Source organism: Dreissena polymorpha, chromosome 16, assembly GCF_020536995.1.
Source record: "Dreissena polymorpha isolate Duluth1 chromosome 16, UMN_Dpol_1.0, whole genome shotgun sequence".
Lineage (NCBI taxonomy): Eukaryota > Metazoa > Mollusca > Bivalvia > Myida > Dreissenidae > Dreissena > Dreissena polymorpha.
The window spans coordinates 31,176,776-31,248,864 of NC_068370.1; the positions used below are offsets into that span (position 1 = coordinate 31,176,776).

At 34.8% G+C, this 72,089-nt stretch overlaps 2 protein-coding genes across 6 annotated transcripts; both read right to left on the reverse strand.

The window, feature by feature from the left end:
- Nucleotides 1-6,467: 6,467 nt before the first annotated feature.
- LOC127861444 (perlucin-like) lies at nucleotides 6,468-17,208 on the reverse strand. Of its 5 annotated transcripts, XM_052399942.1 has the most exons (7): nucleotides 16,403-17,208; nucleotides 15,606-15,703; nucleotides 13,914-14,010; nucleotides 13,679-13,745; nucleotides 13,255-13,349; nucleotides 12,870-13,005; nucleotides 6,468-9,339 (listed from the first exon to the last, which is right to left on the reverse strand). In XM_052399942.1, exon 7 carries the CDS (start codon nucleotides 8,371-8,373, stop codon nucleotides 7,030-7,032), a length of 1,344 nt encoding a protein of 447 aa, XP_052255902.1. In that variant the 5' UTR covers nucleotides 8,374-9,339; nucleotides 12,870-13,005; nucleotides 13,255-13,349; nucleotides 13,679-13,745; nucleotides 13,914-14,010; nucleotides 15,606-15,703; nucleotides 16,403-17,208; the 3' UTR covers nucleotides 6,468-7,029. The 5 variants fall into 5 exon arrangements, with proteins under 5 accessions (XP_052255902.1, XP_052255901.1, XP_052255904.1 ...); XM_052399941.1 differs by lacking the exon at nucleotides 13,679-13,745; XM_052399945.1 differs by lacking the exons at nucleotides 6,468-9,339; nucleotides 13,679-13,745 and adding an exon at nucleotides 10,287-10,432 and having other exon boundaries at nucleotides 16,403-17,178.
- Nucleotides 17,209-17,996: 788 nt separating this feature from the next.
- LOC127861747 (perlucin-like) lies at nucleotides 17,997-46,426 on the reverse strand. The gene is made up of 5 exons (XM_052400428.1): nucleotides 45,761-46,426; nucleotides 38,154-38,251; nucleotides 37,128-37,218; nucleotides 36,037-36,131; nucleotides 17,997-18,113 (listed from the first exon to the last, which is right to left on the reverse strand). The coding sequence occupies exons 2-5, from the start codon at nucleotides 38,241-38,243 to the stop codon at nucleotides 17,997-17,999; spliced, it is 393 nt and encodes a 130-aa protein (XP_052256388.1). The 5' UTR covers nucleotides 38,244-38,251; nucleotides 45,761-46,426.
- Nucleotides 46,427-72,089: the final 25,663 nt, after the last annotated feature.

Consider the following 72,089-nt stretch of genomic DNA (forward strand, 5'->3'; position numbering starts at 1 on the left):
TGTATCTACAAACATCTATTTTACCAGATTACATCTGGCGTTAAAATTTCGGCAATGGCCATAAGGAACACTGATGTTTAATTGTTTAACTTATTTTACGAAATATTGTACGAAATTTTCGTTGATTTTGAGTATTAATGGGACTTTAAAGGGTTTATATTCTGAACGCTCATAAAACAATCGATATAAGGGTGCTACGAAATCCGTATTATTTTGTTGAAGGTACAGAAGCACAGGATAAACAGCGTCTCCGTGCCACTTTCAGCGAATCGGCTGCTAGAAAGCCACGTGGCATCGTCAGCTTTCCTTACGATAGGTGAGGCTTGCTTTTAATTTTGGAAAAGCATTAATCTAATAACTTTACTAAGGATGAACTTTTTACGGTTGGTAGAAAACGCTGCTGTATCTTTTTCAATCGAGCATAAAAAACAGGAATTTTCAAACTTTTTACACACTCTCAATAAACTTAAAACTGTTTTTATTTATGACCATAAAACTAAGTAAAGCTGAAGAACGGTTATTGTGTCAAATAATTCCCGTTAAAATTAGTCCTTTATAAGAACTGAACGCCTTATAATAACATGTAATTTCGTAAGCTAAATGATGTCGGTGAAAATGTTAAACAACTGTTGAATACATTTATTCGATCGTTAGTTCGTTAATATGCTAAGGCGATGAACATAAGACACAAACCTATAACATACATAGTCCTTTTTCAGTGGGATTTTTTGCTGGTTGGTCGCCATATGCCGTGTTATCTCTGTGGAAGATGTTTAACGACGTTTCCAAATTGTCTCCAACTGTGGCAATCTTTGCAACCATGTTCGCCAAGTCTGCTTGTGTTTGGAATCCATTAATTTACGCGTTGAAGAACAACGAACTTCGGAATGCTCTGTTCAATAAAGTTAGTCGTAGTTTTAGGCAGAATCTGTTGCCTGGACCTGGAAACGGAAGTCGAGAACGGAAGCGAAATGGAAATATTCAATCTAGATCTGCGCGTCCAATCGAAAGTAACGTTTAATGACTGTAACTGTTGTGTTTTACAATCTTCATAGCAAGCGTCGGATGGGTTTATATAAGGTTAAAAGTAAGCCACAATGAACCGGGCATCAAGATGGACGTAAAATAAGTAGCGACGGAACTTTCAATTATTATGTTTGATGGAGAAAGAGTGATGTTGTAATTATTAAAAAAAACGATGTTAAAGCATTAAAGTTAATTTCTGATGAAAAACACAATTCAACTATTCTATTCATAATATTTATTTTTGGTTGAAGCTTTGTATTGTACTAAAAAACAAATAAAAAGACAAAAAATTGTTTCTGTTTAAATACCCAGTCTAATCAGTCATTTAGCAATTCGACCCCAATTGTTATTCCTCTATCGCAGCCTTTTAATTTGTTAAAAAGCAATTTTTGAGGTTGACTTTATCATGTTTGGATATAAAATATACTTTAATATATATTGTTTTATATTAAATATGTCAATACTTGTGAAATGTATAATTAAACGGCTTCGTTTTCAATATTGAATAATTGTTCAAACTGAAATCGTATCATTTTTTATCTTCGTTTGAAGTTTGCTTCTCAAGTTGCACCTTAAATAGTATGTGGGTGTGATTTCAAATATCCTAGAGCAGAGTCCATTTACATTAGCTAAATAGAACTTCATTGAAAGACAAATGTTGACAAATATGCACGCCCTTCTTTTAGTCTGTATCTAACAACGAACTCAATCACATTCGTAGCACACGTTCATTAACATAAGCATTATGTATATAAACATTATAATTTATACTAGTTTTTAATTAAATAAGAAATTGTTTTCTTATGTCTGTCTGTCTGTCTGTCTGTGTCTCTGTCTGTCTGTGTCTTTGTCTGTCTGTCTGTCTGTCTGTCTGTCTGTCTGTCTGTCTGTCTGTCTGTCTGTCTGTCTGTCTGTCTGTCTGTCTGTCTGTCTGTCTGTCCGTCCGTCCGTCCGTCCGTCCGTCCTTCCGTCCGTCCGTCCGTCCGTCCGTCTGTCTGTCTGTCTGTCTGTCCGTCCGTCCGTCCGTCCGTCCGTCCGTCCGTCCGTCCGTCCGTCCGCCCGCTCGCCCACCCGCCCGCCCGTGTGTCCGTCCGTGCACAATTTTTGTCCGGGCTATTTCTCAGCAACTAATGACCGGACTTCAATGAAACTTTATGGGAAGCTTCACTACTTAGAGGAGATGTGCATATTATCAGCGGGTTCTGGTCAGATGATTTTTTACAGAGTTATGGCCCTTTGAAATTTTCCATTAACTGTACATATAGTGCAAATCTTGTCCGGGCTATTTCTCAGCAACTAATGCCCGGAATTCAATGAAACTTTATGGGAAGCTTCACTACCAAGAGGAGATGTGCATATTATCATCGGGTTCTCGTCGGATGATTTTTCACAGAGTTATGGCCCTTTGAAATTTTCCATTAACTGTACATATAGTGCAATTCTTGTCTGGGCTATTTCTCAGCAAATAATGACTGGAATTCAATGAAACTTTATGGGAAGCTTCACTACCAAGAGGAGATGTGCATATTATCAGCGGGTTCTCGTCGGATGATTTTTCACAGAGTTATGGCCCTTTGAAATTTTCAATAAAAAAATTATTGTCCCCCAACTACTGTGCCCTCAAGACGTTTCCTTTCATCTGAATATATAATGCAATATTGTGACAAAAAACTTACTTTGGAAAGCATCACCCGTCTCCGACGGTTTCTTGTTTTCAAATTGAAATCAAGGTTGCCACGAGTAAAAATAGATTGAATTTGAAACAAGGGGGGTAACAATGCACATTTTGAATTGTCTCCCTTTATCAGACTTTTTTTATTTAATTGAAAACCTGGTTTTGTGATAATTTTGTACCTTGTTTTTTAATAGAAACTGATGGTTTAAGGAAATTTGTTTGAAACATCTCGCTTGATTTACTGATAAATTACTTGTGATGCATATGAAGGATAGTGCTGAAAACTGAAGTGTTTTTCACATAAAATTTTGTCCATTGACAGAAGACTTTGAGAGGAAATTAGTGCAGATTAAAAAAAAATATTTGAAGTTATTGCCCTTTTCTTTATTTTGCTTAGTCTTCAGTCTGTCCTGCTTTTTGTGTGAGTATAACTATTATTCCCATTTGGAGGGATCCAAATGATTGTAACTCACAAGGGATTTAAATAAAAGTTCATATAATGATGTAAATCTTTAACAGCAGGTTCAGAGTACAAGAACCATAACTATTTCTTTGATATTCATTAAGTAATTGCCCTGTTTTTTTTGTTTTTGTTTATGGAAATCATAACTATAAATATCAAAATGATTGTAATTATAATTGGTTTTCCCGAACATTAAAGGCCAAGCGCAATATCTTAGATCGAAACAATTCTTTGGTTGCAAACTAAAGATACAATGTGTGATAGAAAAAACGGAGTAATGTACAATTTTGTGATGAAATCAATGATACAGAAATGTAATTGACCCCTTTTGTCTTGTGATTTATTATCCCCCGCCATAGGCGGTGGGATATTGTTTTGGCGTTGTCCGTCCGTCCGTCCGTCCGCCCGCCCGCCCGCCCGTCCGTCCGTCCGTCCGTCCGTCCGTCCGTCCGTCCGTCCGTCCGTCCGTCCGTCCGTCCGTCTGTCTGTCTGTCTGTCTGTCTGTCTGTCTGTCTGTCTGTCTGTCTGTCTGTCTGTCTGTCTGTCTGTCTGTCTGTCTGTCTGTCTGTCTGTCTGTCTGTCTGTCTGTCTGTCTGTCTGTCTGTCTGTCTGTCTGTCTGTCTGTCTGTCTGTCTGTCTGTCTGTCTGTCTGTCTGTCTGTCTGTCTGTCTGTCTGTCTGTCTGTCTGTCTGGCACTCTGTCTGTCTGTTCGTCCGTCCGTCCGTCCGACCGCCTGCCCGCCCGCCCGCCCGTGTGTCCGTCCGTGCACAATTTTTGTCCGGGCTATTTCTCAGCAACTAATGACCGGAATTCAATGAAACTTTATTGGAAGCTTCACTACTTAGAGGAGATGTGCATATTATCAGCGGGTTCTCGTCGGATGATTTTTTACAGAGTTATGGCCCTTTGAAATTTTCCATTAACTGTACATATAGTGCAAATCTTGTCCGGGCTATTTCTCAGCAACTAATGCCCGGAATTCAATGAAACTTTATGGGAAGCTTCACCACCAAGAGGAGATGTGCATATTATCAGCGGGTTCTCGTCGGATGATTTTTTACAGAGTTATGGCCCTTTGAAATTTTCCATTAACTGTACATATATTGCAATTCTTGTCTGGGCTATTTCTCAGCAAATAATGACTGGAATTCAATGAAACTTTATGGGAAGCTTCACTACCAAGAGGAGATGTGCATATTATCAGCGGGTTCTCGTCGGATGATTTTTCACAGAGTTATGGCCCTTTGAAATTTTCAATAAAAAATTATTGTCCCCCAACTACTGTGCCCTCAAGACGTTTCCTTTCATCTGAATATATAATGCAATATGGTGACAAAAAAACTTTGGGGAGCATCACCCGTCTCCGACGATTTCTTGTTTTCAAATTGAAATCAAGGTTGCCACGAGTAAAAATAGATTGAATTTGAAACAAGGGGGGTAACAATGCACATTTTGAATTGTCTCCCTTCATCAGACTTTTTTTATTTAATTGAAAACCTGGTTTTGTGACAATTTTGTACCTTGTTTTTTAATAAAAACTGATGGTTTAAGGAAATGGTTTTGTGTCAATTTTGTACCTTGTTTTTTTATAAAAACTGATGGTTTAAGGAAATTTGTTTGGAACATCTCGCTTGATTTACTGATAAATTACTTGTGATGCATATGAAGGATAGTGCTGAAAACCGAAGTGTTTTTCACATAAAACTTTGTCCATTGACAGAAGACTTTGAGAGGAAATTAGTGCAGATTAAAAAAAATATTTGAAGTTATTGCCCTTTTCTTTATTTTGCTTAGTCTTCAGTCTGTCCTGCTTTTTGTGTGAGTATAACTATTATTCCCATTTGAAGGGATCCAAATGATTGTAACTCACAAGGGATTTAAATAAAAGTTCATATAATGATGTAAATCTTTAACAGCAGGTTCAGAGTACAAGAGTGTCCGTCTGTCCGTGAGTCCGTGCGTCCGTCCGTTCGTTTGTTCGTCCGTCTGTCCGTCTGTCCGTCCGCCCGCCCGGCGTAAGTAGATCACATTATTTAAGATCTAGTCTAGACCATAGCTAGTCAAGTATTGATTTGTTAGATGTTTATACCATACAATACCTAAGTATTTTAAATACAGATATTTTCACTACTCTGTTTCGCATTTAAGCAAGGATTCTTTTGATAATATTTTTATATTATTTCTTTATCACACTATCGTTGACAATCAAAAAAAAATCTTTTAAGGCTTTTCTACCAGACTGAACTGATGACAAACGTCATTCAAGACCTTAAAATTCACATAAACTTCTGAAGTAAAAAGACAGATTATTTTATATTTTGCTCATATAAGGGAATTTAAAAAACACGAACATTGCAGTTATTCACTTTGGTCTACTGGCTATACAGACATACTTTTAGTGATGTTGATCAAGATCTATTAAGGTGAAACCTGTGTTAGAAAGCTTAAGAAAAGTACATATAATTGGTTGCGTGCTGCATGCCTCTGCATATATTGTTTGATGTTATCCTTTGCGACCCGTTTTAATCCCCGCTCCCGACGATAGTGATTGAGGTGAGTGGTCACCATACCGGACAGGTGGGGTTTTCTGCTGGTAAACTAGCTTTCCCCGCAGCACAAGACCACATCAAAGTAAAATGTCTATTATTTTAATATAATAAGGTGTCAATTGCAGCAACACTTGAAGATTAGTCCCGACTATTGTGAAAGCAGGTTAAGCAGGTGCTGGGACGCACTCCGAGTCCTAAAATAATTCTGCCCCGTACGCTGACGGACCATTTAAACTTCAAACTTCATAATATAATAGTATTATTATAGTCTCAATTAAATATGTTATAACAAATACCAGATTTATACTTATATTCACAGTATTTTATTATGTATTTATACGTATTTAAATGTGTTTTACTATAGGTTGTATATATCATTTGTACAGTTGAGTCCCCGTTGTATAGTTCACCCATTCTCCGTTCACCTATTCTCAGTTCACCCATTCTTCGTTCATCCATTATCCGTTCCGCCTTTGCATAGATAACTTTATAAACCATACATGGTGTTCTTTTTATTTGATGAGTGACTCTGGGTTCGTTTGATGTAATTATTTTGTCGCGTTATATCTATGAGTTTAGGTCCACTTTTATATTGATATGCACACCAAATATCAACAAAATTGAATACACTTAAACTGTACCGTTTGCAAACACATATAAATTTTAACAAAACGAAATACGCAAATAAAAGATGTCGAAAATTTTAATAAAATAATAATTCATTGTACGAAGAAAAAATATAACTGAATATTAACGTGTTTTTTTAAAAAATAAGCTAAGTATGTATTGATTGTACCAAAAACAACCTAAAATGAACATACATTACATGAGAATACAGTATAAATAACACTGATTTAATAAGAAATACAAGATAGTATTGTGTTAAAAACTATACAAGACTTATTATTTAAAATTAATTTTAATTGTATGAGTTGCTTTTTTATTACAACTTAATTCGACGATTTTATTAAGAAAATAAAAGAGAAATATGTGATGTAAAACATTTCATTTAAGTTCGTTTTTGTTTAAGATTCGTCAGTTTTGCAATTTTAACATTTGGAAATACTCACAAATCAAAACAAAATGCAATCTTGTAATAATTGTTATTCACTTCGCACTCAAATTTTGGAAATAATTTTTCTATATTTTAATGTCAGGACGTGGTCATTATTGAGAAAATGAGAATATCCAAAACCTTCGCAAACAATATAAACAAAAAGCAATTTACTTGCAACTCACAACGATTAGCCCATTATAAAAATAATAACGGAATTCTATCATAGTACCATATAACTTGTCGGTCAGAAGACAGAAGCTTAGCATAGTTTACCTATCATTGAAAAAATGCCCCATTTGCAATTGAATAAATGTTTAGCAACGTGACTTACAAATGAGACCCATACTATGAAGTAAAGTGGAATTAAGACACAAAACACAGCAATCGTCCATTCGTAATTCAATACAATTGTTATTATTTTGCCATCATTCCAGTAGTCGATGTTGTATTTTGTTGCAATTACACCAAATATGATAGATATTGTACTGAACATTCCCGTAATGTGTAAATCAAAGATATGGTTAACGTTACAGGATCCAGATTGATTAATTGTGAAAATGTCTTCAAGTTTACCTCCTCCAATTGTACACAATATTTCTAATGCGAGTAAAATAACCCATATTACAGCACATACTGAAAGCAAAATTAATAAATAAGGTATATTCAACAATAAAGACATTATCAAAAAGGATAATCGTATGCTTTTGTAAATAAATGTTGGCAACTGTTGTGTTGCTTTGCACATACTCAGAATACAGCTCAGATCTAGCCCAACCCACAGTCGGGCTGGTAGTTCAAAGACGTGCATCACTTCAAACTTTGAATTCCGAAGAATTCGACTGCCTATACAACCCCAAACGAAGACACAAAATGGTATTATTATCATGAAGATAATGACCACCTCAGTTTTGTTTAGTCGGATATCATGGCTCTTCCGGTATTCATCAGAATATAGTTGCCATCCAAGACCCAGGAACGGTATTGTGAATATTGTCTGAACGATAAATAAACACCAATGACTACAGTTGCTGTCGGAGATATTAACACTTATTAAAACAAAACACACTGGAAAACACACACATGTCCATGCAATAACCAACGGAATATTAAGCAATAGGCAAATCGTTGCCAGTACTCGAAACATAATAGGTTTTAGTTCAACATTTTGTATACTTCGGCATGTCTCAAGGCAGCCAGGATTTTCATGTATAAGGTCAAAAACACGTGGCCACCATTGTTCATAATTGGATATCGTGTCAATCATCACGATGTCTGACGTACAAACAGAAAGCTTAGGCTCGTCTATGTGAATGACGCCAGATTCAGGATCGTGAAGGTTTATCATAATACATTTGGGTGATCTTCTTTTAGTCATTTTTTCTATCCAAAGGTTGACACATTGTGTTTCCAGAGTTTTTTTTGCACCGTCCGTGATGAAAACGCACTTCCATATTTCATATTCCTCGATGCCATCCATATTTAAAATACTTCGGACGAGAACCTGACGTCGAGGGTTGACCTCTCTAATTCGCTTAATGATATCATTTGTATGTACTTTTATGATGTCACTGTCGTCAACAACCAATAAAATAGCATTCCTCATTTTTGTTTTACATTTTTTCACGTTCGCCTTTTCTTGTAAATTTCGAAACACAAATATCTAACGATCCTCGCATTTGAACAAGTGGGCTGAGTCAATTGTTTTTATTTCTGTTATCTAGCATGGTTATATACATTTGTTATAACACGAAATGTACTTAAGTATGTGAAAAACAAAGATAAGTTCGACACCTACATCAAACACCTTTTGACGAATGCAAGCATTTTAAATCTCAGTTTTAATAATAAGTGATACTTTATTGAAGCTATCTTCAGTGATTTTCCTAAAACATGATTCAATTATTGTTTCGCATATGCAACAATGTTCAAGTTTTTTAAACTACAACATAATCATATTCTTTAATTTACATGCATAGTCTTATTACATTTGTTTCACAAAAGGATTCAGATTTATGTCTATAAAAGCTTTCATTTCCATACAGTTTGATGAACTGCCTTTTATGTCAAACTCACGTGTATTAACATCATCTTTAATCCATTAATCCATTCAGCAGGTGCTATTAAACGAATATGTTCTTCAAACAACACTCTCTTTGTGTTTAATGATATTTTTTTTAAATACACATATAATCGTCAGATAAAAAACCTCCTTTATCATACCATTGATTAATGTATCGAATAAACGATATGCTTTGATAAGCCTTGATAGCTGGTTCGTCCTCGATACACAGGAATCTGTACATAATTCTCATTTCTTCCCGGTGCATTCAGGCCAATCACGTACATTTTAAAATTGTCTGTATCTGTGTTTGCTTTATTAATAAAAAAATGCATTAAAAAATCGCCGTGATTTAATAGATATAGTGTCCGCCAAGCGACCTGGAGGTCACGGGTTCGATCTGTGGGAGCGTTCTTTAGATCTCCCGCAAAGACACCAAGTACTGTTTCTAGGCCCAGGAAACGGACTCGAGAGCGTTGCAATAAGCCTGAATCTTTCGATGCAATCGAGCTAAAATAAATAGGTTTAAACAAAGCGTTATACTATAATAAAAAGGTTTTATTGCGTTGAGTGGTTAAACTTTATTGCATAATATATTTTAAGATTTGATTGCCATAAGTGTATGTTTCGGATATTCCCCCCCCCCCCCCCACTAAAAATAAAATAAAAAATATAACTTCTAATTGGTAGTATGAAAACTTAAACAAACACCACTTCCGATGAACACATAAACATACTCTGTTCTCCTCAGTATTTATTTGGAAAGAGGATCCATAAAATATATGACACGTTGTTTAAAATAAGTAAAATTAAACCATACAGAATGTGTGCTTCGGTGAAGCCATACATGAAGATAAAAAAAACTTGTAGAGTTATCACTAACAAACAAGCTTTGACGGTTGGAATATTCAAAAGCAGACATATCATTGCTTTAATTTGCAACAAAATAGTCTTGTAATCATGCCAACATATAAGTCGATATAAATCATTATAAAATCCCCGTTTACATATAAAAAGCTGAATTTAATACCACGAGTGTTAACAGCTAGCAACACATTCCAGAAATGTCCGAAAGAGTCATTGTAAAGTGAGCGATATTTCAGTTTTGAGCCATATTTTCAGTTGCTATATCTTTGATGTTGATGATTAAACATTGACTCACTTTTGTTTCACTTATTCTCCATTTTTAAGTGTTGCTACTGTTTTTCTTAAGTATAAATATGCATTTTCATTGCACGTCATTTTTGATACCTTCAGATGTTTTATATTTATTGACAAAATTTTGCTTTAAGACGTTTTCAACATTAACAAATTTAATGAAAAAATGTGTTCCACAAGTTAAATCCATCATTAAATCTCTGTGTTTTATATTGCTTGAAAAAAGTTATTTTAGAAGAAGTTGAAAGAAGACAATAGAAGCGATATTAAGCGAGAAAAGTAAACAGGTGAACCAACTGTAACATTCACCAGTTTTATTTGTATACATTTTTTAATTGAATGAGTGAACGCAAATACATTGTTAACGATGGATTTCATGACTTCGTTGCATTCACCAATATTCAGCATTCTTTATCCTATAACAGCAACAGCTTCTACGTTTAATCTGGAAATAATACACAGATAAAATGATCCATCAACTGAAACAAGGACAAGGTTATGTGTGCAATATGGTTGCCAAAACTGGAATCTATAACGTAGTTGTTTGACGGGAGAAATATGCTGCACACTGTTTATATACTCGTATATATGGTTTTCGGAGTTTGATTGAAGAAGAACAGTCGGATTCCATAACATGTTATTGTGAAGGGGGTGCAAAACTGATTTCGCTTCTTCATTCATAGAACAAGTAACAATCCTTTGATATGGAACGCCTCGTCTGTCTCCTGTTGACTATTAATATAGCGGAGGTTTCATTGGTGTAAATCATATGATATGTGTTTCTAATAGTATGCTGTGTGCTTGCCATGTTATGTTGTGTGTTTGTGATGGTATGATGTGTGTTTGTGATGGTATGTTGTGTGCGTGTGATGATGTGCTGTGTGTTCTTGATGTTATGCTGTGAGTTGCCATAGTCTGCTTTGCTGTGTGTCTGTCATGGTATGTTGTGTGTTTGTCATGGTATGCTGTGAGTTTGTGGTGATACGCTGTGTTTTTTGTGAAGGTATACTGTAAGTTTCATTGAAATGATGTGGGTTTAAATCATATAATATGTGCTTATAATAATATGCTGTATGCTTGCCATAGTATGGTGTGCGTGTGTGATGGTATGCTGTGTGTTTGTGATGGTATGCTGTGTGTTTGTCATGGTATGCTGTATTTTGTTATGGTATGCTAAGTTTTTGTCATGGTATGATGTGTGCTTGTCATGGTATGCTGTGTTTTCGTCTTGGTATGCTGTGTGTTTGTATTGTTATGCTGTGTGTTTGTTGTATTATCCTGCGGGTTTATCTAACATGATGTCCTTTTCATTCGCTATGATGTAAGTTGGCATTATTTTCATTCGGAACACTCGGTTCTTGTCAAAGATCTAACGATAACGTCATACGTATGACCGTCGGTCCGTATGTCCGTCCGTCCGTCTATCCGTATATCCGACAGACGTACAGACGGTAAGAAAGACAAACGGATATACGGACGCAGGGAGAAATGGACGGACATGCCGACGGAAAGATAGATACACGGATAGTCGGAAATAAGAAAACACGGACGGACACACGGAACAAATTGGCATACGGACATACGGACGGACGGACACACAAGCAGATAGACAGAAAGACAGACCCACCGAATTAAACATAGACAAAAAGACAGAAGCACGGACAGACGGAAATATGGACCTAAGGACCGACGGACATACGTATGACGTAAACATTAGTTCTTCGACAAGAACCGAGTGTTCCAAATGAAAATAACGCGAACTTACACCATAGCAAATGGAAAGGACATCATGTTAGACAAACCCGCATGATAGCACAACACAGCATGTCATGATAAACACACAGCATACCATGACAGACACGCAGCATACCATGACGAAAACACAGCATACCATGACAAACACATAGCATACCATGACAAACACCTAGCAAACCATGACAAAACACAGCACAGCATCACATACACACAGCATACCATCACAAACACACAGGATACCATCATATACACACATCATACTATGACAAGCACAAAGCATACTATTATAAGCACATATCATATGATTTAAACCCACATCATTTCAATGAAACTCACAGCATACCTTCACAAACACACAGCGTACCATCACAAACACACAGCATATCATGTCAAACACACAGCATGCCATAACAAACACACAACATACCATGACAGACACACAGCAGACTATGGCAAACACACAGCATATCATCACAAACACACAGCATATCATAACAAACACACAACATACCATCACAAACACACAGCATATCATCACAAACACACAGCATATCATCACAAACACACAGCATATCATCACAAACACACAGCATATAATCACAAACACACAGCATACCATCACAAACACACATCATATCATCACAAACACACAGCATATCGTCACAAACACACAGCATACCATCACATAGACACAGCATAGAATGGCAAGCACACAGCATACTATTTTCAACACATACCATATGATTTAAACCCACATCATTTCAATGAAACCTCCGATATATCAATAGTCAACAGGAGACAGACGAGGCGTTCCATACTTTGATCCCGAACATATTCGTGATGACTTATACCGTTACAATTGTTTCTAATCTTCAATTGACTTTTTTGAATTGTCAATAAAGGATTGAGATAGCTTGTTATTATATGCAAATAACAAATCAAAGCACATTGCTTCATTTACTTATAAAACTATCAATCAATTTTACATAAGTCAACTTAAAAGGCTAAGCATTTATTTAAACATGATAATGTGTTCTTTCAAAGCATATTCATCGTCTAAAGTCTTTTAATCACACTAAAATGATATGCATATAACATTTTGTTTATAATCATTATGCATAACTTACTCGATCTCACACAAAGGGTGTGCAAGAATTTCACACTCGAAATCGTACCACTGGTAGTTGTTAGGAGCGAACAATATTAGACAGTCCTGGTGATCGCCCGTTGGACCCGGGTGACTCTGAGGCCAACTGGTGTTTCCTGCACACAACAATAAGTAATAATCGCTCTGGAAATTCGGAAAAAAATGCATAGTCCCTTATTAGCCTATTCGGACTCCACCTGCTAAGCTCTGACGACACTTTAGGCTAATGCATTAAGGCCTTTTTTGCACAAAGCGAGAAATAAACTGATTTGATTACTTTCAGATTTTGTGTTTGACTTTTTAATATGAATTATGTGTAGCTTGTTGTGAATTAATTGATAAATTGGAATAAGCAAACTGTGTACCAAGTCCGAATCGTCCGAGTACCAGGTCCATATACCCTCTATGTTTGAGTCCGTGCCACCGAGCCAGAAGGAGTTGGCAAATGTGTGGTCAGGAACTGAAAATATATATTATGTATTTTCCCCTAGGTACAGCTATCAAACGACCTTAACTGATCGGGGCATATACACGGTATTTCCCCTAAATATAGACAAGTATTTAATGTTCCCTTTTTTCACAAATATGTTTAAAGTTAATTAGAGAGAAGCAATAAATTTTCCATTTAATTTCAACAACAAAATAACAATAAATACACTGTGCCAAAAGGTATTTTTGTCCCAGTGGGATTCGAACTTTCGTCTACTGGAATCGCGCACTTAACGCGAAAATTCACATAATTACATAACCGTTTCCAATGGGTCGCACACAAATGGTGCAAATATTTACTAAATTCGTGGCGATTCTACTTAAACTTCTGATTGACCGCGCCAGCAAAACGAGGTAGTGGTTCAACCTTTAAAAGAATAATTAAAATGCATGTGTGTAGTGTTAATAAATGCTTACAAGACGGACTTCTCGCGATGTATGTCATTAAAAACCGACAGTTAATTGATATGCTTTTTAACCATTCAATTCGATATGCGCTTGTTAGGTTCATTTATAATAAATTGAGCAATCTCACCATGTTTGTACAAACGCCTGGCAAAATCTTGGAGGAACAGGTCCTCAGCCTTGCTTTCCACTTTGGCCAAATGAGCATGTCGAGATGAACAATGGTGCTGAACAAATCATTTATAGTAATAAGTTTCGCTCTGGAAAAATGGAGCTTAATACATGAGCGTTAAGTGACGTCAAAGATTTTCATGTGCAGTCCGTACAAGGTAATCCATAACGACACTTATCGCTTCTATAGTTTATTTCGTTTAAAGGATGTCTGTTTAAGCGAAAATCCAGTTAAAGCAGAAAGTGTCGCACCAGATTAGTCTGTGCGGACTGATCAGGCTAGTCTGAGACGATAATTTACACACATGCCTTAAGCACTGATTTTCCAGAACGAGATTCAGTTATATATTAAGAAATAATTCCACAACCCATCACATGATTTAGTTACAGTTTGAACTGGTTTCAATGGATATGCGTTCCCATGTGTAGTAATAGTGCATGGCGTTTTTCAAAAACGAGTTAGTTATAAAAGCTACGTGGATGAGAACTGATTGTATTTACATTAGTGCAAAACGATTACAATAAATTAAATACCGTAATAACTCTATGTTTTCGGACACTCTAAGTTTTCGGACACCCCCTTTTTTAGCAAAAATAATTATTTTTCATGACTCTTAATTTTCGGACACACGATTTTTCGTCCATTATTTATGTCTCAAAGCTTTTGGACAGAATATTTTACAGCGCTATTTTACCAAATTTCGGTCCTGTTTTCGATATCTAATGACACTTCGATCATGGGGTTTTACAACCAGATTAACATTATAAAACATGGAAGGTGCATGCCTTAGGGCAACGGACCATTACATTGCGTTATTGGGTAAATAACCTTGTAAACCGGTATTAAACAATGGTTTCGCCCGATAGCATAAGCGTTATGACACTTACCAGGGGCAGTACCAATTTACAGTTCAATTATCTACCGCAATGGTCCTACCCCTTCTGAGTAAAATAACTGTAACAAATACTAAACGCTTCAAAGTGTGATGCACCCTACTGCAAGTTTTACGAAGAATGGAAGGTGTTAGAAAACAACTATCTGAAATGAACAAACAAAGAATTCATACTTTGCTATTTTTGCGTTAATTACAGGTTCATACTAGCGAGTATCGGTACGTCACATTCTCATCTTTGAACTCGTTGGTCAAAGAACAACCTTGTAGTAACTTTCTGTCAAATAAATTAAGCATTTAAAATTATTTAAAATGCAGTGCAAATATATATATATATATATATATATATATATAACTGTAATTTATACTATACGGCACGGTATTTTACAAGTGCATGCTATTACCGGTAGTCGTTGATATAATTGACGCTATTTTCGGACACTTCAATTTTCGACTCTAAGTTTTCGGACACCTGCATTTTGTGAATATTTTTCGTATCTATGTTTTCGGATACGAAAAAAAATTAATTATTTTAAGTGTCCGAAAACATAGAGTAATTACGGTATACAACATTTTATCGAATATGTTATGTGTGGTGTTCAACCGGATTTGTACATTAACTATTCTAAATATATTGGCATGTTTTTGCCAACGTAACATGTAGTTAGTCCTGTCGCGATTGTGCATGTCGTTGCATATGTTTCTTATCTTTTGGCCTAAGTATTCAATAGATGTGAATGTATTGTTTGAAACAATACCGACGCTTCTGTCCAGCTAAATTTCACTTCGTCCGCAAACTGATAGCAAGACTGGCGGAAGTAGACCCAGCCATCAGGACACCGAGTCATGCTCTATTCTGAAGAAGTCGGAGGGTGCTTAATCAACAAGAATGTCCAAAAAGTAATAATTAATGAAAACAAATCTTAGAAATACAAAATTATCACCGCATTATTGCATAACTCTTCGCCTTCGCAAATATTGAATCATATTGCATGTCTTTTGCGGCGTACATTATCACAAAAGTGCAGCAGAGCTTAGTCAAACGTTAATAGTTTTATTAAGAAATCCGTGTGCTATTTAAAATGTTATAACTATTATAACGTTGGTAATTGTTATGCTAGGGGTAATCCGAGCCTATTCGCCGGTCAACAGTTTTCATTAGCTATCGTTAATTCACTGTGGCTACTTTGTGAGTACATCATGATGATCTCTGATGTCGCACCAGGCATCGGGTGGCAATTATTGTATTCAGCATTTTACTTGTATTACTGACGTATTAAATATATTGTTTAACCTTACTTGGTGTAACAACAAATCTTGTTATTGATCAATGAACTATATTTCAAAAGCATCATTAATGTTTCGAAGTATCGGTTTAAGATCACGATTTCGAATCCTGCGATCATAAGACCTGCGAAATGATGCATGTTATTGTTTTATTATCCATACTATAAATCAACTACTTAAATTGTCAATTATGACATAAAACCTTTTGCCGTATTCAGTACATTGCTTCGTCATTTATATAAAAAACAGAAGTAAAATATGTACTTACGGTAACATACGAAACACTGAGACACAACGAAAGATAAAACTATGATCAAACGCATTTTACTCCTTCACACGAATGTTAAAAGAACTAAAATGTTGTGCCAACTCTTTCAATTTACTTTGCATCAAGGCAAACGCGTAAATTGAGCTTTTAATGTCTTATTAAAATCCCCTTGGATGTCCTTGATTTTCAACTAGTGCATGTCTTATCAGCGATACACATAATGCCTTCTCTTTAAGACTGGAAGTGTACATAGCTATTAACTCAAGAAAGAACAAGGTAAAATAAATGTATATACTTAAAATATAAATACTTTTGTGTTTAATATCATCAAGAATTTTAATTGTGTTGTTGATGTTGTTGTTTGTGCTTTTGTTTTCGTTGTTTAATTGGTACGTTAACATCAACTATAATTTGCAAGTGCATTCTTATTTTGAATTTTACGATTCAGAAGCATGTGATAGGTTGACGAGTTATGCTTGCGTTTGAAGTTTTGTTATAACTTACTTCGACCCATAACACATAACATTTTTACGATATTTATACATTTTTCAAGTCAAGCCCCCAATAAATAACTGTTCTTATAATGGGTCAAATGAATGCATGCGTTTAGTCCTAAAAGATATTCGTACATATCAGAGTGTCGGTTAACATAAAGAGTATTAAAAGTATTGCCCCGTTTGACGTGTTAATAAAGAAGTATTGAGCACAAGAAAGTAATATGTGTAAAGCTTATTAAGCTGATTTAGCTTTTTTGTGTCTTAAATTTCGACACCTTGATAAAATACTGCTTGTTTGTAAAACTCTTGTTTTTTACTCTGAAAGGCTTCCGAGTAATATGTCTTTGCTCCCAACGCCTAATAATCTAAAAGATAAAAAAAAACATATCAGAAATATTATGAAAATGTTCATGAATCTGTAATTATGTCATAAAGTCGTCGACATAATTGCACATTTTGATATTGCAGTTCATTTAAGGTCGATTACAAATTCATGATAAATTTCTCTTTAAAACTCAAACTTAGCAAATGTGTGTAATTTGCTAACTCAAATATACCTAAACATGCATTACACCTGCGTGCATGCATGTCACATATATTTTAAATGGTAAACAACTGCATTATATTCTATAAGACCACCCATGCCTCAACATCTGCTAAAATTAATATGATCATCGCAGCATTCTTTATGTTCATGTTCATACAGCCGTTCATATGTCTGAGATTGAGTGCATTGAGTTATTGTTCCCCTCTTTTATTTTTCAATTATAGCATATACATTTGTATTATAACATATTTGCTTAATACAGTTGCAACATGGCATGCTTGATTTAACTTTTCGTCATGTTTGCCTAGAAGTACATCAAATCATACATAGATTTCAATAAAGTCAGTACATGTAAACACAATGTTCACAAATTTAACATAAAATCAAAGTGCGGTCTGAAAGAGTCCAGGCTCAACGCAAACAAAATGAATTTGCTTTTAATTAAATATTATGACAATAGCATACAATTATTAAACCTTTATAGCAAAGCATGTAAAATTCTTATTTTAAACAATTTAACTGCTAAAAAAGTTTACGGTGAATAACTACCTCATTTCAGTTTTGACATCGTCATCACACATGCTTTGTTATTCCTCGGCATGTGGAAATTGGAGGTACGCACCATGGCAATCCACGCTGTTTTTTGCAAAAAATGCCACACCTGATGCTTAAATAAATGATCATATATGCAAACTCATGTACATCTAGGAAATTGTTTTTTGCAATGGAAATCTGACTTACGTTAATAGATATTTATGTTTTAAAAAGAATTTGATAAGACAACTGCAATGCTAAGAATAATATTTTTAATTGTTTTTTGTACAACTTATATGACAGTTTCAGACTCAGTATATATTAAGAGGAACTTTAACATAATGAATATCATTTTGAAACTCAAGTTAAACTTGGTAGATTATTGTACACGTATCGAACAATTTGTTTAAATTACCAATTCAAGACCTGATTTATACAATATTTTTCATATTGACTGAGGCCATTTTGTAAGTTTACTTTTCAATAAAAACTAATTGCATTCGTGTTGTTTCTTAAACAGATGAACATGATGTATTCACCCTTAATACAGATGACAAAAAATGAATTCTGTATTTCTTACTAATGTTTATTCGCTTAAGAATAAACCATTTTATCCAACGCAAGCTATTCAACTATATTTTTACGTATTAACCGTCATAGAAGAGTTCTCTTTCATGAAAATTATTCCCCCGCGTAAGGGCGCTGAACCATAGTATATAGTAGGCTCTAATCCCACGTGCGTTCTTTTACCCTGTTGTCTCACTGCTGAGTAAGTTGCCATTTCATTGTTTATTTAGAAACTTATTTTGCAATAAAAATGTCGCATGATTGTACATTTAAGTATATAAAATGGTTGTGTAATTTTTATTTATCTCTTTTCAAATGAGCACCTCTAAAATTGTTTTTGTCGCTTTTCAGTATATAAAATGGTTGTGTAATTTTTATTTAGCTTTTTTCGAATATGCACCTCTTAAATTGTTTTTGTCGCATATACATTTCTGGCATGATCATATTATTACACATCCTTCCGGGGTCGGGGGATATAAGCTATCATAATTGTATTGTATAATTTTTGTTTATGTTTTATTTCTTACAAAAGATAACTATGCATTTTGTGTTTAAACTCAAACTTAAATAATAAATTAATTCCAAACTTATTGTGCATGTCGTTGGATAATAATCCTAGTATAATGATGAGTGCGGTAGCTCTAATATAGATTGCGACAGGGAAATAAGTATGTTTGATACAAATGATAAAAAGGTCTGAAACAGATGGTGATAAACAATAGTGTACTTTTGAAACAGATAATACCGGAGAGTATCGAACATTTAGTTCAGATACAGATAAAATGGATTTCCGCGCGGGTACCATTTTGTTGATGATGATGATATTTTCATAATGCAGATTTCCACACAATGATATACGGATATTCACTTTAAAACTCATGATGACCAGCTTTCAAGCAATATTCGTGAAATAATATGATTTGCTAACTATTTTTCGTATAGTTTTTGTAAATGCGAACGCTAGCAATGGCTCTGCAACTAAATCGACATTTACTTATAGTTTGCTTAAACCGTTGGTATCAAACGTTTTAAGGACATATTGGATTCGTACCTAGTATTTTTGCTGAAATGCTTTTCAAACCAAGAAATAGGTTCATGCCCTTAAGCGTTCATTAGAACCAGTCTGCTATTTAAACACATTTGGGCTGTGGTTAAATGTTCATGATTTCCAACATACATATTTAACATCGTGCGTGCAGGGCATTAATATTGGAAATATACACTCCTAAGTAACAAAACCCTTCGATGAAAAAGTTGTCTAATGTTAGGCGGTTAAATAACCACCTTTCTAGAGAAACTAAAAAGAATTTATCTTGTAGTTTGGCAACATATTATTGCAGTTGAAAGGTTTTTGTAGCTTTAAATTAATTCCCAACATTAAAAAAAATAAAAAAGTAGGCAATACAAAATGTGTTTTTCAAAATTAACAACGTATTTTATCCGGACATATTTCACGCATGCTTCGGCAACGCTCATATTAAATATATTTAAAAGGGGTGCTATCAAAATAAATGGTGTGTATATGAATGTTAAAGTCGAAAACAATTCTAAAAACATATGTATATGGAAAGGACATAATGAGGACAAGACAGCAGAATACCAAGCCGGATCGGTCGGGGCCAGTAATTGCAAGACCTCGAGCTCCACTGTCAGTATCCAGGGTGGTTGCGACAAGTTAACTTCTGCATGTAGGGCTAAGGCATCGCTATTATTTTCAACAAAGGGAACAGCCTTATGAACATGGAATGTAAGAACACTTTTTGAGCACGGAAAGATCAACAAACTGACGCACAAGCTGAAGCGCGACTGCTGGGGCATACTCGGACAAGCAGAGGTAAGGTGGCTAGACTTCGGAAAACATCAACAGACGAAGGGCACAATATATGGTTCCAAAAGAAGAATTCTAAACATCGGCACGTGGTTGCCTTCAGTAAGAAGATTGTGAATTGCGTCATCAGCTGCACCCAAGTCTTCAATATTTGCGGTATCGCGATATTTGCTTGATAGGCAATCGTTAGTGCGTCGTTTGGTATAATCGTGATTCAAGCTTGCGTGTTGCCACGTATACTTGGCTTAATAGGACTGATTTAACAATGTAACCAATGTGATAATCTACCCTAGAAATCATTGACTTATAAATGGCATATATATGTAACAATGTTAAAGCCCCAGTCACCAAAAACCAAACCTTATTTTATCGTTTGTATTGGTCAGCGTACCCGCTTTGTATTATTCGGACGTATTTCATGCATGTTTACATAATGTTCAATTTAAAGGGGCCTTTTCACGTTTGGGTTAATTGACAAAATTGAAAAAAGTTGTTTCAGATTCGCAAATTTTCGTTTAAGTTATGATAATTGTGAGGAAACAGTAATACCGAACATTTACCATGCTCTAAAATAACCATTATATGCATCTTGTGACGATTTAAAAACCCGAAAATTATAAAGCGTTGCAACGCCAAACGAATTAATAATTTGGAGAGTTCTGTTGTTATCGTTATATTCTGTGAAGCTACGAGGATTGCTTATATAAAGTATAAAAAACATCAGGCATTGTATCCGGAAGGATGGCCGAGTGGTCTAGTGGGTACTACTTTTACTTCAGGAATCCAGGGGTCAGTGGTTCGGGCCCTGCTGAGGGTTACCTTATTTGTTCTTTTTTTTCAATTTATTCTTGATTTTGTTCTAGGGCTTTTTATATCTAATGTTTACATTTATCAATACAAAGCATTTTATGACAAACTTCAAAACATGCCAAAATCTGTGAAAAGGCCCCTTTAATAAGATGTCATTTGGAGAAAATTCGTTTATTTGTTGTATAACGAAACATGTACGTTTTATCTTAATGTACACATACATAATAAATTAAATAATCAATCAAAGCCTTAAACAAATAAATACCACACATACATTTGAAAAGAATTCAAACAAAGCTTGATTGATTAGTAATCATAATTCAGTATACCGTGTCAAAATTAATATAAAAATCCGAAAACTAGTCTATAAATTGTTTTATAAATAATAAGTATGTGTATATGCTAGTTACGGTCAAAATTTTAAAATGAATGTACCAGGATATCGATCAAATCATCGATCATGTTGTCAGCAAAGGCAACCACCATAAAGTAAAAACTCCTCAGGCAAATTCCATGAACTGACGCCCAATTCGGTCACCTGAAGCGATACCGCTGGAACATCATAAGACTAGCCGAGATCATGTGGTAGGCTTCAAAGGAGCATCAAAAGACGAAGCACAATATATGGTTCAGCGAAGTAGAGTCTAAACATTGCTACAGGGGCTGCTTTCTTCGTTTAGAAGGAGGTAGTCAATAGTGTCATCAGTTGCACAACAGTCCATAGCAACTCATCTCAATTCGTATCTCAGCGAAACCTTACAACACAACCTTCAATTAGATCTACGCACCAACATCGTACAACGAAGAGAAGAAGATTGAACAATGTCATGAAGAATTATATGGTGATAAGGATTGTATACTACATATAATGATAATGATAATGTTTCATACTACAAATGCAGATGATGAAATGGATTTCCGACTTCTGCTACATATTCTGATAAGGGTTTCATACTACATATGCTAGTAACGATAAAGATTTCCTGCTTCTGATACAGATGATGATAATGTTTTATGCTTGCGTAACCGATGATGATAATGGTTGCATTCTTATTATACAGATTAAGACAAGGGTTTTATACTGCAGGTGTAGATGATGATGAGGGTTTCATACGTCTCATAAAGATTCTTATTATACAGGTAATGATAAGGGTTTTATTAACAAATATACAGATTAGGATTAGGGTTTCATACTGCAGTTATAGGTGATAAGGATAAAATACTTCTGATACAGATGATAAGTTCGTGACATATTTGTGCATTGTGTTTGCAAGGCAGTGATATCTGAATTGTTATCTCCACAATCGTATATCACATATACGATGATAAAATATAAATATATCATGCAGTTCAATAAGTATCGTAAGTCTTTCAAGTTAGTTAGGTGCTGGGGCATTCTTCGAGTACTCATATAATTCAGTATTGGAACAAACACATATTTATTTATACTTATTCAGACAATTTATTTTCCACATGTATATGAATTTATTCACATCTGTTTTAGAAAACCTTTTATCTATAGTTCTTACTTGGGGTCAACGTTATACAATATAATCATTCTCCGTTCTACTTCTCCATAGATAACGTAATTTAAAATACACGGAGTTCTTCCTATTTGATGAGATCATTTTAGCTTGTTTCATATATTTAAAGAATGTCTTATGTGCTACTTAAGATCACATTTAATCTTGAACGCTTCTGTAGCACTTGATATACACCCTGGATAACAAGTAAAATGAATTAACTTCAGACGTAATGCTAGCAAACAAATATAAGTGTTAACCACATTAAATAAGCAAATAAAAGACGTCGACAATTTCAACACAACGGATGGGTTTTATAATTTATTTTACGAAGAAAGTATTCCTGATGAAGATTAAAATATTTATAAGTTTTCTTTAAAGAATACGTTTATTTAAGTATATATTAATTGCGTTATACCAAATCCCACTGAGTATTTAGTTACATCTACCTCAACAAAATTAATTTACATTACACTTAATAAATAAGAAGGCCATAAATTTAAAAAAATAACTTTATAGTGTTTTTTTTAGATTTGAATACAATATGAACGCTGACTGCAGCACATACGAAACTGATATGTGAAGCCTTTAATAGAAATTTGTTTCCTGTTCATATTTTAAAAATATAAAATGTATATTGAATAAGTTGTCTTATATTTGAATAAAATTCGAACGCTTACTGCAGAAAATTCAAGACGAAACTGTTATGTGAAGCCTTTAATATAATTGTGTTTTTGTTCATTTCAGGTTCATTGTATAGGATATTTACAAATATTACGAACTAGAAATACTCCCAAAACGAAACAAAAAAGTGTTTATACAAACTGTAATTCACAGTTCTAGAAATACATGAAATGTAGTTTGCGTATTAAAAATAAAACATTATCAGATAAGTTATTTCAGTCGTTTTTATGTTCGTGCTTAGGCTGTTTGAACAAAAAAGAGAATATCGAAAAACACCGAAGCAAACGGTATTTTCAGCAAGCAAAATGTATACAACTCACGATAAGACTAACATTATTATAACTGCACATAATCAAGGTATCATATTACTTCTTGGTCAGACGACAAATGCCTAAAATAGTTTACCTATCATTGAAAAAATGCCCCATTTGCAATCAAAACTTTGTTCAGCACCGTGACTTACATATGACACCCATACTATGAAGTAAAGTGGAAACAAAACATGGCATCGAGGAATATGAAATATGGAAGTGCATTTTCATCACGGGCGGAGCTAAACGAACTCTGGATACACATTGTGTCAACCTCTGGATAGAAAACATGAGTAAAAAGAAATCACCCAAGTGTATTATAATAAACCTTAACGGTCCAGAAACCGGCGTCATTCAGAAAGATGAGCCTAAGCTTTCTTCGTCAGCTACGAAAATACAATATGCTTTGATATGCATTGAATACAGGTTCGTCCTCGACACACAGGAATCTGTTTATAATTACTTGTTGTTCCGGGTTCATTCAAGCCAATCACGTACATTTCAAAGTTGTCTTTATCTGTTTTTGCTTTATTCATCGGAGTATTGATCTGACGTGTCTTGTTATAAAAAAACTAACAACGTTCTTATGATGAGCTATCGAAACACCTGGATGTCCGTCGTAATACCGTGAAATACCGCGTGTGTGTGTGTGTGTGTGTGTGTGTGTGTGTGTGTGTGTGTGTGTGTGCGTGCGTGCGTGCGTGCGTGCGTGCGTTCGTGCGTGCGTGCGTGCGTGCGTGTGTGTGTGTACTTGTCGTGTATTCGCCCGTCTACTTAAAACAACATCTCTCCTCGAACGAATGGGTGGCGGACTTTGACGAAACATCACAGGAAAAGTCCTTTAATTGTCATCTATAAAAACGGTTCCAATGGTTTCCGTTCGTTGACAGATTAAGTCATGGGGCCAAACAGCGGGTTTAAAATAAGAAAACTTCAAAAAATACTCTTTTCTAAAACCGCACATCCCAGATGGTTAATATTTCGTATATTACATCGTAAGACGCTAAATCTGCGAGCTATACTTCAAACACGTTTTATGGCGTTGGGTGGTTAAACTTAATTACTTTTTTTTCAATAATAGGTTTGATTATCATTCTGTAAATCACAAAGTAATAAACACCTGTCACTCACAGGAACAAGATATTTTTCAAAACAATTTTATATAGGATCAAAGACGTCATCGTATATGCGACAATACAACTCTATGACACAACAATTGTTACAAATGCCCCATTTGCAATCAAAAATGTGTTCTGCAATGTGACTAACAAATGAGACCCATACTATAAAGTAAAGTGGAATTAAGAAACAAAATACAGCAATCGTCCTTTCGTAATCCAATGCATTTTTCAGTATATTGCCATCATTCCAGTAGTGATGTTGGCATGTCCGTTATGTGCAAATTAAAGATATGGTTAAATTTCCTGGAATCAAGTTCGAGATTAATTTGTAAATATCCTAAAAAGTTGACTTATCCAATCATTAGTAGTATGCATTATAATTCCGATATATACTATAAATATATAATGTGACGCATTTATACTATTTACATAGAGTAAACTTTCAAAATCATCATGATGCAAATTCACTATTTTTCTTACATCATTTATGTTATTAATTATACTGATTAGGTAATTTTTAATATATTTGTGCACGATTCTCTGGCAAGTTGCAAGTTGAGCCTTGTTGATATTGAAAACAATGTGAATTATTCTCGGATTTATAAAATGCTCGTTAATGGTACAATTTCATGCTGTGTTATATTCAAAGCACACTTTACTGGGACAAATGCACTTAAAGCCACGTGTATATTCTGAAATCATTATTATACACGCCGCAATTACGACTAACTAATAGTCTAAATACAATAAGGTATAGTTGAATTCGCAGTTTAATTCCAACTGCGGTGTAAACGTAAAATGTGAAGTAATGTGCACTGTAATACGGCAAATGCACGAAAGCATTTATCTTGATACAAATCGGTTTTCTAAAGGGGCGCGTCCAGGCTTATGAATATTGTTAATACATTATATTAGGACATGCTGCTTTTTGTCATTTTAAGACTCACCTTAATTATAACTGAACATGGTGCCTCTTGATGCTTCTGTTTATATATACAGCATTAAACTCTCATTGAGTATAACTGTGCCTTTTAAATCTGAGTCATGCTCTCGAAAAGCCGTCTCATTCAAATGCATATTTGTTTCGGGTACCATTGTTATTATGAATGTGGTTTTTGATATGTTTCCATATATTTATTTTACACAAAGAATATGATTTTGCACACAGATGAAACGCAAGGTTAGATGAAACGGGACCTTTTTCTAACGCAAACATGTTTTTGAAATATGTATTCTTTGGAAAAATATCACAAATCCATTATGCCAAGCACACAATAGTCCTTTACAAAACAATTAAACTAGTTTTTCTAATATTCTAACTAGTCTAAACAACGTTTGTAAAATCTTAATATTAACTTAACATTATTTCTACTTTAAAGAGAAATCTTGAGGTTTAGTCAATGTTGTCTCTGATCGATATGTGTTATCTTTATACTGGTTTAATACGTAACATTCTCATGTTGCTTTGATGATACGCATGCACGTTGGCATTTAATATTTAAGCAACCATCATTGCGGTGTAAAAGTATGATTGATAACTTTACGGAATAACGCATTTCAACATTGAAGCTACATACCACATAAAATAGCTCAGTATCTACTGACGCTCGATAGCATTGTAACAAAATGTACAGTCATATTTTGTTGGTGTTAGACGACACAGACATCATAAAAGTGAACAAAAGAAGGATTATTGAAGCGATCAATTCCGCTAACCCAAGACGCACGGTTCTCTCACGTTCTGTTTCAAACGTGGATGGAATAGAAGTATATCAAATATGGAAAGCCATATTTATAACAGACAGTGCAAAACAGACACTGGATACGAAACTAATTGACCAATGGAAAGCTCGCATAAATAAAGGAATGCCAACACAATGCCTGGTGTTAAACATTCATGAAGATACATTAACAGCCGCAAGTGACGAAATACAGCCAAATAGCAAGTCACATATTATAACGATTGCTGGTTTTTCAGAACTGGACCTGTGGATAATAAACGTTAACGACTTCGTTTCAGAAACACCTATTTTCGTTCGTGGGCACAAACTCTTAAGACATTTTTTACAATCAAGTTTTCCCAGAAGATTCATGGCATTATTTTGTGAGTTTTTGAATTTGCCAATGTTTATAGTGATGTGTTCGGTTCCAGTTTTATGGGTTTTTTTATTTTTTCCATGTTTCATTTTAAGCTCTATGGAGGATGTCTACTACTGCATATATTTTTTACAAATAATTATTACAGTTTCTTTCGTGGCGACAGGATGGATTATTTTGCCTGATGAATACAGACGAAAACACGATATCCGACTTAGCAAAATTGAAGTTATTTGTATATTTTATATATTGATACCAGTCAGTTGTTTTGTTTGGGGATGCATAGTAGGTCATTATTTAAGAAAATCAAAGTACAAAGTGGTTCATGTATTTTTCCTCCCGTCGCAATTGTGGGACATTGTGAACATTGACTTAATGAATAGAATAGCGGAATATATTAGAAATATAAGAAAATATTTACCTGTTTTTGTGTACAAAATTGTTGTCATAATATTTTTTATTTTATCGATTATTCTAAACGTTCCCAATATTATATTGTGCGGTTTATATTTCGCAATGGGCATAAAGTGTATAATGACAATGAATATCCCAAAACATGGCGTGTTCACTTTACACTTATGTCTTGTGTTGTGTTCGCGATTATTGGAGTTACAGTTAGCAAATACCAAGCAGAATATTGGGACACTGCTTTTTCAGTAACATTATAAAGTAGCTGTTGTGGAATGATCGCTCTGTGTTTCTTCATTATTCCAGTTTACTTTTTGGTCTATAGGTTTTATTGTTAATGATTGTTTCAAATGCAAGTATGGGGTTTTGTCAATACCGTTCCGAGTATATGAGCACATGCAATCTCTTTGATCACACAATTGTTTGTCACAAATGCGTAAAATATACCTTATTTTTATCGCAAAGCGTCTCGACTGAATAAAAACAAGGAATTAATTAATGGATAACACATATTCACACTGACAGGAACATTTAATTTCAACATAAAAAGCATATTATTACCACCTGGTCAAACAGACACTTTGTAAATACCCACATTGAATCTGTTTGCAATCATCGAACATCCATAATATGATATTTCTGCGTTGGAAAAAGGAGTGCATTATTCGTATAAATGAGCAGATCTCACAGAAGCCACCTGTTCGAATCATTATGCAACCACAAGTGTAGTACATATGTATGTGAAATAGTCTCCAGTCTAACACAATAACCGTAATCTGCTGGAGAATTATATTAACGGACAAATCCGGTCATTGGTTAAAGTGAAGACTGAAAATATTATATTGTTTTTAAGAAATACGGTTTAAAAAAATTATATTTGAAAATACCAATATTTTACCTAAATTTGCTTTCGACTTACATATCACCATACTTATTAAAAAAAGGAGCAGATATTTTTTGCAAAAGTATTATTCAAATATAATAAAATCCAACTGGTATTATTCGTGTCCCGTAATTTAGAACTTTAAAAAGTTTGGAACCCTGACTGATAATTTGTAGTTGAGGTAAATAAATACGAACTTTATCCGATTCAAACAAAGTTCACAGAGCGGTATATCGAAGATACAGAAAAATAAATTCTTTATTTTGTTGTATGAAATTTTTATTTTCGATTTTTGTAAAATTCATAAATTAATAATAAAAAATATGTTGTTAAACATACATACAGTTTTTCCCCAAAATGCAGATATATTATGTTTGGTTGTTATATATTATAAAATTTCAGAGATGTATAATTATTTACATTGTATAATCTACGAATGCCGGTAGTACGGCATGAACGTCATAGAGCAGTGTCACATATGCAAAGCTACATTTATTACGAACAGTGTAATACAAACAATAGCAACAAACCTGAAAGAGAAAGTGAGTGTTGTTCAAGGAACTCTGCCAAAATGTAGGATAATTGATTTATACCATGCTAACTCTGTAGAGTGTTTATTATAAATATGTATGCATTGTTTGTATGTCATGTGTAATGCTTTACAATACTTTGTTTGTTGTTTTATATGAGGACATGTAATTTTCCCTTTTCTGCAAGTTTAAGATTGTGTTTGTTTTAAATTTTCCGTTTCCCTGTCAATCGCGCCTTTTCAATTATTGTTCACACATAATCTTAAATATGACTGCATGAAAGTGTAAGTTTGTATTATTGACCCGCTCATCGCGTGAATTAAATGTTTTTTTTTACTTTTAACGAAAGTGCGACACCAAAAAAATATTAACTTTAAATTTAAATCTTTGAACATATGATGCCTATATTTTCGAGTAAATAAATGGGTTTGAATTTAAATCTATTAGAGAACACGATGCGAGGGCAAGGGATAACGACGTGAAAACATAATAAATAAATGTCGTGCATGACTTCGTATTGTCATTTTGCTTCCTCGAATCGAGTTGCCTTGTAATCTATAAGTCAAAACGAAGAAAATAAAGTGACCTTGCATGAACAAAACAACGGATCAAAAGTAGCATGACTTCGTTTCAAACAAATCTCATGTTGCGAATTCTAAAACACAAATATAATAATTTTACCGAATAAATATAGAAATATTGCACACATATGTGAACGTTCAGAAGACAAAAATACTGTTAACTGCATAAAAGTGGCATTTTTTAAATTTACATAAGTAAATATAAACTATAAACATATCTTTACAATCACTCATTAGCTTGGGTGACATTAACGAAACTTTCAATCGCATAGATAATGAATATTGCAATGTGCATATTACTTTATGTAACATATTTAAATACAACTATACCACACAGCCAAGCAAAAACAGTGCATACGACTATATGCCCTTGTCACTATGATCGAGAACGCGATAGGGCCGTCATAGTAACAGTTAACCCTTTAGACATAAGGTAACTCAGTAGAATCGAAGCAGAGTTAATGTGTTCGTTTGAACTAATTCTGTGAATTTTAATTCTAGTACGAAGGCGGTAGGTCTCTCTCTTGCGTTGCTGGTGCACAGAGAGACACAACGGCGCACGTGTCCATTGATGCCGTAAGAATGCTGTAGCAGAGCATTTTATTTGAAGATGTTTACAGTTGTTGTTGTTGTAAGGTCGCCACATTTGAGACCATGAGTGTTTGGACGCAATCTTCGTGCGTTCGAACGGCGACCACTCGGCGCCCATGTTTATCCTATTTCGTCCAGGGTCGCACTAAGAACGCTTGTCAGGAATATAAGGTTTCTATACACTTTAGCTATTCTTGTTATGTTTGGGAAACGCCGACTCATTCAAATGCACATTTTTGTATTTATAAATGTGAGCTTGAATATTAATTCACAATTCTGTTTTATTCGCATGACATGACTCCACGCACAGATGTATCGATACCTTAGATGAAATGTGATCTTCTATTGAACACTCACATGTTTTAAAAATATGTTCTCTTTTATAAACACTGTCACAAATACACATAGCGTATTGGAAACCATGCGTCGTAATCTCCCATACAGGCTTGTGCTCAATGATTCTACGATTGTTTTCCCCAATATTCTAAAGGTCTAGTAAGTGCAGTCGTTAAACTGTAAATGTATTATCTGTTCACGTGTGTTACTTATATCACTTCTTGATGTCGTTTATCTTTATTAGGGCGGATTGTACACGTTTTTGTTTTGGATGGAACGCATGTGCGCTCGGTATTAAAATAATTATGCCACCCGTACTGCAATGACATCATAAGATTGACAACGTAACGGAATAAAGAATTTCATCTATTAAGCTACATAACATATCTAAAAAATTCCAGCTTCTGTAGACGCTCGATTGAATTTGCACACAATCAAAAAGAATGTTTTGTTGGGCATTTGCGACACAGACATCATACCAGTTTAAAAAAAAAAGGATAACTTAAGCGATCGATTCCGCAAAACCCATACTCACGGTTATCTCACGCACTGTTTCAAACGTGGGTGGGATAGAGGTCTATCACTCAGGGAATGCAATATTTATAACAGACAGTGCAAAACAGACGTTGGATACGAAACTGATTGACTAATAAAAAGCAAACAGAAATCACGTCAAATATCTAAACAATTTGTGACGTTTAGAAATTCGACCGTTGGAAGAAAAACGTAACCGACGTTTCAGAAATATTTATTTACGTAAGTGGGTACATACTTACAAGACGGTTTTTAAAATCAAGTTTGTTGAGGAGAATCATAGCATTTGTGTGTGTTATTTTTAATTGGCCGCTGTCGGTAGTCATGTTTGCGCATCCAACTATAGATTTGTGGCAGTGTTGTAGGCGCCAGGAAAACACGACGTCTTCGTATTTATTTTTCAAACCAAACAATATTGACAATGTCCTTCATGACGACAGGTTGTTTTATATGTTCGATCATTACATACCAAAACACGATATGTATTTGAGCAAAAGTGAGTTTAATTTTATATTTTACATAGTAATACCATTGAGTTGTTTTGTCTGGGCATGATAGGTGATAATCTTAAATATCTATTGGAACATGTTCATTTTACCCCTCCAGTAGTGGTGAACAATTACTTTATCAAGAGAATAACAGACGTACCAAAACACCTACCAGTTCGTGTGTACAAAGTTATGGTTACCATTTATGTAATTGTATTGACAATGTTTTAAAGTTGCTCTTGGTAATATTGCCTATATATGTCAATGATTTGAAAGATCCCATTTTTCAAGTCCACTTGGCGTTTGCATACGGTGCTGTCTTGGGGATTTTTTGGGTTACGGTGAGGAAATACCAATTGTACGATCGTCATTTTGATTTATTCGCCAAATGGGATTGTAGCTTTTGCGTTATACTTTATGATTGTGTTTGCCCATGTCACTTGTTGGTTTGGAGGTTTTCTGCATTTTGGATTTGTTCAGCATTATTTTGAATGTATGTTTTTGGTTGTATCAATACCGCTCCGATTCTGCAAGCACTTGCAATCTCTTTGATCGCACAACTAAAATATTGCGAATTTACGGAAATAAAACGTGTGAAGAAGAAGGAAATGTCTTTGAATCGAAAATGTTGATACATATTATTGACCAGGAAACCATCTCAAGATTCGCCGGAGAGCAGACCACAGCTCATCATGATGCTTAGTAATCCCTTAGCAAACAATTTGTCATCTAAAGAACGGGAAAACTAATCATGTTCATTAAAACAGCTTACGATACCAGTACATAACATATTTAAATGTCAGCGTCACATCATCTAGCCCAATGATTTTATATAAAGAACTTGAATCCGCGTTGGCAAGATTGTCGTATATTGATTGATATTGCTAACAATTGAAAGCACAGGAACATGAGTTTTGTGTTTCGTCTCACAAATTGTCTATAGCCACAGAAAACTTGTCAGAGATCAGCTCAAATGTGTGTAATGCAATCTTATTAAGGATGAATATCACCATGTTAAATACCTTAAATATACTGATGCTAGGAGTGATTATAGAGTGTTCATTTGTGTGTTTGTTACCCCAAAAGTACAGAATATATTAATTATTGTTGCAACTATTGAACTACAATTATTATATGGTTATTAGGTATTAAGTTCATGCATATTACATTTGTATGAAATCATTTACATTTGATTTTTATAAACCTAAGTTGTTTAATCGTTAATCACGTTTATAATTATTTAAGAGAAAAGTATTCAACAACACATGTACACGTTGATCATTCCAAAGACTGCAATATAATCAAATATCCATACCAATTTCATTAAAAAATCTTTTAAAACTTGTATTATATATTCAAAATTTTTATTCGAAATGTGAAGCGTGTCTTTGCCAGCCTAAACATTGTCGCTGATGTTACCCTATGCCCACTGGCAGGATCAACCAGAAAGCTACTACTACTACAAAGACCATTGTCGCTGATGTTGTCGTTGTAATAGTAAAAATAGTTGTATGTTAAGGTGGTCTTGCAAAATTTAATTGTGAACGATCATATTTATAGTTTAATATTAAATGCAAAAATTAGTTTGCCTTCGTGGTATCCTTTTAATCGAAGCCTATAGCAAACGCTGTAGATTTTTTAAAGACCATTTTATGTCACAAACATAAACTTGTTTTTAAATCGAGTGATAAAAATCAAATATTGACCACTGTGATAACTAATTAAATGGTCAAACACTATGTGTGCATGAACATTCTGATGTCGCTATTCTTTGCGGTTTAAATGTTATATATATTTGAGAAAATGTGACAGTTTTTAGATGGCAATTAATTCCTGACAGTCCGTTGCCATTAGCTTAGTTTTCAAATATTTCAAAACAGTTGATATCATTGAATACACAGTTTACAAATTGATATTCAGGCATATATTGTTTCAATACTATCCAGAAAAGTGTCATTCCTGAAAAACCATGCCCTGTTTTGCTTGTATGTATATGCAAGATTCTACGTTCGTTCTATTTTAAATCGTTTTAACGAGTATGATTTATTTGGTTTTTAACAAAAGGCCATTTCTTACTATTTGACATGAAATAAAAAATAGTAAGGTCTGCCTTTAAATAGTAAGTTATTCCTAGTTTGTTCTTCATATCTGTGTTATTTTTTTGTATCCGAATCTTCTTTGGAAAACAATGTACGAGCTTCACAATAATTTGTGAACAAACTCATATCTTGTTGAGCTTTTCCTAATTTAGATATTGGAAACCAAATGACACATAACGGAGAAAATGTATGTATCAATTGTATAAATACCAAATAATTGCTAACATTTTGACGCTTGTATAAATAAAACGTTATTTCAATATCTTCATTGTTTAAGCAAGTTAGCCCAGTTTATAAAACGGTGGACTAAAATACGAAGATTGAAGATCACATGTTTGATTTCAAGAACAGACACTTTCGTGGATTAGTTTTAACACAAATTTCAGACCATTTTCCAGATTCCACTAATTAAGTTAGGTAAGTTGTCATTAATAAGTATCGGTATGTGTTTTCTTAATACTGGTGCAACAGCTTATACGGTGTAAATATGAGTACATTTACTGCCGAGATTGATTATGACTAAAAAACTATTAAAAGTATCTCCATGTGACTATTGAACTGCATTAATTTTCTCCAAACATCTATACATTTGTAGAAAAAACGCAGAACGAGATGCAACACGTTTAAATGTAGCTCCTTTTAATGCAAATAACAACAGCAATCCAATCGTAGGTCCAGCTTCAGTGAGTCCATCTTCAGCCGTATCCACTGTATTAGCATACCTGTACATCAGATTTATATTCTATCGATTTTTTATTTATCACCAAACTCAGATAAATAGAAATGCGAATTTCGAGAACTATTTTAAACCGTGGCTCTAATATGATGCTTTTAGAGAAGAACGCAACAGGGGTAAGCACAGCGCTGAAAAGGCGCTTACCTTGAAGGGAAGATAAGTCTGCTAGTGGTAGCAACCAACAGGAGAATATACCCAGGAAACTAGAGCAAATGCGTCCAAAGAGGACGACGAACCAACTCGAGATAATGCGCAAGACGAGAAAGCGGAAACAAATAGGAAAAAGGAGATAATACAATTGTCTGTCGGAGATGTATAACGAAGAACAGAAAGCCTTAATAATAAATCTCGTTGATATTTGCTATAAATACACATGATGACCTCATATTTGCACATCGAACGTTTTAACAGGTCAATAACAATCATTTTAGCTCAAGCGCACACACAGTCATCATGTTGCTATGTAGTCACCAATTGTCCACGATGTATTTTCTTCAAACGACTCATCTCCCTATACCGCTTTGTTACAATGGAGGAAACTTAAAATATCTTACCGTGACACTACCAAAATTGCTCATGGACTTTCAGTACAGGACTGTCCAAATAACTCCCCAGCTTCAAATGTTACATCGTATGTGTAACTATAATGGTAGTTCACTGCAGCATTTAGCGTCACATAGCGCAGGATACACGACAATAGCAATACACGGCAAAACACACACCATAACCGGTTTGAAGGCGCTTCATACCTTTCGCTCATCTAATCAATATTTACTTTAAGCAGAGGGTAAACAAATATCATAATAAATTATGCTCAAATGTACATACCAAAAAATCGTTGTAACAAAAATAGTTTAATTTTACTATTCTGACCACGATTTTGTGCTCGATCAGTTTTGCTACATGAGATCATTTTCCCTGTGTTCTTCTAGTCATTATTTATATGGTGAGAGGATTCACCCAAAGTAAAAGAATGACGTAGCACGTTAAACTGTAGTAAAATAGAAACATAGCGATTTTTTTCTTCGGTGAAGCCATACATGAATACATAAAAGCCTTCTATTACTAACAACAAATCTATGACGGTTTGAATATTCCGAAGCAGACATAGCATTGATTTTATTTGAAACAAAATAGTATGTTTCCATACCCACATATTATTCGATATAAATCCTTAATTACTCCCATTTCGCATATAAAACGCTGAATTTGAAGCCACGAGTTTAAACAGCCAGCAACACATTTCGTCAGTGTCCGAAATAGTCATCATTAGGTGAGCGATTTCAGTTGTGAGCCATATTTTCGGTTGATATATTTTTGGTTTGATAATAAATAATTGAATACTTTTTTTCACTTATTCTCCTTTTTTACGTGTTTCTACTGTTTAAATGTGCATTTTCAAAGCATGTAATTTTCGATACCTTCAGAATTGTATATGCATATTAACAGCATTTTGCTTTAAGACGTTTTCAGAGGGGATAAGCACGTAATAGTTAAGATGGCGACGTTCATGCCAGGCAGGTATTTTTCGCCGTTTAATACCTGTTATTACCTGTATTTGTTTTTGAAATGCCGATCACTTTCCACATTCGCACTTTACCTCGACTTTACTCACTGCGAAATTTCTAAGCTGGATGACCTAATTAAAGCTCCTCCAATAAAAATTTTCGGGGATAAAGTCGAGATAAATAGCGAATTTCAATAAAAAATAGAGGATATTTGTTGGATTCAATGGATTATCGATTTTAATTCACGAGTGATCATAGAACATTATATGCGACACTCGTGAAAATATATTTTTTCTATGATCACGAGTGAATTAAAATCGATACAAACGGGTTTGATTACTTTCAGGTATGCGTTTTTAATAAGAATTATGTGTACCTTGTTCTGAATAAAATGATCAATTAGAATAAGCAAATGGCGTACCAAGTCCGAATCGTCCGAGTACCAGGTCCAGATACCCTCTATGTTCGAGTCCGTGCCACCGAGCCAGAAGGAATTGGCAAATGTGTGGTCAGGAACTGAAAATATATATTATGTATTTGCCCTAAGGTGCAGCTATCAAACGGCATAAATTGAACGGGGCATATACACGGTATTTCCCCAAAATATAGACACGTATTTAATATTCTCAATGATATTTTATCTCAGTTAGATTCGAACTCACGTCTATCGATATCGCGCAAAATCACACTAGATAACCGTTTCTGATGCTTCGCTCATAAATGGAGCATATATGTACTTAAGGTGATATTAGACGCATCTAACAGTATCTGCTATGTTTTAAGTGTCTATCGCAACCGTTGTATATTTTCGGTGTTTTCACTTCATATACACCTATATTTGTTACTGCAATGCAACATCAACATACTAAAACAATATCCATGAAAGAAAAAAAATATTCATTTGAATATCAACCGTACTTTCGTTTCACAACTGATCATGCATGTGCGATTGCAATCTAAATTTAGTTTAAGTGCAGATTCGTTCATACGACACAAAGACACAATGTTGTTTTTCGGATCATTTTAATTTCCTGCAACATTATCTATTCATACGACACACAAACACTTACTCCGATCCTAATAAAAAGATAGCTCCGCTTGGCTTAGAGGACTGGGACCGTCATGTAAAATATCGAATATAATAAATATATTTTATATGCAACTGGCAGCACGATGAGTTGCAGATAATTGGTCGGTGACCACATTTTAACTAACTCTTTTGACCTGTCAATTCTTTTCAGCTCAATTCAACAGTGCAAAATGCGTATCATATCACTTTAAATGGTGGCGATTGTACTTGAACGTCTGGTTAACCGCGCCAGCTAAAATTGTTACCGGTGCAACCATTCAAAAAAATATTAAATGTAATGTGTGTATCAATTAATGTTTACAAAACGGATATATCTCAATATGTATGTCCTTAAATACCTACATCTAATAAATACGCTTCTTTAAACATTCAATTCGATATTCGACTGTGAGGTTAATGTTTAATAAATTGAGCAAGCTCACCATATATACGACTAGCAAAATCTTGGAGGAGCAGGTCCATAGCCTTGCTTTCTACTTTGGCCAAATGAGCATGTCGAGATGCACAATGGTGCTGAAAATATCATTTATAGTTATAAGTCTCGCTCAGGAAAAACTGAGCTTAATGCATGTGTGTAAATTGTCGTCTCAGACTAGCCTGAACGGACTCACGATGATTAACACAGGCTAATCAGGGACGACACTTTCCGCTTCTAAAGTTTGTTTCGTTTAAATGAAGCCTTTTTTAAGCGAAAATCCAGTTGAGGCAGAATGTGTATGCCCAGATAAGCATGTGCGGACTGATCGGGCTAATCTGAGAGAACAATTTACGCATATGCATTTCACCTCGTTTTTCCGGAACGAGTGTCAGTTATATATTACGAAATAATTCTAAAACAATCACATGATGGAGTAACAGTATGAACTGGTTTCAATGAGTATGCGTTCCCTTGTGCAGCAATATTGGATGGCGTTTTTTCAAAAACGAATAAGTGATAAAACTACGTGTCTGAGAACTGATTGTATATACAGAAGTGCAAAACTGAATTAAATATACTCAATAACAGCGAACATGTTTTGTTTGAATGTTCAACCGAATATGCGCATTTACAATTCTAAATATATTGAATTTTTTTGCCAAAGTAACATGTAGTTGTTCTTGTTTCGATTGTGCATGTCTTTGCATACGTAACTTATCTTTTGGCCTGAGCATTTGATATATGTGATATATTATTTTATACAATGCCGTTTTGGCCTGAGTATTCGATATTATGTGAATGTATTGTTTGAAATAATACCGTTTCGGCCTAAATGTTCGATATATGTGAATGTATTGTTTTATACATAACAAATCTGTTGGCCTAAGAATTCGATATATGTGAATGTATTGTTTGATACAATACCGTTTTGGCCTAAGTGTTCGATATATGTGAATGTATTGTTTTTATACATAACTGATCTTTTGGCCTAAGTATTCGATATATGTGAATGTATTGTTTGATACAATACCGACGCTTCTGTCCAGCTGAATTTCACTTCGTCCGCAAACTGATGGCAAGATTGGCGGAAGTAGACCCATCCATCAGGACACCGAGTCATGCTTTGTTCTGAAAAAGTAAAAAGGTGCTTAATCAACCTAAAGGCCTGTCCAAAACCTTATAATTAATAAAAACAAATCTTACAGATACAAAACAAAATAAAGATTCAAACAACGCATGTTTTGCATAACTCTACGCAAATATTGTAACATATCTTTTTGTGGCGTACATAATCTCAAAAGTGCATCACAAATTAGTCGAACATGACAATAAGTTACCACATATAAATAATTAAAGAACTCCATATAGTATTTAAATGTTATAAATGTTATAACTGATATAATTGTTGTGCTACATGTAATCCGAGTCTGTTCGCCGGTCAACAATTTTGTCGTAGTTGCGTTTCCTCATATTCACCGTGGCTACTTTGTGAGAACAACATTTTTAATTCAAGCGAGATAAATGTAAAATAAATGTATATATTACGTTTGTGTTTAATATCATCAATAACTCTTATTGTGTTGTTGAAAATGTTGTTGGTTTTGTTTTTTCGCCGTTTAATTGGTCCGTTAACATCAATTAGTATTTGCAAGTTCATTCTTATTTGGAATTTTGCAGGTCAGATACCGGTGATAGGTAGACGAGTTATGCTTGCGCTGTAAGTTTTGTTATAACTTACTTTTATATATTCTCAGCTATATGCACATACTGTGAAACCAGCACGGACACATAACACATATCCTTTTTACGATATGTATACATTTTTCAAGTCAAGCCCCCAATATATTACTGTTCTTATAATGGGTCAAATAATGCATGCTTTAAGTCCTAAAGAATATTCGTACATATCAGAGTCTCGGTAAACATAAAGGGCATGACAAGGTACTGCTATATCGCTTGGTATCAGGTAAGACGATTGACGTGTAAATTATGAAGTATTGAGCACAATAAAGTAATATTTTTAAAGCTTGTTTAGATTATTTAGCTTCTTTTGGGGTCTGAAATGTACCACACCTTTATGAAATACTGCTTAATTTGTTAATTCTGGTTTTCTATTCTAAAAGGATTCCGAGTTATATGTCGTTGCTCCGAACGCCTAATAATCTCAAATAAACATTAATTTATCAGGTCCTTTTTTATAAGGCCGATATCAGCGTACAGATAATATGAACATTTTGTCGAAAATGTCAAGTCGTCGACATAATTGGGCATTTTGATGCTGCAAATCATTTAAGCGTCAATTACCAATTTGCATGATTAATTTCTCATTAAAACCCAAACTTATCATATGAGTGTAATTTGCCAACCCCATATATACCTGAACATGTTTGGAACCTGCGTTCATGTAACATATATTTTAAAAGTTAAAAAAATTATTTTATATTCTAAAAGACCACCCATGCCTAAACATCTGCTAAAACTAATATGATCATAGCAGCATTCGTTATGTTCATGTTCATACAGCCGTTAATATGTCTCAGATTTAGTGCACTGGTTTATTGTTCCAATCTTTTATTTTGCAATCATAGTATATACATTCGTATTATAACATATTTATAACAATGTACAATGCATACAATTCTAATAAGTTTAATTAAAGACAAGATGATTTTTTTCCAATCTGAATTCAGTTAGCCGTGCCGAAAGTAACAAACAGATCCAGAAAATCGTCAATAAGAAGTGTAATAAAAATAAATTATGTGTTTCTAAATGTTGAGGTAAAAAAACAATTCTAAAAACATATGTATATGGAAAGGACATCATGAGGACAAGAAAACAGAATTCCAAGCCGGATCGGTCGGGGCCAGTAATAACAACGACCGCGATCTCCACTGCCAGTCTCCAGGCTGGGTGCGAAAAGTTAACTTCTGGGGCTCAGCCATCGATCAAATATTCAACAAAGGGAACAGCCTTATGAACATGGAACATAAGAAAACGTTTTGAGCACGGAAAGATCAACAAACTGACGCACAAGCTGAAGCGCAACTGCTGGGGCATAATCGGACAAGCCGAGGTCAGGTGGCTAGACTTTGCAAAGTTAACAGACAAAGGGCATAAGATATGGTTCCAAAAGAAGAACTCTAAACATCGGCACGGGGTTGCCTTCAGTAAGGAGGTCGTGAATAGTGTCATCAGCTGCACTCCAGTCTACAATATTTGCGGTATCGCGATATTTGCTCGATAGGCAATCGTTAGTGCGTCGTTTGGTATTGTCGTAATACAAGCTAGCTTGTTGTCACGTATCATTGACTTCATAGGACTGATTTAACAATGTAACCAATGTGATAATCTACCATACAAATCATTGACTTATAAATGGCATATATTCCAACAATGTTAAAGCCCCAGTCACCAAAAATGAAGCCTTATTTTATCGTTTGTAATGGTCAGCTTACTCGCTGTGTATTATTTGGACGTATTTATGCATGCTTTCGTTATGTTCAATTTAATAAGATGTTATAGGGAGAACATTCGTTGATCTATTGTATTACGAAACATGTACATTTCTTTATCTTAATGTACACATACATAATAAATAAGATAATCAATCAAAGCCCTAAAAAAGATTAAGAAGAGGGTTTCATACTGCAGGTGTACATGATTATAAGGGTTTTATACCTCTTATGCAGATGATGATAACGGTTTCATTATTATTATACAAGTGATGGTGAGGCTTTCCTTACACAGATACAGATAAGGATTAGGGTTTCATACTGCATGTATAGCTGATAAGGATTAGATACTTCTGATACAGGTGATGATACCTTCGTGACATACTTGTGCATTGTGTTTGCAGGTCAGTGATATCGGAATTGTATTTTACCACAATTGTATATCACATATACGATGATACAATATTTATATATTGGGCGGTTCAATAAATATCGTTAGTATATCCAGTAAGTTAAGTGCTGGGACATTTTCCGAGTCTTCACATTATGAGGCTCCAGGCGTAAAGGGCTCTTTTTACATTTTAACTGCACACTTAAATAGTATAACTTTTATCTTTGCTATTTGATTTATTGGAACGAACACTTATTTATGTATACTTATTCAGACAATTTATTTTCCACATGTATTTGAATTTATAAACATCTGTTTTAGAAAAGCTTTTTATCTATAGTTCTTGCTTGGTGTCAATGTTATACATTGGAAAAAGTTTCTGTTTCACTTCTGCATAGATAGCGTAATATAAAATACATGGAGTTCTTCCTATTTGATGCGATCATTTTAAATTGTTTGATATATTTAAAAAATGTCTTATCTGATACTTTAGGTCACATTTAATCTTGAGAGCGTATGTAGCACTTGATATACACCCTAGATAACAAGTACAATGATTTAACTTCAGACGTAACGCTAGCAAACAAATATAAATTTTCAAAACATGAAATAAGCAAATAAAAGACGTCGAAAATGTCAAAACAATGGACGTGTTATTATTTATTGTACGAAGAAAGTATTTCTGATGAAGATTAAAATGTTAATAAGTTTTTTTTAAATAAGTTTATTTAGGTATATATTTATTGCGTTATACCAAATCCCACTGAGTATTAAGTTACACAGACCTCGACAAAATGAATTTACATTACGATTAATAAATAAATAGACCATCAATTAAAAATATGTTTAATCATATAGTGTTCATTGGATTTGAATACAATACGAACAATGACTGCAGAACATACGAAACTGATATGTGGAGCTTTTAATAGAATTTGGTTTCCAGTTCCAGTTCATAATAAACAATGTAAAAATGTATATTGAATAAGTTGGATTTGAATACAATTCGAACGCTTTCCGCAGAATATACAAGACGAAACTGTTATTTGAAGCCTTTAATATAATTTTGTTTTTGTTCATTACAGGTTTATTATATGGGGTGTATTGCAAATATTACGATTAGGAAATACTCACAAAACGAACAAAAAGTGTTTATACAAACTGTAATTCACTTCACACTCAAGTTCTAGAAATACATGTAATGTAGTTTACGTATTTAAAATAATACAATATCAGACAGAAGTCATTTCAGTCGTTTTTATCTTTTGGCTTATGCTGTTTGAAAACAATGAGAATATCAAAAAACACTTAAGCCAACGGTATTTTCAACAAGCAAAATGTAAGATAAGACTAACATAATAAACTCTGCATGTTATCAAGGTATCATATTACTACTTGGTCAGACGACAGATGCCTAGAATAGTTTACCTATCATTGAAAAAATGCCCCATTTGCAATCAAAAATGTGTTCAGCAACGTAACTTACAAATGAGACCCATACTATGAAGTAAAGTGGAATTAAGACACAAAACACAGCAATCGTCCATTCGTAATTCAATGCAATAGTCATTATGTTGCCATCATTCCAGTAGTCAATGTTGTATTTTGTAGCAATAACACCGAATATGATTGATATCGTACTGAACATTCCCGTTATGTGCAAATTGAAGAAATGGTAAAAGTTGCAGGATTCAAACTCATAGTTCAAGTTAATTCGTTCATTAATTTTTTTTCCTTTAAGTGTAATAAGTATTCCTATTGCGATTACAATAACACATATAACAACAAATATTGCTATCAAAATTAATAGATACGGTATATTCAGCAATAATGTCATGATTAAAAATGAAAACCTAATACATTTGTAAATACACGTTGGCAACTTTTTTGCTGCATTACATATAGTCCGAATACAGCTCAGGTCTAGCTCAACCCACAGTCCGGCTGGAAGTTCAAAGACATGCGGCACTTTAAACTTTGATTTCCGAAGAATTAAGCTGCCTATGCAACCCCAAACGAAGACACAAAATGGTATTATTATCATGAAGATAAGGACCACCTCAATTTTGTTCAATCGGATATCATTTAGCTGTCTGTAATCATTGTTATATAGTAAACATCCACCAATTATGAACGGTATTGTGAATATTGTTTGAACGATATATATAATCCAAGCATTACATCCGTCGTCGATTGAATTACTCGACTGGATTAATGCAAAAAACACATAAAAGAACGAAAATGTCCATGCAATAATCAACGGAATATTAAGCAAAAGGCACATTGTTGCCAATACTCGAAACATAAGCGGTTTTAGTTCAAACATTTTTACGCTCCGGCATGTCTCAATGCAACCAGGAGTTTCATGTATAAGGTCAAAAACACGTGACCACCATTGTCCATAATTTGATATCGTGTCAACCATCACGATGTCTGACTTACAAGCAGAAAGCTTAGGCTCAATTTTGTGAATGACGCCGGTTTCAGGATCCTTAAGGTTTATTATAATACACTTGGGTGATCTCCTTTTACTCATTTTTTCTATCCAAAGGTTGATACAATGTGTATCCAGAGTTCGTTTAGCTCCGTCCGTGATGAAAATGCATTTCCATATTTCATATTTCTCGATTCCATCTATATTTGAAATACTTCGGACGAAAACCTGACGTCGAGAGTTGACATCTTTAATTCGCTTAATGATGTCATTTTTATGTACTTTAATGATGTCACTGTCGTCAACTACTAATAAAATAGCATTCTCCATTTTGTTACACTTTTTGTTGTGCGCCCTTACTTGTGAAATTCCAAACACAAATACCTGACGATTCTTGCATTTGAACAATTGGGCCGTAGTAAATTGTTTCTATTTGTGATCTTGCATGGTTATACACCTGTTTTATAACACGAAAAGTACTTAAGTAGATGAAAAACCGCGATATTGGACACCTACAACAAACACTTTTTGACGAATACAAGCAATTACAATCTCAGATTCAATAATAAGTGATACGTTGTCAAAGCTATCTTCCTAAAACATGATGCAATTATTGTTTCGCAGATGCAATATTGTTTAACACATGTTTAGTTTTGCAAGCTACAACATTATCATATTCTTTACTTCACATATATAGACTGTTTACAGTTATTTCACAGAGATTCATATTTATATCTATCAGAGTATCCATTTTCATACTGGTATTTGTGTATGACGCACGTGTATGAACAGCAGCTTTAATCCATTCAGTAAATGTTATTTAAACGAATATTTTCTTCACACAACACTCTCTTTGTATTAGATGATATTCTTTTTGAGATATTAAATACACCCATAATCGTCAGATAACAGACCATTTTTTAGCTTTAATTGATTAATGCATCGAACATACGATGTGCTTTGATAAGCCTCGTTAACCGGTTCGTCCTCGACACACAGGAATCTGTTCATAATTAACATTTCTTCCGGGTTCATTCAAGCCAATCACGTACATTTTTACAATGTCTTTATCTGTATTTGACTAATTCGTTGGCGTATTGATCTCCGGTATCATGTGGTATGAAAACATGTATTGTTAGCAACGATAGAGAACACACTACATTTATTTAACAAAACAAACTAACAATGTTCTTATGATGAGCTATTGGAACAACTTGTTTTCGATAATACCGTGTAATACCGTGTGTGTATAAGTCCGCCTACTTGGCGGATGGTAGAAATTCGACGAAGAATCACAGGAAATGTTCTTTTATGGTCATCTATGAAAACGGTTCAAAGGGTTTCCGTTCGTTGACTGATTAAGTCATTGGGCAAAACCGCGTGTTTTAAAAATAAAAAATTAACAAATACTAGAGTTATACTATATAAATGTTTTATCTGTGTCATATTTCCAGATTAAACGTAGAAGTGGTTAAACTTCAATAACTATTATGCAAATCACAAAGTCTTAAACACCTGTCAGTCACAGGAAAAATATATTTTACAAAAAAAAATATAAAGGAAGCAAGATGTCTGGCTATGTAAAACAATGTAAATCTGCGACACAACTATTGTTACTAAAAGCTTAATTATTTTTCCAGCAAATATTATACAGTAACTTTCTTGGTTTTACATAACTGTTAGCGTCAAATCAATAATGACATATTTGAAAATGTAAATCGCTTTGTACGGTCAAAACGACACCACCCATACGCAGGAAATCGCCTTTTATTAAAACGTATAAAATGAATCCGTCATGATTTCAGAATGTATTTGCCGACAGTCAATGAGTCAGTCAAATTATCAGGAAAATTGTTTTTCGTTCACGTGATAATTAAAAAGAAACACTCTGAAACTAATAAAAAGTGAAGCATTTCTCAAAATGGGGTCTTTGGTGTCACCGATTAAGAGCACATATAGAGGATATATAAGCGATATAAAGCCAAATAAAACAAAACGATCAAGCTTTGCCACATGTGTATATTTTGGATATGCCCCACCCCCAATACAAATAAAATAAAATATAACTTCCAATAGGTTTCAAAACTTTAACAAACACCACTTCCGATGGTCACATAAACATACTCTTTTCCCCTCAGCATTTATCTGGATAGAGGATCCTTACAAAATATAAGATTGACACAACAAGTTATGTTTGAAATAATTAATATAAAACCATTGCGAATGTTTGATTCGGTGAAGTCATACATGAAGACAAAGAGCCTTTTATCACAAAAAACACACCACGGCGGTTGGAATATTCAAAAGCAGACATAGCATTGATTTTATTTGCAACAAAATAGTCTTGTAATCATACTCACATATTAGCCGATGTAAATCCTCACCAATAACCACGAGTTTTAACAGCTAGCAACACATTCCGTCAATGTCCGAAATATTCATTGTTAGGTGAGCGATATTTCAGTTTGAGCCATATTTTCAGTTGCTACATGTACATCTTTGGTTCTGATTATAAAACATCACTTTTGTTTTACTTGTTCCCTTGAATTTACGGGTCTCTACTGTTTTTCTTACGTATAAATATGAATGTTCATTTCGCGTTATTTTCGATACTTTCAGATTTGGATATATTTATTGACACGATCTTTCTTTAAGACGTTTATGCAGTAATATTTACATTGTAAATGTGTTAAAAAGATAAAACCTGTCGTTAAATCTCTGTGGTTTAATTCGCTTAAAAATCAGTTTCTCAACAAGAAATTGAATGAATGCTATAGACGCAATATCAACTGATAAAAGTAAATAGGTTTACCAACTGTAAAATGCATCAGTTTTATTTTTTGACATTTTAAAGTTGAATGAGTGAACGCAAATTATGTTGTTTACAATGGATTCCACGACTTCGTTGCATTCACCAATATTTAGCTATCTTTATCCTATAACAGCAGCAGCTTCTGCTTTTAATCTGGAAATAATACACAGATAAATGATCCAACACCTGAAATTAGGACAAGACAATGCGTCCAATATGGTTGCCCAATCGTTTATCTTTGACGTTTTAGTTTCACGGACGCAATCTGTTGCAACCAAATAATATTATCGTATATTTGGTTTTCGAAGGGGATGCTAATCTGATTTCGCTTCTTCGTTCATAGCACGAGTAACAGCCCTTGCTCCCCGAAATATCATGACTTATACCTTTACAATTATTTCATATCTGCAATTGATCATATTTGAATAGTCAATAAAGGATTGAGCTTATTATTATATGCGAACAACAAATAAAAGCACATTGTTACATGTACATATACACTTTAAATCAATTGAACACGAGCCAACTTAAAAGGATAAGCATTTAATTAAATATGTTAAATTGGTCATTCTTAGCATATATGGAGTTGCACGTGTGTCTTTAAATAACATTAAAATAATATGCATGTAACATTTTGTATATAATCATTATATATTACTTACTCGATCTCACACAAATGGTGTGCAAGAATTTCACACTCGAAATCGTACCACTGGTAGTTGTTAGGAGCGAACAATATCTGACAGTCCTGGTGATCGCCCGTGGGGCCCGGCTGACCCTGAGGCCAGCTAGTGTATACCTGAACACAACAGTAAGTACAAATGAACCTTGTTCTGAAAATTCGGAAATTTTTCATTTAAGCGTAGTCCCTTATAAGCCTATGAGGACTGCACATACTTATATCGACAGACACTTACGCAGAGGGATTCGAACTCACGTCTTCCGAAATCGCGCAATATAGCGAAAATTCACATAACTAAATAACCGTGTTAGATGGTTCGCACATAAATGGTGCATATTATGTACTCAATTGGTGGCGATTTTACTTAAACTTCTGATAAACCGCGCCAGTTAAAAGTGTTACGGGTGAAACCTTTCAAAGAACTATCAAAATTCATTTGTTCATATATAAATGTTTACAAAACGGATCTAAAGAAGTTTTTCCTTAAATACCAACATTTAATAGATAAGCTTTTATAAACATTAAATTAGATATGCGCGTGTGAGTTAAATTTATACTTAATTGAGCAATCTCACCATGTTTATACAAACGCCTTGCAAAGTCTTGGAGAAACAGGTCCTTAGCATTGCTTTCCACTTTGGCCAAATGAGCCTGCCTAGATCAACAATGGTGCTAAAAAGATCATTTATTGATGAGCATGCCTAGATGAACAATGGTGCTTAAAAGATCATTTATTGTTATATCTCTTGCTCTGGAAAGGAGCTTAATACATGAGCGTAAAGTGTCGTCTAAGTAAATGCAGTCCGCACATGGTAATCAAAATCGACACTTTTTTTCTATAGTTGGTTTCGTTTATTTGAGGCCTCTTCTTGGCGAAAATACAGTAAAAGTGAAAAACGTCGTCCCAGATTTGCCTGTGTACCCCATAGGCTAATCCGAGACGTCATTAACGAACAGGCATAAAGTCCCGTTTTCGAAGAGCGAGGCCTTATATATTATGCAATCGTTTTTAAAAAGCCGAGTGCATGGTTAACACAGAGTATTTGATAATATGTGAATGTAGTGTATGCTACAATACCGTTTCGCCCAAGTATTCGATATATGTCAATATATTATTTGATACAATACCGACGCTTCTGTCTAGCTACTGAAATCAAGACTGGCGGAAGTAGATCCAGACATCCGGACACAGACTCATGCGCTGTTCTAAAGAAGTCAGACAGTGCTAAATCAACAGGCATGTCCAAATAAAATATAATAAATAAACAATTCAGCTGCTAAATAAACATAAAGGCCTGTCCAAAACCTTAGAATTAATCAAAACAAATCTTACAAATACAAAACAAAATATAGATTCAAACACCGCATGTTTTGCAAAACTCTACGCAAATATCGAACCATATTGCAATGTCTTTTGTGGTGTACATAATCTCAAAAGTGCATCACAACTTAGTCAAACATGAATATATTTATACACGCATAAATAACTTCTTGTACTGTTAAAAATGTTATTACTGTTATAATTGTTATAATGGTTATACTTGTTATGCTAGAGGTCATCCGAGCCTATTCGCCGGTCAACAGTTTTCAATAGCTATCGTTCCTTCATATTCACTGTGGTTACAATGTGATAACATCATGCTGGTCATCGATGCCGCACCAGGCATTGGGTGGCAATTACTGTATTCAGCGTTGTCCTTGTATTAATGGCGTACCAAATATATTGTTTTACCGTGCTTTGGGTAACAACCGATGTTTTTAATTAATTATATTCATGTTTTATAGGAGGGTGTCATTAAATCCTGAGATCAGCTATATTTTAAAGCATTATTTATGTTTCGAAGTATCGGTAAAGATCACCATTTCGAATCTAACGATCAAAAGACCTGCGAAAAGGTGCATGCTTTAATGTTTAACTATCCATAATATAAATCAACTGCTTACAATGCCAATGCTTACAATGTCAATTATGACATGAAACTTTTTGCCGTATTCAGTCCTATGCTTCAACATTTATATGACAAACAGAAGTAAAATATATGCTTACGGTAATTTACGAAACACTAAGACAAAACAAAATATAAAACTTTGATAAAACGCATTCTCCTCCTTCAGATGCATTTTCAAAGAACTAATTTGTTGTGTCAACTGTCTCAATTTACTTTGCATCAAGGCAAACGCGTAAAATTGAGCGTTTAATGCCGTATTTGAATCCCCGTAGATGCCTTCGATTTTCAACTACTTCATGTCCTATCAGCGAGACACATCATGACTTATTTTAAATATATATAATTTATATAGCTTTTAACTCAAGCAAGAAAAATGTCAAATAAATATATATAATACTTTTGTGTAAAATATCATCGATAATTTTAATTGTATTGTTGATTTTCTAATTGGTGTTGTTCTTTTAGTCGTTTAATTGGTACGTTACCATCAACTATTATTTGCAAGTTAATTCATTTTGAAGTTTAACAAGTCAGAAACCGGGTAAACGGTTTGTGCTTGTGTTTTAAGTTTTGTTACAACTTACTTTGACCTATTCTCAGCTATATGCAAATGCTGTGAAACTGACACGGACCCATAACACATATAATGTTTTTGATATGCATACATTTTTAAGTCAAGACCCCAATAAATAACTGTTCTAATATTGGGTTAAATGAATGCATGCGTTTAGTCTTAAAGTATATTCGTACATATAAGAGTGTCGATAAACATATAAAGAATGGCAAGATACTATCGTTTGGTTATATATCAGGTGAGATGATTTAGGTGTTAATTATATAGTATTGAGCAAAAGAAAATATTATGTTTAAAGCTTGATTAGTTTATATAGCTTCTCTTTGTGGTTTAAATTTACCACACCTTGATAAACTACTGCTTGTTTTGTTAATTCTGGTTTTCTACTCTGAAAGGATGCCGAGTTATATGTCGTTGCTCAAAACGCCTATTGATCTAAAATAAAAACATCTTCCCAGGTACCTTTGTATAAGGCCGATATCAGCGTAGAACAATTACGAAAATTGTGATGAAACTGTAATTATGTCATAAAGTCGTCGACATAATTGCACATTTTGATATTGCAGTTCATTAAGCGTCGATTGCCAATTTGAATGATTAATTTCTCTTTAAAAAACAAACTTGTGTGTAATTTGCCAAACCATATATACCTGAACATGTATTGCACCTGTGGGCATGTAACAGATATTCTAAAAGGTAAACAACTACTTATATTCTATAAGACCACCCATGCCTCAACATCTGCTAAAATTAATATGATCATAGCAGCATTCTTTATTTTAATGTTCATACAGTCGTTCATATGTCTCAGTTTGAGAGAATTGAGTTAGTGTTCCAGTCTTTTGTATATAACATATACATTTGTAATATAACATATTTGCTTAATACAATTGCAATATAGTATGCTTGATTTAACTTCCCTTCGTGTTTACATATTAGTGCAACAAATCAAAAATAGTTTAGTGAGTAAAAACAAGGTTCACAAATTTAACATAATATCAAAGTGCTGTCTGAAAGATTCCAACGCAAAAAAAATGAATTTCCTTTAAATTTAATATTATGACAATAGCATTCAATATAAAGAAGTGAAACTCCAGCTGCTGGAGCAGCATTGAATTTTCATTAAAAACAATTAGTTGGTCCTTTATTTAAGGCAAGTGACCGATTGCCCAAACAGTAATTATTAAACAGTAATAGCAAATCATGTAAAATTCTTATTTTAAACAGTTTAATTGCGAAAAAAATCTAGCTTACGGTGAATAACTACCTCATTTCATTTTTTGACATCGTCATCACACATGCCTTGTTATTCCTCGGCATCCGGAAATCGGTGGTACGCACCGTGGCAATCCACGCTGTTTGTTACAATACAAAAATGCCACACACGATGCTAAATTGATCATTTTGCAATTTAAAACTTATGATCGTACAGGAAATTGTTTTGGCAATACAAGTATGATTCAAGTTAATGGTCAGTATCGTGTTTTTCAGAATTTTATCGAAGTCAAGTGCAATTGTTAAACATAGTTTTTTTTAATATTGCTACAAAAAAACAAAATAAAAACTTTTTTTTTCAAAATTTCAAAAGGAATAGTTTTATTCCATACGAAAGATTATATGTCAGTTTCGAAATCAATAAATATATTTTTATGGACAATAACATTATTCTTATCATTTTGAAAAAGTGAATTTAGCAGACGTTTTGATTGATTATTGTACACGTTACAAATTTGTTTAAATTGCACAATCGAGACCTTGCTTGAATGTAATTTTTAATATTTACGGAGGCTACTTTGTAACGTTACTTTTTAAAAAATGATTTTATTTATGTGTTTGTTTTTTCTAAACAGATGAACTTTCACATATAATAGAGATGACGAAAATGAATTCTTCATGTCTGATGATGCAAGTATGATAATAAGCTCTGAAGCTCAAACATTGATTGTGACAGTGAAATAAGTGTGCTTAATGCAAATGATAATAAGGAAATAAGTACGTCTGATCCAGATGGTGATGAAGAATTATGTACTTATGAAACATTTATTCGGATAGAGATAATATGGATTTCCGCGCGGAAGCCATTTTGTTGATGATTAATAGAGTTTCATACTGAAGATATCCGCATGATGAATTTGTGATATTTACCTTGAAACTGATGATGACCAGCTTACAAGCGAAAATATGACATATCAACACGGCACTGAAATTCGTAAAAAAAATGATTTGGTAATTTATTTTCGTAGTTTTTTTCGAACGCTAGTAATGGCTCCTCAAGTAAATCGACATTTACCTATAGTTTGCTTCCTCCGTTGGTACGAAACTGAAATGCTTTCCAAATCAAGAAATAAGTTCAAGCTCACACACGTTCATTAGCACAAGTCTTCTATTAAAACACATTTCGACCGTGGCTTAATGTTCATGATTTCCATCATACATATTAAACATCGTGTGTGCAGGACAAAGATTTAACAGTCATATTTGAGGCCCGGTCACACAGCGATTTAGGGCTAAATCACGGTCACAACTAGTCAAAATTTGATCTCCGTTGTTCGCGATGTTGTCGAGTTAAAGACAAGCTAAATCGATGTTCAGACGTGGCAGGAAGTTGGGAAAATTCGGCAAGGCGTTGAACACGTTTTTTTTAATTGTTCAAATATTTATACCGCAGACAAGCACGGTTGATGCACACGTGATAATTCGTGTTCCGGAAGTGATTGAACTTTGGAAGACGCAATAAGACGCGAAAGTCGAGCGGGTTGTGTCACGAACAGAGCACGGTCATCAGACGGGTGTTACGTGTTACGCGTTGGAACCATGGGAAATGGCGTGCGTTTTGCGGTTTATCGCTGACAAGTGGGGTTTTTCGCGCACATAACACTACCGAACGACGTCTCGAACAAGTGCTAAATACGAATGTTTACTGCCTAATCACGCCTGTACCACTTCTGATTTGCGATATATAAATACAGCAATTGTCTTAGACCTTTGCAATCTCAGCCAAGATGTCAAGGGGTAAACATGAACCTTCCACGCAATGAAATTTTCATCCTTATGCTCCAGCACCAGCAGAACCAACTGATACAGAACCGACATTAACCTGTGAATAGAAGTAGAAGAAGGAATAGGGGAGGAAGATTGTGAGGAATATCTGGAGGCGCGACTTGATTGCGAGGAGACCTCAGCTAGGGTTTTACGATTGTATAATGGTCGAGCTGCGTAACGACGATCCAAGAGCCTTTTAAAACTTTATGAGGATGCCTATTACTATGTACGATGAAATTTTGCAATGATTGACACCGGATATACCAAGAAGACCAACGCCACAAGTCTGGTTGTGCGTGGAGTCTGGGAGGCCATCGTCAACAAGTATGCTCGTGAGGTGCTCTCGCCGCCTGACACTGAGGGCCAGTGGCGCCAGTGAGCTGATGATTGGTACCACATATGGAATTTTCCGCATGTGTGTATGGCTATAGATGGGATGCATATTGCGTGCAAAGCTTCTTCCGACACTGGATCCGACTATTTCAACTATAAAGGCTTCTTTAGTGTTATCCTCCTAGTAGCTGTTTCTTCTGACTACAAGTTCCTGTGGATAGACGTTAGCGGCAAGGAGTCGTTCTCCGATACCCACATCTACAATTGAAGTAACTTCACGGGCTTCCCAGAGCCTGATCCGTTGTCAGGTGACTCACATAATGCACCCTACATCCTATTAGGGGGCGCTGCGTTCGGACTACGGACCTACATGATGAAGCCCTATGCTAACAGTGACTTGACCAGGAAACAAAGGATATTTCACTATAGACAGTCGCGGGCAACATGTTTTGCGGCTGCTGTTGCATTACAGAACTGCTTTATTGATGGATATACTGTAGAAGCAGCCTGCAGCATGGTGGGGAACGAGGTCTGCAGCACGAAGCTGCCGTACTGTTAGAGCTGGGGTTGTGCTGCTGTAAGTACTGCTTGAAGATGAAGTGATGGGCGAATGACTGAGTTAACTGTTGCCTGAAGGGCTGGGGAGAAAATGGGAAGATGCGCAGGCTACGGGTGCTGACACGGCCTGAGTTGTTATGGCCAATAAGGCTAATGGCTGTTCACTGTCACCAGGCTGGTGGCGCCTGCCCTGGCGTACTATGTCAAAGATCAACTCCTTCATCTCGTTAGACGGCTGCTGGGTGCCCAATGATGTCAGAAAAACAAACGTACGAATGGTTGACGTTAAGTCTTGGGCATCTCCTCCATAAGCTTCTCCAGGAGGGTTTGGTTGGCCTGCATAATGGCGCTGAGCTCTTGCATCTAGGTGCCTTCCTCCTCCTGGCACTCGTCCACTGTCCTCCTCTTTTCGCGGCTGGGCTTTGATGTCGTCTGAAAAGTGTAGGTCTGGTCAACATCAGCGGACGCCATGCCATCGAGGACGTGAGCCTGATTGTCCTCGTCAGAGTTCACTGATTGGTTTGACGCTAGACCGTGAACGTGGCAGCAACAAAGGCAGTGGGGACCCGGACCAGAGTGACGAGGGGATCCACGGTGTCATTTGGGATGGAACCTGAAATTGTTAACATGTTTTTTTAAGAAATGACCACCGCGTGTTGCACCTGTATCGAGGTATGAATAACATTGAATATGTTTAATTTAAGTGAGATCCGAGGAGGGGTTTTACTAAAAATTGAATTGTTCATTCCTCGAAACAAGTACTATATGCGGCCGTTTTTTCTAATATTTATATTTACTAAATATATTTTAACAATATTATTCTTAATCTGGTCAGTGAAGGCTCCTTAAAGCAGCGATCTGAATAAATTCAAAACACAGTTGAAATCAAATGAAATTAATGTAATTAAATGTACTGACCTTTGTAGAAGCCACAGCGTTGCACTAGGTTTCCCTCTCTGTACGCATCTTTATTGCCTGGCCACATGTTTTCTTCGGAAGCCTCACATGCCAGTCCTTTATTCCTTTCAACCAATATATATGTGCTATATGTGCTCCACATTGATCCCAAATTATTGTGCCTTCATTTCCTTGGCAGCCCTCTTCTGCGTTCAGCCTTTCTTGCTTCGCATCCAGAGGTAACAGTTGGCATTTAGCCTCTTCAGAACGCCATTCTGTATAGCAGCGTCAAGGCTCCAGCCCTCCTTGGCGGGGGGGGGCATTGAAAGCAGCCTTCGCATTACCCTTGCCAAATACCCGTCCACGGCCCTTGCCTACGAGTACTGGCTCTTTATCCTCGACTTGTGGAGGAGGGGTAGAAGGCATCATTTCTTCCACCATTAGTGTTTTTCCCTGCTCAATGGATTCTCCAAACGCCATGTGTGCCTCAGGGGCTGCAACAGGGGTGTCAACAGAGGTAGGGACAATGGTGGCAGCAGTGGTGTGGCAGGAGGGATGGAAGTCAGGTCGGCGACAGGGGTATCACCTGGACATGAAAAATAAGTTCATTTAGTTACCATTTATTCAGCTACTTGCTTCTAATTTTAATTTATAAATAGAAATTCGAAATGTCAATTTGAACGTAAGAAAATTTGCAAATGGAAAGACAGTGAATTGATTAAAATATAATGTACTGTATATAAACAGCAGCCGCCGCTTCTCCATGAGCAACATGGTCAGTATAAGCCTGAGTGCCATGGTCTGGACTTGCAGCATCAACAGGTGGAGCATGACATAAACCGTTACCTCGGCATTTGAGGCTTGAAGAGCCTCATCCTCAGCTGGGGCCTTGGCCTTGATTTTCGTATACTTAGTTTGCTTCTTCTTTGCAGAGGAACCTTTGTTTTCAGGCATTATTAAATTGAGAACATCGAACGAACTTGGACTGTAAAAGATCGGCAATTTTGAGAACAAGCCGTGCGCGGCCGATTTTATGCGTGACAAGCTGCGCTTCCGAAGAAGCCGAGCCGTGATTGGACAGTGCCATGGCAGTGGAGTTCGCATTTTGCGATCGTGCTCAACACGTGCTCAGCAGTGCTCCAGATGCAATAAGGCCGTGGCTAGCCGTTGTATCAAGCCTCTTTTTTCCCCGCCTTTAAACACGCGCAAACCTCTTTTTAACCTTACGCACGGCTGAAAGTGGTTAGTTACGTCTAGGCATTGTTTCAGCAGTGGAACAACCGCCGAAGGTCCGACCAAGTACAAAGCACGTCCAAGCCAACATTGACCAGAAATTACCACTTAAGACCACGTCCACCAGATTATCTAAAGTACTCTAAAGCCATCGATCAAATGTTCAAAAAGGGAACAGCCTTATGAACAAGAAACGTAAGAACACATCTTGCTTGCGAAAAGATCCACGAGCTAACGCATCAGCTTAAGTGCTTCCGCAGGGAAATGATCGGAATAGCCAAGATCAGGTGGCTATGCTTTCGGAAAAAAACATCGACAGACGAAGCGCACAAAATATGGATGCGAGGGAAGTATTGTAAACATCGCCACATGGTTGCCTTCATGGACTAGCCGATATTATGCGGTAGGCTCTCAATAAGCATCAAAAGGCGAAGTGCCCTATACTAGTATATGGTTGAGCGAAGAGCAGTCTAAACATCGCTACAAGAGTGCTTTCTTCGTTTGGAAGGAGATAGACAATAGTATTATCAGTTACACGCCAGTCTCCAGCAAGACCATCTCCATCCGTATCTCAGCAAAACTTCACAACACAACCTTCCTCCAGATCTACGCACCACCATCATACAACCAAGAGGAAGAGATTGAACAAGTTTAAGAATATGTATATAGGGTTGGGAAAGTATACTAATGAAAAAGGTAATATAAGGTTCAAACTATAAATACAGATGATGATAAGGATTTCCGAATTCTGATACAGATTATGATAATGGTTTCATGCTACAGATACATATGATATGTTTTTCATACTACAGTCCACTCTCGTTATGTCGACATCTGATATCTCGATATTCTCGATATGTCGAAGTAAGCTCAATGTCCCAACTTTTTTCCTTCTTTATCTATATAAATAAACATCGCATATCTCGATTTTCGTTATGTCGAATAATTCGATATGTCGATATAAAATTTTGTCCCGAGTCCAGATTTTACATGTATTTACTGTGGTTTATCTCGAAGTGCGAATAACTGTCCCAGTGTCGGCAAAAGGTGAGAAAAATTTTCTTTGATACTTCACCGCCCCGCTTCGCCCGGCTGCTCCCGATACTGTGCGGTAGGAAATCGATCCGTTGATTGCATCAATGATCACACTTGTGTAATGTCGTTAGCAATTAAAACTTGAGTAAGGCCTGTCACTTTAACTGTCACTTTAACATCAATTTACTGCAATTAATGCACCGCCTGCCGAAAGGCCGAAATATATTTTTTTATTTTATAACTGATTGAACTTTGCATTTCAAACTACAAAATGTTCAGTATTCTGGAACGTGATTTACGCATGTTCAGATGGAAAACCCTCGTCTTGATTGGACGTCAATTGCATCATAACTATAAATAGCAACATTACCGGATGTTTACTCGACAGTTTAGAAAAATTATAACCGCATGTGTTCGTGCAATTATGTAATACTTAAAACGTCATTTTAAGCATTTAAATTTAATCATGCCTCGTAAAAACGCGTATACATGTATATCAGGTAGAGAGTATTCTGCCACACGGTGACGGCTTTAGTTAGACCACTTAGCAGGTATATTTATGTTAAAAACAAGGTAAATATTCGTCTTATTTTTTCTTTAAAAACGCCAAATCGGATATCTCGAACTCTCGTTATCTCGATATATTTTCTTATTCCCGCCGACTTCGAGATAACGAGAGTGGACTGTACCTATGCTAGTGACGATAATGATTTCCGCTTCTAATACAGACGATGATGAATGTTGCACACTTGTGTAACAGATTATGTTTAGGACTTCATACTTCATATACATATGATTTGGGTTTCATACTACCTTTGCTTGCGACGATAATGATTTCCTGCTTCTAATTCAGATGATGATTAAGGTTTCACACTTGTAATAGATAATGTGAAAGGTGTCATAGTACAGATACATATAATCAGGGTTTCATACTACCTATGCTTGCGACGATCAGGATTGCCTGCTTCCAATACAGATGATGATAAATGTTTAATACTTGTGTAACAGATTATGGTTAGGGTTTCATACTATTGATACATATGACAATTGTGCTATACTACCTATGCTATTGACGGTAAGGATTTCCTGCTTCTAATACAGATGATGATAAATGTTTCACTCTTGTGTAACAGATTATGTTAAGGGTTTCATACTACATATACATATGATAAGGGTTTCATACCTCTCATACAGATGCTGATACAGGTTTCATTCTTATTATATATATGCTGATAATGATTTGCTACTAAAGATGCAGATTATGATAATGGTTTCATACCGCAGGTTCAAATAATTAGAAAGGTTTCATACTTCTGATGGTGTTCATTCCATATTTTTGCATCGAAATGACGTCATTATTTCAGCGAATTTCTTCAGTTAAACTCTTTTACAATGTGAATAAACGGGGAAAAAAGCATAAAATAAAAAGAAAATGTGTTGGTCATGTTATAAATAGAATCTTAGATTCGTGGTCATTTTGTATTGAATTTATTAAACTCGTCATCTCGGCAAGCCTCGTTTTTATCTTTATTTAGATGACTTGTTTAATAAATTCAATACAAAACGACCACTCATGCAAGATCCTATATTTAACCCCAAGAAACATCTTATATTGTAAGCAAGTCAAGAAAACATTGTGTACGCTTGATTACAAAAAAAGACAGATATAAAAACATAAGAAAACATCGTAGATATATGTGACGATTATTTTACGAACATTGCATTACATGGTTTTTTTATTTAGTGACCATGCCCTGACTTTTAAGATATGTGAAGAAATGTGATTTTTCCTATGTATATTTTGACTGGATAATGATGTAAGGGAAACATTTATATCACAAAAAACTGTTTAATGTAAAGAACCACTTCCGGCAAATAATCAGTTTTATCTCTGTGTGTTGTTCAATTTATTTATTTTTTCTTACGGATTCTGGTAATTTTCTATATTTAGTTTTAGTTGAGGACCAATTTATTGCGAATTTCGTGAGCATCTTTAAAAATGCATACTTAAATGCAAAAACATTGCCCTTACTGACGTCATATAATTATTTTAGGACACGATCATGCTGTCACGGTCACGTCGAATATTGTTTAATTTGTGTCGCAAATTGAACTGTAACATGTCGTACATTAAATTATTTGCAGCAATGACTTTCTTGCTGTTCATATTACACGCAATAATTTAAATCATTCAATGAGTTAAAGTGCAAAAGATATTAAGGCAATTTAATGAAGAAAGCTTTTTATTTTCAGGTTAATAAAAACGAACGTGTTATTTTATTATTTTACACGCTGATGAACAACAAATCTGACGATGTTTTTGTAGTTGTTTTATTCGTTTACGTCGTGATCGTCTGTATTTCATTTCCATTAACGATATCAGTCATATTTATGAAACTTAATTCACGACGATGCATTTTTCAGATTGGCTTAAATATTCGCCCATAATATAGGAAATGATTTATTCTCTTTTAATGAAATGTAGAGGACAAAGTAGTAATACTCTATCAAACCAGAGAACAATAGCAGACATCGATCATCGAGTGGTCATAGAGTTCATCGCCCAATATGTCGGGTCTTCGTCGCTTTTACACTGTATCAATAACGTGACAATCAGTTTGACAACACTAAGGCTGCAGACAACATGCGGCGAAATTGACAAATTACTAATCAGAAAGAGTAACTAAACGTTTATCATTCTGGTCATTTTTTTATTTGTTGTGTTTCTTTCCGCAAATCAACAATACGTATCTTTGCATCCATCGATTATAGAAGTCAGTGTGCAATGTTTGTGTACAGATGTTATTTTGTTTACATACCCTGATTAAATCGAATACGTGTTTGTACTGATTTTAGCATCCTTCAAAAAGATAGTATCATGCCACTTAAGTTAACATCAAACCGTTTACTTATTTTGTAATTTGGACAGAACAAAAGCAATACTTTTTTGCATCCACGTGTACAATGTATACAATTTAAAAAAAAATCCGTTTGTTTAAATTATAAATGTTTTTTGATTAAATTATTCATTTTATGACCGCTAATTACGTTTCTGTTAACTTTGATTTGTATATTTGATATGATTTACTTTTGTTTTAAATTTACTAAAACACATTGATGCCTCAGTATAAAATATGTTTTAAAGCAGTTGTTCATAAAAAATGACTGCATAAAATGACACTTGAACCTGAAAAAAACTTTTTCAAAAGCATCGATATGTACATTGTATAACTACTTTCACGACATATCGCATCGGACGCACATTTTAAGCAATGATATATATCATGTAGATGTACGGGATTGCAATATATTTATTTTCATATCTATTAACATTAGTGTACACATACCTAAAAACTATTATTTTAAAATTTGTTTTTATTTGCAACATAATAATTATAACCATAATGGCTATTATACCGCGGGTTTTTCTTTCTTTGAAATAGACTGTGAACAAATAAAACCCATTAAAACACAATTAATCTGTATACAGTATCCGATGCTGTAAAATATATTAAGAAATTATCCGTTCGGACAGATTTTCTAATTTGATAAAATATTGAATATAATAAGTCGAACATGAGGCATAACATAATTTATATTGATTGATATCTCTATAATATAAGTATTTTGTGTTTCTCTACACGGTTGTTGATTTTTTACCGCTCAGCATCAAACATATCAATTATAAAATAAAATTGATCGAACCCTTTCATGGAAATGACAAAACGCATAGCATGGATTGTTAAGACCACAATGGTTTTTTTTAATAAAATAATTTAAGTGGTATGTCAACTGTTTTCTCCTCAGTATACTGACATTCATTAAAACAATGCCAATTCTCTCTTCCAAAGTTGCAATATGAAAAGCATCGGCAATGTCCGCAATAAAATAGCCCAAACATCGGAAAAAAGAAGCCTTTTTATTATTATATGGAACGAATCAGCTTCAAAATGAGTAAGCAAATATAAGGATTCAATAGATATAAAACTATAGTTAGTTTAAGCCACGTTTACATTTTGACGCCGTTTTCGAACATCTTCCGACTCGACCACATAAGCTTACGTAGCTTGTCATATGGTGTCCGGTTTCTAGTTATTCACATTTTTCGAAATTCCTTCAAATTCCAAAAACAAGTATTCAATAAGTTTTGATATAAGGTAAACATATATCTGTCTTTGAGTTTAAACATCAGTTTATTTAAATTACATTTATAGCCCTGTATTTATAGCATTTTATGATAATTATATATTGTTTTATAAGTCTCATTTTATGTTTAAGATAATATTGTATATCATACAAAGGTATACAGTTTTAATATTGTATAATAATGTAAAATAATTATTCATTAGATGAATTACATTTTCTAGAGCTTTGTCAAATCAATAAAGCATTGACTTGATCACATGAGTTAATAAAAGGTATCACGCTTAAAAAATCAAAGCCCATTAGTATAAATAGTTTATCATGATAAAGCTTTAATAGCATTACGTCGTTCAAAAATGTCTGTTCAATACAATAAATCAATAAAAGACACTTAAAAATGTGTTACACTACTTTGGAACAGCTGATGAAACGTTTAGCACCTTCATAGACTAGCTAACTATATTCGCATATGTCCTATCAAAGGATGTGTTAATGACACCACAATAACATTTGCATGCTGTGTTTGCTAATCCTGTGCGCATTGAAATGGCACAAACGTATCTTTCATTGCAAGTAAAATTAATCTAAGGTTGCAACATTGCATGGTCATAATATGTTTTCAATACCTCTTTATGAGCAATATCGCTTATATTCTTAAAAGTTTCAAAGGAGTTGGTAGTGTTTCAATCACGAAGCTATCTTGCTCAACGTTTCTATAATGTTTCCAATTGATCATGCTGTATATGTCTTACAACTATGCATATATTCATAAAAAACTTACAATATAAACCAGATATTTGTGTAATTACCCAAATCTAATTCTTATCCTATTTCATATTAACTGGAAATCGATTGCATGCACAGTTGTATTTGGTGGCATGTTTCGCCACGTGTTTCATGGTCAATTGATACCACCCAGAATAACGTTTGATTCCAAACAAATTAATATCGAAGCAGCGGGACAGTTTCCTTGGATCAGTCGTTGTTTTGTTTCGTCATGGGCCGTGCTATGTGAGAAGGGGGTTAAATGCAGTTGCGTAAAGTGCCGTTCCAGGAACGACACTTTCCAACTAAACTTGATTTTTGCTAAGAAGAGACTTTTATTAAACGAAATATTTCATAAAAGCGGGAAGTGTCGTTCCTAATACGCATGTGCGGACTGCACAGGCTAATCTGGGACGGCACTTAACTAACATGCATTAAACCCCTTTTTCACAGAGCACGGCCCCCATGTTTTTGGATTGTTGTTTTTTAGTAATCAATAAGGAATCCTATCCAGAGGAAAATAAGATAAAAACCAATTATATTTGATAAGGACATCAACCCGTCATACAAACGTAAATTTAATATCAAATAATAATAGTAACACAAATCAAACATATTTGAAATATAACAAATATTGAGTTTCCGTAAATAAAATGTACGTTAACATTTTAAATAAATGTGCATTTTTTCAGGCGAATAAATTATATCGTCGAGTCCCTGATTGTAAATCACAGTCCCACTCCATTTAGTTCTTTTCACTGGTTGCCAACTGACACGAGACGAACTTTTCATCGCGAGCGTTCGCGAACGTTAAGCCAATAAATAACTGTGTCGTTTAGATACTCAGGATATGAAAGCGTTTCCTGTCCATGAATAGCACCGGAAATGATTGATATTCACAACTGATGGGCGCCTGAAATGTTAGCGTATTGTTTAAAGTTTTCTTCAATACATTGTGTTTATTGCGTTCATGGCTGACCTCGTCCGTATGTATTTCCACTTTCTCATTTCGGTAGCGGCGTTGTATGGCGTCGTATGCAGAAGGCATGTCGTCATTTGAGAACATTTAATTCGACAGCCGGTTGGTCGCAATCAAAATAATGCGCTGATTTCTGATATCGGATACATACTAACTTGTATTGGGCATTAGAAGGGTTGCATGTGTATCGACTCATAGTAATCAAAATATTGTCCCGATAGCGTCGATGTGGTTCGTAAAACCAAATTATAATGTTAGTTGTAGCATTTGTCTCCCTTAACACGTGTCCGTGAAGTTGAATATCATATCACTATTCGCGTTTATATATAGCCGCCTCGCTTTTGGAAAACCGGAATTGATTAACGTGCTTAAAGTTTCGTCCCAGATTAGCTTTTGCAGTCCGCAAAAGCTTATCAGGGACAAAAGTGTTCACCTAAAAGGGATTTGCGCTTAGAAGAAACGTCCATTAAACGAAAAATGTCATTACAGAGTAATATCCTGTGTGGACTGCATAGGCTAATATGGAACAACACTTAACGCACATGCATTTAGCCCAGTTTTTCCCGAGGGAGCTTATACTCTTCAATGAAACTAAACGTAGCTTTTGTAATTGAATTCACAGTGCTTACAATATTGCACAGTCAACTGTAACATTTAAAATGGTCCACTAATTTGAAAACTACTGTATTTATTTTACTGGAAATTAATGGATACTTAAGTATCCCAGTACTGCAACTTTATATATAGATATATATTATAATTGTGAAATTCTACACAATCACTAAATATAGATTTATACTACGTGTGTTACGATTTTATAACGGAAAAACACAAATATGCATTTTAACAACGGCTCCATTATAATATTTCAGCGAACTGGTCGTTAAAAACATAACATTTGAGTAAATTATCAAATGAGCGTTTGATTTCGGTTTTAGTTTGTAATATAATTTAATATAAATGTAATGAAAAAACTCATATTGCGTATATATTTATTGTTTCGTATTCTTCCTTAAGCTCGATACTTATCCTAAATAACACCAAATTACTTTATTGTTAGACCAGACAACATGTATGGTTCACTACACTGATTTAACACCGTGCATGGAATTAATTAAGAACACGTGATTAATGATGTAATTGTCGAGAATCTTCCCACGATCCCACGCTATTTTACCTGCAATTAGGCTACATTATAGCATTAGCATTTATTGTTAATAAACCCTTGAAGCATCATAATTGTATTTATATAACGCCTAATATTTCTATCGCACACGTTTTGTGCGTTCCATGTGAGCAGATCGGTAAGGTGAGCAAATTTGTACTTTGTGAATTAAAAAAAATTCTGCAAAAGCCTTAATGATGAAATGTAAGTCTATATTTTATAATTACAGTTCATTTTAATGCACCTCAATATATTTTCGTAATACTGCTTTTATGAAACAAATTAACAGATCTAATTTTATTTCTAGTAAATTACCGTATGTTTAAACATGCTTACTACGTATGTTTAAACATTGACCCGATACAACGTTAAGGCCTGCAAAAACAAGAAAAATCGTTTACACTGGAACAGTTAATTGACACCTATGCAGATATGCAATATGTACGGTGGCATAGAGGTGTCAATTCACTCCTCTTTTTTTAAATTCCACTCCTCTTTTTTCTATCTCGTGGCCACGAGAAAAAAGAGGAGTGCAAAACTAAATAAAAGAGGAGTGCAATTAAAAAAAAGAGCGGTGCAGTAAATAAAGGAAGGGTGCATTAAACAAAAGAGGAGAGAATTTCGAGATCTCGAGATCCCAACTTAGCTAACTCGTGGCTACTACTACTGCTGTTGTTGTTGCTGCTGCTGCTGCAACTACTACTACTACTACTATTACTACTACTACTATTTCTACTATCGCTACTGCTATAACTGCTCCTCCTCCTCCTCCTCCTCCTCCTACTTCTACTACTGCTACTGCTACTGCTGTTTTTGCTAGTAGTAGTAGTAGCTGAAGTAGTAGTAGTAGTAATAGAAGTAGTAGTAGTAGTACTAGTAGTAATAGTAGTAGTAGTAGTAGAAGTAGTAGTAGTAGTAGTAGTAGTAGTAGTAGTAGTAGTAGTAGTAGTAGTAGTAGTAGTAGTAGTAGTAGTAGTAGTAGTAGTAGTAGTAGTAGTAGTAGTAGAAGAAGTAGTAGCAGCAGTAGTAGTAGTAGTAGTAGTAGTAGTAGTAGTAGTAGTAGTAGTAGTAGTAGTAGTAGTAGTAGTAGTAGTAGTAGTAGTAGTTGTAGTAGTAGTCATCGTAGTAGTAGTAGTCGTAGTCGTCGTCGTCGTCCGTCGGTCGTCGGTCGGTCGTTGGTCGGTCGTCCGTCGGTCGCGATAGCGAAAATTCTCTCCTCTTTTTTTTAATGCACTCTGCCTTTATTTACTGCACCGCTCTTTTTGTAATTGCACACCGCTTTTATTTGGTTTTGCACAACTCTTTTTTCTATCTCGTGGCCACGACATAGCTAACTCGTGGCCACGAGATAGAAAAAAGAGGAGTGCAATTTAAAAAAAAAAGAGGAGTGAATGTCACCTCTATGCCACCGTAAATATGTACTATATTCAATGTAGATTTATCCGTATTTTCATTGATCCAGATGTTTGAACGGTACCATTATGATTGTAATGGGTTCGACGTCTAGCCAAAGTTTGCGGCGAGGTCAACACAGGTGACGTGAGTTGCGCGGAGGTATACGAGTGTGCTCGAAACCATTACCCCGTTAAACATGCAAGTGATATTCCTTTAATTATGTATATGAATCGACTTGTAAATAATCATATGTAGCGGAGATCGCTAATTAGTAACCGTCTATTGACCCGGTTAGTGGCCTGCGAAGAACCTGAAAACAACAGTTGACCAGTACCGTAAGAAGAGTATCGTACCAGCAAGTTATGATTTTGATTAAATAAGCGTTATCACAGGAGTTTATATTAAATGAAAAATATATAGAATAATATGTTTTACCACGGCAATCGACAAATCAACTTTTATATTTATGTGTGTTTATTATAGTTACAGCCGCAGTAACATGTCTTAATTATTAACGAATACATTCATAAAACAAATCATTGCCCCTATGTTTGTAATATAAAAAAAATATTTTAAAAAGTTAATGAAAATTATGTTTGAAATCATTAAACTAAATGTTACAGTAATCTAACATTCGGTTTTGTCGCCCAATATAATGCCGGAAAACTATATAGCATCACCACATTCGTTAAGTGTCTGAGCAGATAAGCCTATGCTAAAGTCTTACTGTTATATATCCAGAGTTTCTGAATTTAAATTAGCCGTGCTCTTTGAAAAAGGGGGTTTAATGCATGTGCGTAAAGTGTCGTCCCAGATTAGCATGTGCAGTCCACACAGGCTAATCCGGGACGACACTTTTCGCCTCAACGCATCTTAAATTTTGCTAAGAATAACCATTCTTTAAACGAAAAATATCATAAAAGCTGGAAGTGTCGTCCCTGATTAGCCTGTGTGGACTGCACATGCTAATCTGGGACGACACTTTACGCACATGCATTAATCCCCCTTTTCACAGAGCACGGCCAAAATACAGATAGCACAGTGCATCATTAATGTACCTGACCTTAGTTCTGCAAGGAACATTCTCAAACATTTCCCCTGGTGTCTATTACAACACCTGTTTTAAATCGCTTACTCATCATATAGACGATAGCCTATAATTCTGTCACGTGACGGCTTTTTTATTTTTATTTCGATTTCAAATGAAACCCGAAACCAGACAAGATTTAAAAATATAAGGAAGATTAGAACTTTAAAGAGGCGATAATCTCGCCGCGAAGCGCTGTGAAGTTTTTAACGCGATATCCAGTGATAGCCAATCAAAATATCTCGAGGATGGAATCGGACGCCCGCGCGTGTGTATTTGCTTTTAATTGAATGCGATTGGATTCCATCTGTTGAATAAAATGGGGAGATAACAACGTTTGTAGACGTAAAACTACGGGGAAAAAAAACAGTTTTAAACTCAGACATTTTACGTTCATCTCAACGACATGCTTTTCCAATCAGGTCTTAAAAACAAGTTTTCTTTAAGTCCCTCAGTAATTGTGTTGGGAAACGCAACTGAACGACATTTTGGGTATCCGTTAAAAATAACTTCAAAGTCTTCAGTTAACCCATTCATGCCTAGCGTCCTGAAAAAAGGACATTGCAAACAGCGTAGACCTAGATGAGACGCCGCATCATGCCCGTAAGAAGTATTCTAAATATAGAAATAAATATACCAGACACCCCTACTTTTGGAAATGAATTGATCCAATTTTGAAGGATGGGAGAGTCCACTGGGCATAAATGGGTTATTATTTAATAACATCAAAACGCTATACTACATGGTACATATGACACATTCCTCTGTATTCCCCATCTTGTTAAATGGTAAATCAACTATCAAAAAAGCAATCAAGACCGTATTTCACCTGTTACGTATATAAATGTAATTACTAGGATGTAAAATGAGTAGATAAGATTAAAGCAAATGGCTTTTAATGTTATACTGAACATTGACTAGACTCTACGAGGAAAAAATACTTACACTTTTACGTTCGCGTAATCTATGTGTTATGATGAAACAAGTTAAACGACTAACATATAAATCTTTGAACATGCTCGGATAACGAGTGGTCAATTCAAATATAATACAATGCAAATTGTGTATATTGCAACTGTAATTTAAAAAGGGCTTCCATGTGACCGATGATGGAATTGACACAAGATAACACAATCATAATATCAGAAATCAATGCCAATGTTGTACATGTAAGAACAATAAAATACGTACAGGATACATCTGTTAAGACGATGTTCGAAACCAGTTTCGATTAGTTCAATTGGTTTGCGGTCTAGGCAAAGGTGAAAAGCCTTGTTGTCGATGACACCTTGAGGGAAGCATGTCGGAGTTGGCAGGGTCCAGCGTGTGAAATTTACCATGACCAACCTTTCAAATTCGATCTGGGATTAATGGCATTCCCAGCTTTTCAACAGGCAGTGTTTGTGCTTTTAATGGTAAGGTAGCATACAGCCAGCGCTCATTTCTTGTTTTCTTACGAATTCTATTGTTTAATATCAGTGGTAGGCTAGACGTATCTGCTTATTTACTCTGCTTTTTATATGTTTAAATTTGATCGCAACATTTACTTTTATTTGGTTCTATCTTAAATATTCGTTTTTAAGTTGTTTTTTTAAATAAGACATCAACAAAATGTGGTTAGTCAGGTTACAATAATACTGACATAACAATGTATTCTTTACATAATAACAGCAATATTCATATGTTCATAAAGTATGTGATTAACCCAGTTTTATGACAAAACGCATGTATTATTTGTACCATTTCAGGAATAAAACGCAAACACTCCCTTACCGACACGAGCATCCCGAAAATCTTCTCTACAAATGTTATACACATTTCTTCAATTACTCTATACACCTTGGTAATGTATAATTACTTGCTTCACTGACCAACTTTTGATCATTAATTTGCGAACGATCCTAGCCTCTCCGAGAGTTTTGTCTGACGCTCGTGCCGATGCAATTAGCCGCACACTTCTTTAACCTGGACATCTCTGAACTGATCTCACTTACATTCTTGGTGTATAACATAGTTTAAATATCAAAACCTTGCTAAATCTAAAATGCTTGTTATTTGTATTCATGTGCTTATGCAGTGGCCCCCGCAGGTTCACTTTATAGAAAAGCCATCGGGTTACGTAAGAAGATTTTGCTGTTGGACGTTAAGTACAACAGGTCTTAAATACTATTACGAATACTTTGTAGAACTTGTAAGACATGTTACAAATCAAACGAGTCAATTGTACGTGGATTTTTGCTGAATTGTTACGAAAAAAGCAATATATGATAAACATTGAGACTGTTTTTTAAATAAAACCTAAAACAAAAATAAACCAACATGTATACAACTTTACTTCCGTTGTTTGCTTCCGAACCTTAACCCTTTGCATGCTGGGAAATTTGTCGTCTGCTAAAATGTCGTCGTCTGCTGAATTTGTAAAATAAGCATTTTATTCATTTTTTTCAAAGAATACTATCAGAATAGCAAACAGTTTGGATCCAGATGAGACGCCACGTTCTGTGGCGTCTCATCTGGATCCAAACTGTTTGCAAAGGCCTTTAAAATTCGGTTCCCGCACTGAAACGGTTAAGTAATAAGGAATGATTTATGTGATGCACGAAACTCCCGGGTTTAATTACATTAAACAAGGTACAGAAGTATGCGGTCGCCTTTATATTTTACAAAAAAATTTGGTAACTTACATGTGTAATTTGTTAAATTAATGTTGGAGGAAGACGTTTACAACGATATCCATTAATGGGCCCCGAAATGCCTCCTGTGCACTCCTAACAGTTTAAAAGTGAAATAAACATAATTAAAACCGCACACTGTATATATTACAGACGTACTGTATATGTTATAACACATTTTCAAAGCAACTGGGTCGTATTATACGGGAACACATATAACAGGATGTTCGCTGGTTATATACAGCTATGTGGTGCAAAAAGCAGTGATATAGAGTACCAGTGAAGGTTAAATGAACGCCACGAAAATGTGAGATTACATAAACATTTAATGCGTATAGTCATGTTGTGTCTGTAATAGTCGTGTGTACTTGAGATTATATTCACTGGTAGAGAACCTTTTTTGAAATTATACTGAATATGTAAACGCTCTATAGCTTAAAAATATCCTGAAGTGCAGTGATCGTTATAAACTATGGCTTCTCATGCACTTATGATGTTAATATTGTGTTCATTAAAACCTAGTTTACCTATGATAGATGATGATGATGATGATGATGATGATGATGATGATGATGATGATGATGATGATGATGATGATGATGATGATGATGATGATGTTTTTCAGGATATCGAAGAACCAATACATTCAAATTGATTTGAACAAATATTTAATTTACAGATCTTTTAAACGATGCAATCATTGAGCGCTTCAGCATATAATCGCGGATGCTAAAGTAACACACAACACTGTTCGCAGAAACATATGACAAAAAATGTCTATGAAGCATGCATCTTTATTAAAATGAAATATGACTATTATTTCAATACCTTAATGCAAACGTATAATTTAAACTCAAATATGCAGTGAAATGAAAGAGCATTGAAAGATAGTGAAGGAATACAAAGGTGGATGTGTGCTAAACAATATACTTGATTGTGCCAGCGAAGTAGATCTGAACTAGTGCTTCGATACCACGGGGCATACAGCACGGTCTGATGTCAGATTTCTTCTTGAACAACAATGGGATTACAAGCCTGAGACTGGTGCTGATCAAAATTTCGAGACACAGACAGCGGACCAATCAGGGAGCAGAACTGGATTCAAATTATGCTAGACTCGTGCATCTTGCGTTCGACAACGAACACCTTGCTATAGTGGACACTTCGGGCAGATGTATTGTATTAATTGCGAGACTATATTGATAGTTGTAACATTTTATGATTAAGGGGCAATAAAAGTCCAAACAATATTATCAGTGTGTAAAGTGGGTGAAAGGGTTTTTGAAATTTATTTCATGTTACCTTTACCTTAATCGTGTAATGTGATCAGATATTTAATGACTAATAAAAGATGAAATACACATCGCAGCTGTCGTAAAACATATAATGCAGTGAATAAGTTACGTGTGTTTTATGCATTATTATTTACAAATTGATGACTGTAAACCTTCGAGATATTTCTACAATACGATTGAAGTGTTTATAGCGATATATATTCAGAATTAAAAAGTGTTTCAATTAAATAAAATTATTGAATATTTGGATATTATGATGTGCTTACGTGATCAGCAAACTGGCTTTCTACGGCCACCGGATCGATGTCATCCTTACGACTGCTTTCCCCCGACGGTAGGGTAATGTGATTGTCATAGCAATAACGTGACACGTGAAACCTATCTTTTACGTGTCGCATGTTGTGTAAAGTGTGTGTCACACACCTTTATTTTGATTACTGTTTTCGGATGAATTAGTTTCTAACTTACCTGTGAATTGGTTGGTTTTTCGGTTAATTCTAGTCAGTTACATTTCCGGAAAGTTTGTTTATAATATGATTCGAGTGGATTCGAAAAAAATAGCTAACAAACATCTGAGCAATTGGGTTATTGTGTGTTTGGTTAGCTTATACTATAGCAATACATTTCTGGCATACGAATGGCAGCCCGCTCGAATGGGCGCACACTCAAAACATTTAAAGTGATTAGAATAGTTGGCTCCAAGTTTCACGCTGTTGGCTGCCCCTGGATTTTCTTGGGTTCTGATTTGGCATGATTTTTCACGGCTCCTGAGCTCCATGGTTTTCCGAATGGAATGGCTAAGGGTGCGAATGAATTATCATTATTATGTTCTTAACAGTGAATCTGTCTGGAATATTGTCTTGAGGTTTTATAACATGTAATAAATACTTTAATTTTATCGAATCAACTATGTGAAATATTAACGGCGTAAGTATTTTAATCTAATGTTTGGTTACAGAATGAAATTATATTTATGTCATATTTTCAATAAAAATTGAGGACTTTATACTTGTTGTGATTGTTTTTAACGATAATACCAACCATTTGAAACCTTTTAAAGACATACATGCATATAATGATATAAGTCAATATAATTTAATTGTATATTACTGTGAAGTGAAAAATATTGCACTGTGTACGGAAGTCAACCTTTAACTGTGCATTACAATCTTATAACTCTCGATGACAAAAAAACAACACGTTTTGTTCATTATTATTATTATTATTATTATTATTATTATTATTATTATTATTATTATTATTATTATTATTATTATTATTATTATTATCATCATCATTATTAGTCTGATAAAACAATACTGGCGCATGACATTCATACACATATGTGTTTATGTTTGAACAGTTCGCGGGCCCGAGACAGCCGCCTGGGGACTGGTTCCCGCCATATGAAGGGTACCCTCCGGTAAGTCCCTGTCAGTTCGAACCTCTGTCTGCTTATGGTGTGCCGTCTGAACGTATGTGGCAGTCCTTGGAAACGTATTACTTAAATTTATATACTTGCATCCCAATACAAAATGATTTAATTTGCATTATAATGTTCAATTTATGTTTTATTAAACACTTTGACCATTTAGCTTTGTTATTGATTATATTTTAAAGCAAATTTTATTCGTGGTCAATCACTATATCATAGCTATGAAATGCTCTATTTTAATGCATACATAGTTGCATTTTTCATCTTCCCTTGTCGGAGATTTTTGGCTACCAGTTCCAAAAACGTAGCAATTTAAATATTTTATCATTTAGTATAATCTTATATTTGTATAACTACCAATTATGTATTAACTTATATTAGTCAGGTGGATGTTTCATTTTCGCCGTATACCTTATTGTAGTCCGTGTTAATGTCATTTTAACATTATGCTTTCATATTTTAAATTAAACATATTTAGGTAATGTAATATATCAAAGACTAGTTCTGCTTAATTCATTATTGTAAGGCATGTGGGGTTTTTCTTCAAAAATATTATAAATTTACTTATCGGAATAAGCTATATATAAGATGGATGGTTTACAAATACGGCTTAGAATAAATTCGTTTGCGGGTAACAT

Excerpts from the sequence above, each read along its gene's own strand:
- LOC127861444 (XM_052399941.1), bottom strand. The coding sequence starts at position 8,373 with ATGAGGAATGCTATTTTATTGGTTGTTGACGACAGTGACATCATAAAA.
- LOC127861747 (XM_052400428.1), bottom strand. The coding sequence starts at position 38,243 with ATGACTCGGTGTCCTGATGGATGGGTCTACTTCCGCCAATCTTGCCAT. Across the intron at positions 37,219-38,153 it reads TCAGCTGGACAGAAGCGTCG|CACCATTGTGCATCTCGACA; the intron begins GTATTGTATCAA and ends TGATATTTTCAG. Across the intron at positions 36,132-37,127 it reads TTTTGCTAGTCGTATATATG|TTCCTGACCACACATTTGCC; the intron begins GTGAGCTTGCTC and ends ATATATTTTCAG.